Here is a 69,654-nt window from a genome sequence, read left to right as displayed (position 1 = left end):
CTGCAAGACAAAACCAGGGACTCATCTTTTAACTTCACTGGCATAGTCTGTCTATGGTAATTGTATGCCCCCGCTCCCCCGTTGCTGCAGTGGCTGAGTGCCTTCTAATCACGGAAGTATTTATCTTCACAACAGCCTGGTGAGGTAGGGAAATGCAACGATTCCTACTTTACAGATGGGGAAGCGAGGCCTAGCTCCTCAAAGGTATATAGGCACCTAACTCCCATTGAAGATCTAGATGTACGTGACTTGCTTAAGGTCACAGAGGAAGTCTACCGGAAAGCAGCAACTTGACCTAAGTGCAAGGCTAGTGCCCTAACTACTGACCCATCCTTCCTCTCTGTACCAGGAGGCTCTAGCCGTACCAGACTCTGTCCTGCAGCCACTGCACTGTTTGACACTCTCCTCTTGGAAAGCTTTGAAGAAAACACTGATGTTGCTGGCTTCTTCGTCACATGGTATCACTCCTCCTACCTCTCTGTATCCCTGGTGGTTGCTCTGCTGACAGTGGATTATTCCTCTGTGCAGATGCTCAAAGCTCTGTTCTCATTTCTATCTACCACGTGCCATTGTTTCAATCTATTCTTTTTATGGGGCTACCATCTCTGTCTCTAACACCTTTCAATTTTACAGTGACTCTTCTATCAAGATCCTCTCCATTCTGCTTTCCTTCATCTGGAAATGGGGAAATTCTAAACGGTGGTTCTGCAGAACAAATGTAACTTGAACGCCTTGCATTTATGTAGTGTTTTTGAGCTCTGTATACAGTGGCCAAACTATGGTCGATGGGGCAGCTGTAGCATTTTGGAATTTCTTGAGTATTTTATGTAAAAACTTCAACCACAAGGTTGTATCATCATCGTTTTTGTTAAAAAAAATGAGAGAGAGAGACAACGGTAAGAGGATACTGAAGAAGAAGAAGAGGATATCAAGTTAAATGCACTGTGTGAAATGGCTATGGTTTCAAATCAGCCAAACAGAATTCCCCCTCGTGAAATTCACCACGCGACTGAGAAAAATGAGACATTTCAACCAAAAGGAAATTCTGTTATGAAGTCCTGCCCTTTGAGAGATGCTCAAACCTAACTTACACCTGGCTGCTTACTAGCCCTACTAGGGCCATTCTAATGCTAAGAATAGCTGGAACAGAGGGTGCTTTCATAGATTCACCAGCAATCTCAAACCAGGACGTTTGTATCATTATCCCTGTTTTACAGCTGGGAAACTGAGACACAGAGAGGGGATATGATTTGCCCAAAGTCACTCAACAGGCAAGTGGGAGAGTCAAGAATTGAACCTTGGTCTCTTGAAGCTAGCTCAGTACTTTGTTAGGCAACCCTGATCCCCCATCCCTTAAGCCACAGCTGTTTTAGCTATACTTTTTTCCCCTATCCACATCTCTGGTACTAGGGTTCAAGGGGAAAGGGCAGGCAGGCACAGGGCCACTAGACTGGCCCATCCAATCCAAAGATTCTCTCTGCAAAAGAGAAATTACCAGATAGGTTGTTAAGATGGCTTCCTAGCTGTTTCAGAGCAAGACAGACCTAGGGTTGCCAGGCCTCCAGGATTGTCCTGGAGTCTCCAAAAATTAAAGATTATGTCATGTGATGAAACCTCCAGGAATTCGTCCAACCACAACTGGCGACCCTATACAGAGGAGCCAGAATTGTGGGTCAAAATCTGGACCATAATGCTTTGGGTGCTACTACTCTGAAATAGTTATATTGTATAAGAACAGCCCTACTGGGTCAGACCAAAGGTCCATCTAGTCCAGTATCTTGTCTTCCGACAGTGGCCAGTGCCAGGTGCACCAGAGGAAATGAACAGAACAGGGAATCATCAAGTGATCCATCCCCTGTTGCTCATTTCCAGCTTCTGGCAAACAGAGCCTAGGGACACCATTCCTGCCCATCCTGGCTAATAGCCATTGATGGACCTGTCCTCCATGAATTTATTGAGTTCTTTTTTGAACCCTGGTATGGTCTTGGCCTTCACAATATCTTCTGGCAAGGAGTTCCACAGGTTGACTGTGCGTTGTGTGAAGAAATACTTCCTTTTGTTTTAAACCTGCTGCCTATTAATTTCATTTGGTGAACCCTAGTTCTCGTGTTATGAGAAGTAATAAACAACACTTCTTTACCTACTTTCTCTACACCAGCCATGATTTTATAGACCTCTATCATATCTCCCCTTAGCCGTCTCTTTATAAGTTTAGAAGAATAGAAGAACTGAAAGTGTGGACAATAACTTAATGCAAAGAGCCCGCATCTCCACTGACTTGCTTATGCCATCATTTACACCCATACACAATGAGCATACAGTAGATGAATAGAGAATTCTGGTTTAATAGTGTTTTTATACCCACCGTGCACAGTTATCAGTAACTACACAAAGCGTAAGGCAAGAAAACATGTTTAACATCCTATTTATTTTCTACCATTTTTGCTTTGTTCACCTTTTTTGCACTTATCTCACACCATGGAATTTAGTCAGTTTCACTTGTGTTTATAGTCAGTTTCACTTTCGGGTTGTTGCAACCTTTGGCTTGCAAGCATTGCTGGGAAGTGTTTGTTTGTTTGTTTTAAATATAGCTACTCCTGCCAGAATTTGTTTAAAATACAAATATTGTGAAGAGATTTCTGTTGGCTTTAGGTTTTATAACAGCTTGTTTATCCAAAATAAAAATGATGGGGCCAAATTTGAATTGACCGTATTTAAAGGTTGTATTTGTATTTCTCTAGCTCAATGTTCACATAACAGCACACAACACAGCTGTCCTTCAGAGCTGCCTGAGATGGACAATTTAAGTGAAGGAGTGATATTTTTTAAAAAGCACATTTATTGGAACATGCTGCAAAAATCTTTACTTGCAAGAGTGTGAGGTGTTATACACTGCCTTAAAGCAGTCAAAGGGACTGGGTGCCATGTTGTTTACCGTCTATGTGTCCTATTTTTACATATACGCAAGATAAAGGGCATGAGTCTGAGCTCATTTGCGCCAGTGTAAATCAAGAGAGTAACTCCATTGACATCGATGGAACCGTGCCAGCGTCAAACGGGTGTGAGGGCAGAACCAGACCCCACCGAGTTAGTTGACAATCTACATCAGGGGAGATCTGAAAATGCCGGCGTTTTTCTGGTCAAGGTGGACATTAAAGAGCCCCTGGCCCAACTGGTAGGAATAGGGGCATTGCCAGAAATCTCCTCCTTTCTCTTTCCCGCCAACGCGCCACCCCTCCACCCCAGAGGTGACTGCGTGGGTGTGGCTGGATTACGATGTGTTTTATGGATGGGTCATGGGAGGGCCCCATTGTGCTAGGCGCTGTACAGGAACCGACTGGAGGTCCCTGCCCTGAAGAGCTTACAGACCAAACAGAGGGTGGCAGGGTGCCACCCCCGCCCTCTTGCTTGTAACCACACTGATCCCAGGGAGCCCAGCGGGGGGGGGGGGGTTAGTTTATTTTGGCTTGTATTTTCTGCTGTGTATTTACAGCCCTCCCCCCTTTCCCACCTTCTGTCCCTCCCCCCTCTCATTTGCCCCTCCCAAGCTTTCCACCTGCCCCTGCCCCATCCACCTGCTGGCTTCCCTCACTTTTCCTCAGGCTTCCCCCCCCCCCCGCCCCTCAGTCTCTCCCCCCGCCCCGCTCCTTTATTCTCCCCTCCCCCCTCTTGGCGCCTTTTCCTTCCCGCCACGTCTTTAGTCTCCTCGTCCTAGTCGGAGGGGGGAGGGGGGAGGGGAGGACGGGCCCCGCGCCTGATTGGCCGCTAGCGGCTTTGTGGGCGTGGAGGGCCCCCGCGCAGAAGCCCCGCCCCCAGGCTGTCCCCGGCCCCGCCCCTGCCCCGGCTCCCTCCCGCCCCTTACTACTGGCGGCTGGAGCGAGGGGAGCCGGCGCCACACGGGAGCCCGGCAGCGAGCGGCGCAGCCTCGTCGGCTCTGCTCCCAGTCGCGCCCCCCCCCCCCTTCTTCCCCTCCGGCCTCCGCCCCTCCCGCACCAGCACGGATCCCCCCCCCGCCCCTTGGTTCCGACCCGGCGGGGCTGCGAGCCGAGCCACTGGCGCCCGGTTCGGTTCGGGCGGTCCCGGTCCCGGTCCCGGTGCCGGCCCTGGAGCAAGGGGACGGGGCGGGGATGCTGCTCTCCAAGATCAACTCGCTGGCCCACCTGTGCTCGGGGTCCGGCGGGGAGCTGCACCCGGCCAAGCTACAGCCAGGTGAGGCCCGGTTCGGATCGGATCGGATCGGATCCACAGCCGGGGCTGGCTCCGGAGTGGGGCGCCCCAGAGCGGTCCGGGTTCGGTGCGGGAGGAGCCCTGTCCTGCTGGGCATGGGGGGGCTCGGCTCGAGAGGGGGAGGCTCATAGAGGAGTCTGATCCGGTTCGGGCCGCAAGGGGGTCTGATCCGGTTCGGGGGAGGAGGGGGGTCTGGTCTGGGTTGGCGGGGTGCGGTCTGAGGCGGGAGCGGGGTCCGATCCAGTTTGGTCTGGGGAGGGATGCGGGTCTGGTCCAGCTCGGGGTCGTTCCGAGGAGGGATGCGGGTCCGGTCCGGTTTGGAGGGCTGGCCCGGTCTTTTGAGGACAACGGCTGGGTCTGATCCTGGTGTCTGTGTCTCTCTGCCTGCAGGGAAGGACAAGGAGCCCCTGGAGAAGCTGTACCAGGTGGGCCCGCTGCTGGGCAGTGGTGGCTTTGGGTCTGTCTATTCGGGCACCCGCCTGTCGGACGGCGCCCCGGTGAGTAGAGCCTGGACAGGGACCCCCCCACCCCTGCAGCCAGCTCCCCATGTGTGCTGCTCTATAGAGCTCCACCTTTGGTGAGAGACCTGTCCCTTACCCCCTTGCATCTCCTTTGCTTTGCCCTGGCATAACCACCATCTTGCATCCCTTTCGCTGGTCCCTTGTTTGCCTCTCCTCTTTCTGGGGTTGCCTGACCTGACTCTGATTGTCTGTGTGGTTCTGTTTGTGTTCTAGGTAGCCATCAAGCACGTGGCTCGGGACCGGATTTCTGACTGGGGAGAGCTGGTAAGTGTCTTGGGCAGGAATAGCTGCTGTGGCTCTGCATTGCGTGGTCATGGCTCTGTAGTGAAGGTTGCAGCCGGTGTCATAGGTAGCTCTTGACTTTGTGGGTCGATTTGCCTGCCTCTGATGGAGCTCTCCTTTCTCTCTCCCTGTGCAGCCTGGCGGGAGCAGAGTGCCCATGGAGATCCTGCTCCTGAAGAAAGTGGGCTCAGGCTTTCGGGGGGTCATTCGGCTCTTGGACTGGTTTGAGAGACCGGACAGCTTCATCTTGGTTTTGGAGCGGCCGGATCCCGTGCAGGACCTGTTTGACTTCATCACAGAACGGGGTGCTCTCCCTGAGGAGCTTGCCCGCAGCTTTTTCCGCCAGGTTCTGGAGGCGGTTCGGCACTGTCATAGCTGTGGGGTATTGCACCGGGATATCAAGGACGAGAACATCCTGATTGATCTGAACAGCGGGGAACTGAAACTGATAGATTTTGGGTCTGGGGCATTACTCAAGGACACAGTGTACACTGATTTTGATGGTGAGTGTCTATTTCCATCCCCTTCTATTTTATCTGCGTAGGGAGGGAAGCCAGGGAAATTCCTCTTTGAAATGGGTTGTTCCCTGCCTGTAAATGTTCAGTAACTTCCCAGCCAAGGAATGTTTTGTTTCCTCCTCCCCCTGCCATTGTCACTTGCTAAATATACTGTTGCAGCTTTGATACCTTTGGGGTTTTCCTCCCTGCCTTGTAGCCAAAAAGCATTTCACAAATGTGTTTGCCCTTTTGTTGGGTGTTAATCACAGGCACTGGTGGTAGCTGCCCATGTCATGCAGGGAGTGGTGGGGGGCACAAGGCAGAAACCGGGCGTGAACTCACAAGAATCAATCTCTGGAGTCCCAGTGAGCAATGAGAGGAGAAAGTTGGGCTCTGGTTCCAGTGGCTTGCTTTTCTCTAGGTCCATCACATCTGTAGCATTTCAGCAGGGATCTGGCTGGTATTCCACCCTCCGGGGGGGTGGTGCAAACAAGATCTGCCTCACCTCCATAGATGGGGAAAGATTGAGTTAAACCTGTCTGCAGCCATGGCTGCTCAGATGCTGGATCCTAACCTAATCTAGCAGCTAGAATGCAGGGGAGGGGATGTTTCCCCCCCCCCCCAAGGATAAAGAGAAGGGCTCTTGTACAGTTTCTTTCTGTGAGGATGGATGGACATCAATTTGGGGAGGGGATCAAGAGGAGAAGCTGCTGTCTCCACCATCTCGCTAAATTATTCATTTCATTGGAAAGTTGTTTTTTGTCACGGGATGAATGTTGTGAAATAGGATCTGCAGGAGATCTGCTTACAGCTGGCTCCCTTTCCTCTGCTGCCCTAAGGCACCTGAATTACATCTTTGGGCAGGGGGGAGCTATAGACCCAGGGAGGAGTGTTTGACCTTGGAGCAGGGGTGCAGGGATCTGCGTGGGGGACAAATAAACAGAGCTGCCTTGTGCTGCTGGTGGCAGGCTTTTTTCTGACTCACTTGAAAGGCATATTCAGGGTAGGGCCGTTGACTTTAAAAAAAAAAAATCACTGTTTGTTGTTGAGGGTTTGTTTTGCTTCTGCCTTGCCGGATGGCTTGGGCTATGCTGCATTTTTTGTTTTTAATTTAACGGTTGATGACAAGGGATGGGTTTGCCCCTCCCAGCCACCTTCTCTTCCGCAGAATTTCCCAAGCTAGTGGTGCCCCCTGGTGGGGCATCGGGTCTCTTTTTACAACCCAAAGTTTGTAAACAACAGTCACGTGGCCAGGAACCAGACTAGGAGCTCTGACCTCAGTCTCCTCTTCCTGCCAGAAGGGAAGAGATCAAATACAACAAAGGCAAAGGGCATAAGCATCTGCTGAGGCCAAAAGCAGGGTGGAATCTGAGTTCCAAGCATAATTGTCACATGCACAATTGTACTAACTAAAACCACACCCTTGATGTTGTACAACGAACCTCTGTCCACAGCTTTGGAGTAGGCTGCTTTATACCTGGCTGACTCAACTGTAGTCAATGCCAAAAAAAGAATAAACTCTTCAAGGTATCCGCCCTTCTTTGGGTTCAGCAAGGAAACCCATTTATGAAGAAAGGACTATAAGGTTGTCTAGGCTCCTTGTAGTGCAGTAGACAAGGCCTCAGCCCCGCCCCAAATGCTCTGTCTACACTGGGTCACCATGGACTGAAGCATCTGCAAGCTGCCTCTCTTTACCTCAGTGAGAAATGGTTACATCGACAGAGAGAAAGTCAGGATAACAGTGGCCTTAAGAAACCTGTTTATTGTGGCTTGTATTGCAGCTGGAAAACATGTTTGTTTGCACTCCATTTGGTTCTGCTTCATTTGTAGTCTGCCCTAGTGCAACTCTGCAATTGCTAAAACTGCTGGGGGCTTAAATCCCACGCAGACTGGGCTGATAGTTAAACAATATTAAGATATTGCAACCTAAATTTGGGGCTGAAGTACCTGACTTGGTCTCTTAAAACCACCCTGATAACACCTGAAAAAAAGAATTAATAACTGGTTGCTCTGCTTAAGGTACAAGATGAAATATTTCTGCTAACCATGATCCTCTAATCTTCTGTACAGGAACCAGAGTGTACAGCCCCCCGGAATGGATCCGCTGTCACCGATATCATGGCAGGTCAGCAGCAGTCTGGTCTCTGGGGGTCCTGCTGTATGACATGGTCTGCGGGGATATCCCCTTTGAACATGATGAGGAGATTATTAAGGGCCAGGTCTACTTCCGACAGAGGGTCTCTCCAGGTGAGCACTCTCCTTTGTTGTGTTAGAGTTGGGCAAACAACTGCTTAGCCTGAATGCCAGACTGACAAAGTGATAATATGATGCCATAGAGGTGCATTACCATCACTTCATACAACCAGTGAGACATGCAAGGCATGATTCTGTGATCTAATGGTCCCTTCTTGTCTTAAACTCAATGAGATGTTTAATGCTATTGAATCCCAGCAAAGTGCGGGGGACCCCGCTGTGTTCTCTGCCTTAGACAGCTGCTTCAGAGCTCACTGTTGTAGTTCACTTCAGCACTTGACTCTCCTTCCGCTTGCTGGGGTCTTTAATGTGGCTACTGCAGCTGGCTGCTGAAGCAATCTTACAGAAAGTGGAAATGACAAAAGATATTGAACCAAGTAGCTCTCTGGTTTAATCATCTCACTGGGGAAGGGAAAGCTGATTTTTGCTATTAGCCTGGGTGTGAATGGCAGGGGAAGATGGGCTATTCACAGCCTTTCATTGCCAATTTGCTCCCTTGTGTATTTTCGGAGTCTCTTTCCAAAGATGGGAACTGGTTCACCCACGTATTAGGGTGGGGGGTGTAACTCAGAAACCACACCTAGCCACAGCCATGGTAATCTGTCCTGTGAAGCAAGAAAGGCAGATCCCAAAGCAGACTTGCAGATGGTAAAACAAGGAGGCTTGTAGGCTTCACAGACATAACTCAGCAGCAGATTCTCACTGACTGCTTGTTTTCTCTCCCCAGAGTGCCAGCACCTCATTAAATGGTGTCTGGCCTTGAGGCCCTCCGAGAGGCCATCCTTTGAAGACCTTCTAAATCATTCTTGGATGCAAGATGTCCTCTTGCCACAGAAAACGGCAGAGATCCACCTGCACAGTCTAATTCAGGAGTCTGGCAAATAGCAGCTCCTCTCATCCATTGGGTGTAAAAGAGAACACTCTCACCAGTGACTGTCTGCCTGTTACATGGGAACATTCATATCTCATTCCAGAGCTCAGCTAACTGGAGAATCTTCTGAGAGGCTGGAGGTTAACATCCATCCCAGGTGGACTGGTCTTGAACTCGTTAGGTCCTGCCTTACTTGATGTCTTGCCAGTAGACTTTTTTGATGTCTTATGGGCACATCCATGAGTGTCCCTGACCTGCTGAGTCCTGGAATATGAACTGAGCAAGGACCAGAGAATTAGCAAGAAAGTTTCGCTTGGGGAAACTGGCTGTGGAGGGGGTGGGAAGGTACTGATTTGAATACCTGTCTTATTCACTGTGTCACCATGTTCTGAGTGCCTTCAGTTGCGATCTGGGCTGTGTTGGGGGAAATACTTGAATCTTCCTACACCTCTGCTTCTCCAAGATTCACCTGGGTTTATTTTATATTCCCCTCCTTAAGGAACAGGTCAGAAGCAGCCACGGGTAAAACCAATGCACCCTGGCTAGTTGTTTCTAGAGGTATGCTGTCTAGCAGGAATTTTTCTTCCTCAGCTCTTTGCTTTGAGTCTCGAAAGCTGGGGCGTCCTCGCAGATGCACAAACAATGCAACCCAATAGAGCTGTAAATGTGTACAGAATTATACAGGAGCGAAGCTTGGTGTACAGAGGATTGTAGTTTATAATGGTAACGTTTTTATTTTTTTTTTGTTTGTTTTTAACTTATTTTCAGGGGGTTGGGTTATTTTTTTTTTGTTTTTAAGGAAAATGTCCGAACCTGTAGGATAATTTATTTATTTATTTATGATTCATGTGGGTTCAGAGCCCATGCCTGGCTTCCATAGCTGCTGATCTGGTTTCCAGTTGGGGGGGCCCCCCCCACCCGACTGCACTCCCTTCTTAGAATGCTCTGTTAACGTCTCACCACTGTGTGGAGTGGCTGACTGCTTCCCAGCTGTCTGTAGATAGTTCTGGCTGCCGGTGTTCCTCTTCCACGCGTGTGTTCAGTTGTTTTAAAGGCATTTCCACGGGTATTTGTCTGGGCTGGGGGACGTTGTGTGCGCATGTGTATATAGCACTGGTTTTGCCGAGCTGTCGGGGAAGGTACCCTGGACTCCAACACTGTCAAGCCTGTATATGTAATCAGTGTGTAGTCTGCTGCTTTTGTTAATAGTTAATATTGTACAGGGGAATTCAGAAATCCTATTTTTTTTATACATGCGGTTTTAAATAAAAATGAATCACTTGACTTAACCTGAGACCTCTTCTCTTTCGGGTGGAGTAAAACTGTCAGTTTCACAGTGTAGAGAAGCGGTGCTGTCGAAACTTGGGACCCTTCATAACGTGATCCGAACGCCGAGAGCACCACCAAAGCGCACAGCTCTCAGAGCAGGAGATGAGTAAGCTACAGCTAGAGAAAGCAGCCCAAACCACAAAGCTTGTCCTCAAAGCCGTGTCACTCAGATGCAGCATTTTGGTTCAGCCCATTAAAGGCGTCAGCTATTAGTGTTGGATCTGAACTGGTGCACTCTCCATGCCAAGTGTCCTGGTTCTGGCCATCTCTGGCAGCCTTCTTCACTGAACTGTGAGATCAGAGGTATGTGGCTGAGGCACAAAGTATGTACATACCGTTTCCATTCATGCCTAGTCGTGTGTGAATAAAGCAGGTAAATGTCAGTGCTGCATTCATGATGCAGTATGTTACCCACGTGCACGTGGCACACTGAATGCTGACCATCCATGTCAGGGCACATGGGGTTTCAGTAACAGATCCTGTGTGGCAGGCTCCGGAGGCATCTGATTTGTTACGTACTATCACCATCTTCAGCCAGGCTGGGGCTGGCCCAGAGCCACGTCCAGACTAGGAGAATGTGGTTGTTTTTCACACTCTTCAGCACAAAAAAGCTGGGCTTCCCCTTGTTAAACTACAGCGCCCGCATGGTGCAGGCGACTGCCTCTTGGTGTGAACAGTAACTTGTGCAGCACTGAGTCTAGCAGCAACCTTTAAAACTCTGCTTTACCCTGGTGGAGGCAGGAGCTATTTTTTTAACTGTTACGTGTCAGGGTGTCTGCAGGTTGAATGGAACAACATGCTCCACATGGCTGTAATATTCATGGCGTTGTCTTAAACCTATGCTGTTGGTTCAAGTGTGGGGCTGTGTAATGTTAAGAGATGGAGCAGTGACTGCAAGCATTGTTTGCACAGTGCACTTCTTTTTAAAACCCTGTTGGTTGTAGCCTCCTGGGTAAATGTTTTACCCTCTCGGCACTGTTAACCTCCAGCAAGGTGCCTGCCACCAAGTAAGCACTGGAGTTGCCTAGAGACTTCTAGGTATGGGGCTGGACTACTAGCATGAGCAGCAGGATATAGGAGTTCTATTCCTGCACCGCAACTTCCTTGCTGTGTCCCCCGGGCCAAGTCATTTTCTGCTCCATGCCTCAGTTTCCCCATCTGTAAAGAGCCCTCTGTACAGCCCTTGCAGGTCCCTTTGAGGAAAGGCGTTAGTGAATTTTTTTTTTTTTTTTTTGTAGCTCAGCTCCACATCTTCAAAGGCTGGGGGCTACTGAACTCTGTGGTTTTCGTTTATCTGCAGGCTCTTGTGCTAGACCAAAACAAACTTTATAGCTCCTTATTTTGAGAAAGTCCATCTCACATGTTTAGGGCAGCAAATGAGTCTCTTGCAGCGAGTGAAATTTAGCCAGGCACAGTTACAGTATCACAGCAAACTGTTACCCGCTGAGTGGGGGCTCTCCCTCCTTCCCGTAAACACACTGCTCAACTGCTATTCCACTTCTTAGAAACCTCACCACAGAAAGGCCAAGTCAGATCAGAGTGTCAAGCCCTGCAGGGACCGATGCAATGATAGTCATTATGCTACAGCTTATGTCTATTGCCCGGCCAGGCCAGCTCAGTAGGAGGGAAATGCTGTCAGGGAGACATGACATCCAAATGGCGCAGAGTACCAAGGAGCGCAAAGAGCCTAATTAGGCCCTTTGTCAGGTAGGCATAACTCTCACTGAGGCTGGGAGTTAAATCCATCTAAGATTCTGGTGCAGGAAAACATTTAAATGTGTGCTCAAGCCCTGGGAAGTTAATGGCACCTAACTGGGTATGTTTACACTGCAGCTGGGAACACCCTAGAAAATAGCAGGGTGGACATCTTGGTACCGGTGGAGGCTAGCGTTAGCCACACAATCTCAGAACCCGTGGATAGAATGGGCTTGAGCTCAGGTGGCTAGCTGGAGCCTCTGCCAGCGCCAGGCAAAAATTCCAAAGTCCTGCTCCGGCATGCACTGGCTTGGATTTTCTGGAAGCTGGTCTCTTCTTCAGTTGTTCCAAAATCTTGGCAGCTAGGTGGGGGACGTGCCCAACGCAGTGTTGAAAGCCCTGATGGGCAATAAAGATGCAACAAAACCTATTGGCACTACTCTCCGCTTTGGCAGGTCCGGAGGTTCCTGTGTTTTATTAGAGAGGCTATTCCGCAAAGCAAGGTGCACCTGCAGTCTGGGCTTGCACCTGTGCTCGCTAACCTCACTCTGCCTGGCTATTGCCCATAATGTGCAACTGCACTGCTAAGCTCCAGTTCCTACACTGTCCCACAGAAGGTGCTGCTCAAAAGCCAGTGCTTCCTGGGATGTGACGTAAATAGCTTTGTGGCAGCCTATGTCCTATATAGAGGAGCTGCAATAGTTACGACAGTAGCGTGGTGCTGTATTTGTTTACTCTTACCTGGGAACCATGCAACGATTTGGTTAGGCTGGATGCCAAAGATCTGTGCTGCTGATCCCGGTGGAGGCCCCTACTGGCAGAAAGTCCAGGGTAGGGGGGGCGTAGCAGGAAAAAGCAGCAACAGCCTCTTCCATCAGATAGGGAGTCAGCCCAGGTGAGCGTATAGTCCAAAAAGTCAGCAGTGCGTGGTCTGCTTGAATGCATCCTCTCAGCAGCATCTGCTACAGGGCTCTTACAATACCCTGATCATAACTTACAACTGTCCCAAGAGCCTAAATCCCTTTTTAAAATGAGAGCTAGGCTCCTAAATCAGTTAGGTGTTGCAACGCTGACCCCTGCAATGCCTAAATACCTTTCAAAATCTGGCATTATGTCAGGCTTTTCATCCCTCCAGCTTCAAGTGCCTTACATATATACTATACGTCAATATCTTTCTCTCCCTTTTACAGATGAGAAACTGAGGTGGGGGAGATGACATGACTTGCTCAAGGTCATTTGGTGAGGCGGTAGCAGAGCTGTGGATAGACCCAGGTCTGCCGACTCCCAGTTCCCATACCCTGTGGCTCCCTGTTGCAAAATAAAAGCCTGGGAAAAACCAAAAACACAAATATAAATGATGGGCTTTGGGGGGTTTATTCAGGACTTGAACTCACAGCCTGGAAAATGCAGCACCAGCAAGAGAAACACTGAATTACACAACAGAGGAAGGAGATTATACAGGTAATGATCTCTCATCTCCATCAGTGGGAAATATGTGAACATGGAGCCCAACATAGTGCTCCGAAACCTCCCCTCACACGCCTTTTCTAGCAGTGGAGCTGAACCTAAACTTGGGTGGTTCTGACACGTTCTTAGAGATCTGCCTCAGCCTGAGTGACAGCCTTCCTTTCCCTTTGCTTTCAATAATCATCAGGGCATATGTGACAACGAAGGAGAGCCAGAAGCAATCCATGGGGATCCTGGTGGCCAACCCAAACCACTCAAGGGGGCTGAGGGAAAACCAGGCTTCTTTGGAGACCTGATAAGACAGGGCCACGACGAAGCAGTTAGCCAGGTCATAGAAGGTGATCCATGCGACATAGGCAAACAACCCCTTGTAGTGCCGCTTGTGGACTGAGTAGATGAGGAAGACACACACCGGGTAAGTCATGACGGCCAGCGTGATGGCTGTATAGTAGCAATATGGTAGCATCTTCCCCAGCTTGGTCATGTTAAAGGGCGTGATTTGCGCCATGTCAGTCATTGCTCGTTCAAAGTGGCCAACCTCAAAGATCAGGTACATGTTGGTCACTAGGATCATGTAGACCGCAGCTACAGTGGCCCCGGCCTTGGGGGTCATGCCACAGAACCCTCCTGGGCACAAGATGATCATGTTTTCTTCACAGGCAACTTCGCTGGCCAAGGAAACCGAAGGAGCGTCGCAAAGTAGAAAGGCAAGCTAGGAAAGCCGTCGGCGGGGCTTGTGTTAAGTATGAAGTCCAGTGAAGTCACGGCTGTGCTGGAAAAGAAAAGGATCAGGCTAAAACATCATGTGGAGATGGTAGTTTGGAACTCCTAAGAAGAATTGGTTATTGTGCGCGCACACACCCATCCCCACAAACGATGTAACCCCATCTCACACACACACTCTGTAACTCCATCACTCTCACTCTCTCTCACAAACACACACACACACTAACACCTTCTCACACACACACACACTCTGTTACTCCCTCTCTCTCTCACACACACACACACAGTAACCCCATCTCTCTCACACACACACACACACACTGTAACCCCATCTCACACACACAGACACACATATTCTGTAACCCCATCTCTCTCTCTCTCACACACACACACACTGTAACCCCATCTCTCTCTCTCTCTCTCTCACACACACACACACACACTCTGTAACCCCATCTCACACACACACACACTTTGTAACCCCATCTCACCAAGATTCCTGCTAAACCAAAACTTGGTTATGTTCCCCATGATCCTATGTGCTCTTGACCGCGTTCCACATCCCCCAACCCTCGAGTGCAGAGAAGGGTTCCCAGCCCCCTTAATCAACGACAGGCCATGCTCCTGAGCTCCTGCATTGAGAGACCTGCCTGCTTTAAAGGGGGGCCACTCTAGTCCCCTTTTAGAAACAGTGAAGGAGACAAGTGGTTGATTGCTCGAGTGCCTGTGGAACTGATTTTAATGGTGGTGAGATTAAATGTATTGTGTTTACCAAATAATTAATGACGTTAGGTGCCTAAAGCCCTTGGATAGGCTTCCTTATTATTTTAATCTCAATAACATAGAGCCTAGCAGTCTCCCAGCTGTTGGCGGCCTGGTGGATAGAGCACTTAGGAGATTTGAGTTCTATCACCTCTACCACTGGCCTGCTGGGTGATCTTGGGCAAGTCACATCCCTCTCCATGCCTCAGTTTCCCCACCTGTAAAATAGGGATAATGCTGCTGTGCCCTCCCTTGTCACACTCTTTGAGAACGACAGATGAAAAGTGCTAGATTAGAGTGAGGTCTTTATTATTATTTCATTAAAATCACCAAATATATGTTGAATCAATTATTTGCTGCAATATAACCACTTAGCTCTAGATTGCAGGCCCTTTGAGCCAGCTCTATACTGACACGGAAATTTTTTTTTTTAAAAAAAAGCATTGCAAAATAAAATAAATTAAAAGAAAAGGTCAAAGCCAAGCCTGCAGGCTGACTCCTCAGTGGGGCTGAACGCCCACAGCTCTCCTGGAAATCCACAGACCACGTTTTCCAGATTCACAAGAGCCCAGCAGGACCTGCTCTCTGAGCCAGGTTGACCAAATTAGCTCAGTGCTCAGCATCTCCCATTGTGGTGCTCTGGCCAGATTTCTAGGCTATGACTGCCAGCAATTCCCACTGAACTCAAAGGGCCAAAGCCTGGAGCTTTAATCAAGCAAACTCCCATGAGTGTCAATGGAAGTTTGTTTGAATGGGGACATCTGGAAGTAGGCCTTTATATTTCGTCTCCATCTTTCCTTCCCACCAACAGGAGGCATTTCCAGCCTCTCAAAGGTTAGACTCAGTGAGCAGGTCAGGGCTAACGTACCCTCCTTCTGAGAGAGAAAAGGGAGGAGACCTGGTGGATGGATCGGCTGCGATATCTTTGCACTGGCTGGAAATGATGCCTTGCCACAGTGTCACAGACCTTAACTGTTAATGGCTGAAAGACAATGTGCTCTTCCCATTGGGACCCTGCTCTGCTAAAGAAATAACTTCTCCAACTACTCAGCTCACCAGGAACCTATAAAGCAAAGGGAACACAGGAACTGCCAAGTGGGATCAGAACCAAGGTCCATCTAGTCCAGGATCCTTTCTCCAACAGTAGCCAGTGCCAGATGCTTCAGAGAAAGATGCAAACAAACAAACAAAAACCAGAAGGTAGCAGTGGGCTAATCTAACAGTTAGAAACTAACTATGGCCAAACAGAAGGCACCTGGCCCAGATATTGGCAGAAACCAAACTATCCACCTGCCTAGAGCCAGAAAAAGGTAGCTGCTTCCCTCTGCTGGAGACCAGCATCTAGGACGGGGCCTGGGGGAGGACTTGTCTCCATGGCCAAGAAATATCACCATCATAGGGCCTATCACAACAGCCAGACCATCAGAGGCTCATTCACCTGCACATCTACCAATGTGATATATGTCATCATGTGCCAGCAATGCCCCTCTGCCATGTACATTGGTCAAACTGGACAGTCTCTACGTAAAAGAATAAATGGACATAAATCATATGTCAAGAATTATAACATTCAAAAACCAAAAAGAAAAGGAGTACTTGTGGCACCTTAGAGACTAACAAATTTATTAGAGCATAAGCTTTCGTGAGCTACAGCTCACTTCATCGGATGCATTTGGTGGAAAAAACAGAGGGGAGATTTATATACACACACAGAGAACATGAAACAATGGGTTTATCATACACACTGTAAGGAGAGTGATCACTTAAGATGAGCCATCACCAGCAGCGGGGGGGAAGGAGGAAAACCTTTCATGGTGACAAGCAAGGTAGGCTAATTCCAGCTGTTAACAAGAATATCTGAGGAACAGTGGGGGGTGGGGTGGAGTGGGGGGGGAGAAATAACATGGGGAAATAGTTTTACTTTGTGTAATGACTCATCCATTCCCAGTCTCTATTCAAGCCTAAGTTAATTGTATCCAGTTTGCAAATTAATTCCAATTCAGCAGTCTCTCATTGGAGTCTGTTTTTGAAGCTTTTTTGTTGAAGGATAGCCACTCTTAGGGCTGTAATCAAGTGACCAGAGAGATTGAAGTGTTCTCCAACTGGTTTTTGAATGTTATAATTCTTGACGTCTGATTTGTGTCCATTCATTCTTTTACGTAGAGACTGTCCAGTTTGGCCAATGTACATGGCAGAGGGGCATTGCTGGCACATGATGGCATATATCACATTGGTAGACGCGCAAGTGAATGAGCCTCTGATAGTGTGGCTGATGTGATTAGGCCCTATGATGGTATCCCCTGAATAGATATGTGGACAGAGTTGGCAACGGGCTTTGTTGCAAGGATAGGTTCCTGGGTTAGTGGTTCTGTTGTGTGGTGTGTGGTTGCTGGTGAGTATTTGCTTCAGATTGGGGGTCTGTCTGTAAGCAAGGACTGGCCTGTCTCCCAAGATCTGTGATAGTGATGGGTCGTCCTTCAGGATAGGTTGTAGATCCTTGATGATGCGTTGGAGAGGTTTTAGTTGGGGGCTTCAAAAACAGACTCCAACAAGAGACTGCTGAATTGGAATTAATTTGCAAACTGGATACAATTAACTTAGGCTTGAATAAAGACTGGGAATGGATGAGTCATTACACAAAGTAAAACTATTTCCCCATGTTATTTCTCCCCCCCACTCCACCCCACCCCCCACTGTTCCTCAGATATTCTTGTTAACAGCTGGAATTAGCCTACCTTGCTTGTCACCATGAAAGGTTTTCCTCCTCCCCCCCCCCCCCCCGCTGCTGGTGATGGCTCATCTTAAGTGATCACTCTCCTTACAGTGTGTATGATAAACCCATTGTTTCATGTTCTCTGTGTGTGTATATAAATCTCCCCTCTGTTTTTTCCACCAAATGCATCTGATGAAGTGAGCTGTAGCTCACGAAAGCTTATGCTCTAATAAATTTGTTAGTCTCTAAGGTGCCACAAGTCCTCCTTTTCTTTTTGCGAATACAGACTAACACGGCTGCTACTATGAAACCTGTCATTATTCAAAAACCAGTTGGAGAACACTTCAATCTCTCTGGTCACTTGATTACAGACCTAAAAGTGGCAATACTTCAACAAAAAAACTTCAAAAACAGACTCCAAGGAGAGACTGCTGGATTGGAATTAATTTGCAAACTGGATACAATTAATTTAGGCTTGAATAGAGACTGGGAGTGGATTGGTCATTGCACAAAGTAAAACTATTTCCCCATGTTTTTCCCCACCCCCCACTGTTCCTCAGACGTTCTTGTCAACTGCTGGAAATGGCCCACCTTGATTATCACTACAAAAGGTTCCCTGCCCCCGCCCCTGCTCTCCTGCTGGTAATAGCTCACCTTAAGTGATCACTCTGTGTGTATGGTACACAGTGTGTATGGTAACACCCATTGTTTCATGTTCTTTATGTATATAAATCTCCCCACTGTATTTTTCACTGAATGCATCCGATGAAGTGAGCTGTAGCTCACGAAAGCTTATGCTCAAATAAATGTGTTAGTCTCTAAGGTGCCACAAGTCCTCCTTTTCTTTTTGCAAATACAGACTAACACGGCTGCTACTCTGAAAAAAGAAATCAGTAGTGCCTCCTTGGTCTGTTCAGGCAATGAAGAGATTTCTGACCCCACATGGGGCAGGGATGCATTACTGCCAGCCCTAGATCCTGCACTTTAGGATGAGGAGTGACTCTGTTTGGCTTCCTTCCTTAAAAGAAGCTAAAAAGAATTCAGGCCCCCCCATCACGCACACTCTTAAACAGATGCAAAGTTGTGTACCTGCTCAAGTGTTTTCAGGATCAGGGCCTTAGATTATAGGTTCATTGGGGCAAGAATGGCAGTATTGTCAACTCCCATCATTTTATCGTGAGACTTGTGATATTTGGTGTTTTTCTTAAAGCCCCAGCTCCTGGAGGCAAGTGATTTGGTGAGACTGTCAACTTCTGTTTAAAAAAAAAATTTCTAGCCCTCATGGTTGTGGAGAAAATCCAGAAAACATTACCCGAGTTCTGCCTAAAGGCAAGACAAAGAATCCATGTTTATTCATTTTAAAAAAAACATGATTTTTAAGCCAATCTCATAATTGTTGGCGCCTGACTCCTGATTTTTGAACACTTGGGGCTGGGCATGCTAGAACTTTCTACGTGTTCTGTGCAGCACATCGTACCGAAATAAACAATTCAGATTTAAAATAACCTGAAAGCATGAAAAAATTCAGATAAATTTAAAAAAAATAATCTCAATTACTCTGTACCACTGCGAATGTTTCCAGCTGGGAGAGTGGAACTAGCCTAGTCAGTTTCACTTTCTGCCTCTATGCCTTACCCCAAAGCTGCAAAGTTTGGGTGACAAAGCCATACAAGTGGCTTTCATTCCAACTTCAAAAAAAAATTTCTATCAAAGTCAGGTCTGATCAATTCAAATAAAAAAAAAATTTGGGGGGGCCATCTTAGATTGGTGTATGTGGATTCCAAAGGGACCCAAATAAATGGAAATTTATTAATTTGTATTATTGTATCCCTTCTGCCAAAGAGCGCCGTCCCAGACCACAGGGTATGTTATGAGAGCGCCTACAGGCCCCAATCAAGATCAGGGCTGTGTGAGTTTGTTTGTATGGACTCTATTATTATTTGTGTTGTGTACGTGGGGCTCAGGGCCCCCATTGCACTAGATGCTGCACATATATATGCACAATAGACAACGCCTCCCCTAGAGAGCTGACAATCTCAGTAGATGGGGCAGCAAAGAGTGGGAGAGAGGAAAGGTACAATTAGCCTCAGGTCCCCCTTGAGAAACTGAGGCCCAGACAAACTTGCTCAAAGTTGCTGTTTGACAAGGGCTGTTATTCGTCTCAGAGAGCCGAATAAGGGGCTGCTATCACAGGAGCGATGAGCTCCTTGCAGCACTGACACCACTCCAGCACTGATCGAACATAAGACGGCCTGATAACGTTTTATTCCAGCCTAGTCAACAGCTTCCTGAGGCATTCATGGAAAACATTAAATACCAGTGCATCTGAGAGTGTTGCGTTAGACGGCTTCCCAAGAGGGGGTGTCAGAGGATGACGGTATAGAGAGGGTAATATCTGGGAACTCTACTCGCAGGAAGTGCTTGATAAGAGAGGCCAGTACATCTGGTGGGAATGAATAAAGCCTCAGTGTTACACTATCTTGGCTCCTTCTCTCGTTTTATGCTGGAGCCATCAAAAGTAAACATCCTTTGGAACTGTGTTTGTACAGCACCTAGCACAGTGGGGCCCTGCTCCCTGGGCGCACCCCCGCCCACGGTACCAATAATAACTAATCATCATGAGCCGACGTGTGCTCACTCGCCCCCCAGCACTCCCTTAGCTGCCAAACCGTGTCTCATCAGCTTCGTCTCAGAATCCTTCTCAATGCAAATCCTGGGCCAGCGTGAGCCTGAAGTAACTCTTGACTTCATGGGCATCGCATGTAGACCAGAGCCCCTCTTCGCTTGGAGGCTTATACCGGTGTCACTGAAAGCACAATTGGGCCTAGCATACCCGTCTGTGCCACACTGTACGAGCGCCACCAGTTCCCCTAAACTCTCCCTCCATTGGCCCTTACAATCGCCCCCCCAGCCGTAAATACCTGACCCCAGTGGGAGCTCCCTAACTGCTCGCACGCTTTTTATTCCGTCCCATCCCTCCCTACCATGGTTACCCCCAGAACCAGCGTTACCATAAACTTTGTAGTATTCCCTCCCCGCTCCGCTTACTCATGACGGACCTGGGCTGGAGACGAACGCCCTCATGGTTCGGTGAGGCTTTCGTGCTGAGGGCTGGAGTCATCTTTAGGACTTCTGGTTCTTTTATGGGGGCTTCCTCTCTTCCCTCTTGCTCTGCTTCGGCCCGTGGCCAGCTTCCCCCCATCCTACCCTGTCAATGAGACTCAGCTGTGGAGGACCTGATGGGGGAATTTAGTCTCAGTAGGGCCTTGCCTTCTCCGCTGAGGCTGCTGACCAGGTGGCCTGAGTCACTGCTGGTTGTGGTGTTTGGGTGAGGTGAATGCCTGGCTGCTGGGAATTGGGCTGAGCCCCACCAAACTCATGTCACACAGGAATGGGGAGCTGGCCTCAGACAGCTGGAGCCTGGCTCCCTTTGCTGATCGGTGTCTTTCCTCAGCTTGCAGGTGGTATTTCATCCCTTAGGTGCCTGAATGAGCTCATTGGAAAACCATGTCCCAGTTGCAGGTGCTGAGCCCTTGACTATCTGTCCCCGAATTCATTTGCCGGTCTAGCCCCATGCGGGCCCTCTGCCCTGGGGTGCATTTCACCTGTCATGGGAAAACCAGGATTTGGGCAGAATTAAACTTTAAAGTCAAACTTTTCCTCTCCCGCCCTGCTGCGAGATAGCAAGTAAGGGATTAAAACCTGAGCACCACCTTCCTTTGGGGAGCAGTATTTGGGATGCTGGCTTAGCCTATCAGGGAGGAGGGGAATGTCTTGTAGCTAGGCTGATTTCATCAGAGTCGTTCCCAAACAATTTCCCCAAGGAACAAAGGCTGTGGGGCCAATCTGTGGAGAAACCAGAGGTAAAATTCCCAGTGAGAGGGAATTTTCTCTATCTCCCTCTCCTGGCCTATCCTCTCCATCCTCCTTATCACCCTATCCAGCCTGGATTGTGAAGGACCCAATTCAGTGACCACTGACATGAAAAGAAATCTTTCTACAGACTTCAGTGGGAGTTGGTCCAGAGCCTGAGCACTTAGACCAGATTTTCAAGCATGTCCACTGATTCAAGGTTGCTAAGTTCCCCGGGGCACGGTAAGCAGGCCTGATTTGCAGAGTTGCTGACCACTTACAGCCCCCATTGGCTTCTGCTGCACTTATAGGCGCTTCATGCTTCTGAAAATCAGGCACCAAGGTGTCCCAAAACTGGAGGTGACCCGAGTCGATGGCCGCTTTAGAAAACATTGACCTTTGGACTCACTGTGCCAGTTTCCCCCTCTGCAAACCGGGACTAGTAATATAGATCTGACCGCCCGCTGATTGTGAAGTTGTGAGGTTTTGTGCATTCATGGTTTGCAAAGGGCTATGAGCAAAGTGTTGTTGTCTCTCGGTGATGTGATTTGTGTTAACATCATTTGCAGTGCATGGTGAGTTTGCTAACCAGATGGAAGAGAAGGCTGAGCTCCAGCTGCAAAAGCTGGTTGCAGATTTTGATCAGCCTAATCTTTTTGGGGGGGGGGCAGGGATGCGTTTTGATCTTAAGTCTTTTCCAGCCCATTATAAAGAGAGGGGCCATTTATGAATGGTCTTCATAAATGATCTGGAGGATGGTGTGGATTGCACTCTCAGCAAATTTGCGGATGATACTAAACTGGGAGGAGTGGTAGATACGCTGGAGGGGAGGGATAGGATACAGAAGGACCTAGACAAATTGGAAGATTGGGCCAAAAGAAATCTAATGAGGTTCAATAAGGATAAGTGCAGGGTCCTGCACTTAGGATGGAAGAATCCAATGCACCGCTACAGACTAGGGACCGAATGGCTCGGCAGCAGTTCTGCGGAAAAGGACCTAGGGGTGACAGTGGACGAGAAGCTGGATATGAGTCAGCAGTGTGCCCTTGTTGCCAAGAAGGCCAATGGCATTTTGGGATGTATAAGTAGGGGCATAGCGAGCAGATCGAGGGACGTGATCGTTCCCCTCTATTCGACACTGGTGAGGCCTCATCTGGAGTACTGTGTCCAGTTTTGGGCCCCACACTACAAGAAGGATGTGGATAAATTGGAAAGAGTACAGCGAAGGGCAACAAAAATGATTAGGGGTCTAGAGCACATGACTTACGAGGAGAGGCTGAGGGAGCTGGGATTGTTTAGTCTGCAGAAGAGAAGAATGAGGGGGGATTTGATAGCTGCTTTCAACTACCTGAAAGGGGGTTTCAAAGAGGATGGCTCTAGACTGTTCTCAATGGTAGCAGATGACAGAACGAGGAGTAATGGTCTCAAGTTGCAATGGGGGAGGTTTAGATTGGATATTAGGAAAAACTTTTTCACTAAGAGGGTGGTGAAACACTGGAATGCGTTACCTAGGGAGGTGGTAGAATCTCCTTCCTTAGAGGTTTTTAAGGTCAGGCTTGACAAAGCCCTGGCTAGGATGATTTAACTGGGACTTGGTCCTGCTTTGAGCAGGGGGTTGGACTAGATGACCTTCTGGGGTCCCTTCCAACCCTGATATTCTATTCTATTCTATTCTATTCTATTCTATGAAAGTGAGATGCCGACTGCCAGATGTTGGGGATTTGGATGTGGGTGGGGGGGCAGTGACTCAGGCTGATCGCTATGTAAGACATCATGAGGATGATTGCTGCTAGTGCCTGTGAGCCCCTGTTAGAAACGGGGCACGTTAGAAATAAGACATGCATTTGTTACAATGCAGGCGATTAACCATTGGCACAAGTGGACAAGGGAAGGGAGGGATTTTCCATCTCTTGATGTTGTCCAATCAGGCCTGGGTGCCTTTCTGGGAGATATGCTTTATCCAAACACAAGTTACTGGGCTAAGTATAGGAGTAACTGCAGTTCTCTAGGCAGTGATTCCCAACTAGGGATCTGCAGCCCCCTGGGTAGCCGCGAGCAGGTTTCAGGGGATCAGCCAAAATAAACCTGGCTTCAGCCCCAGGCGGTGGGACTCGGGGAGGGAGCGCTACGTCCGCCCCTTTACTCACCTCAGCAGGCCACCCAGCCTGTGGATCAGCACCAGCAACGAGTTTCACACTGAGTAAGTAAAACAAAAATAATATTCCCTTTTTTATTTTTGTACCTCTGTGGCACAGGTGGGCCGGGGAGTTTTTATAGCACGTTGCGGGGGCCTCAGAAAGACAAAAGTTGAGAACTCATGATATAGAGGAGGTCACACTAGGTCAGGGGGTTCTCAAACTGGGGGTCGGGACCCCTCAGGAGGTCGCGAGGTTATTACATGGGGGGTCGTGAGCTGTCAGCCTCCACCCCAAACCCCGCTTCGCCTCCAGCATTTATAATGGTGTTAAATATATAAAAAAGTGTTTTTAATTTATAAGGGGGAGGTCACACTCAGAGGCTTGCTATCTGAAAGGGGCCAGCAGTAGAAAAGTTTGAGAACCACTGGACGAGGTGATCTAATGGTCTCCTCGGACCTTAAAGTCTATGGAAGTATGAAACTCTGAACCTTTCTGTTCTAATAGGACTCAAGAGGAAGCATGCATGCCCCCCACTTTGCCCCTGCCTTGGAGGGGCTGATCTCACTGTAGCTGGGAGCCACAAAATTAACTTTCGATTTTCTCTTGGGTTTAAGTTCCTTCCCCTGCTTGGCAGGGCACAGGAGGGGGAACTGATTCTTGTCCCTTCACTTTCAGTCTTGTTCAGAAACGAAAGTTGGCCTTTGCCTTTGGCCAACTTCCAGCTGGGAGGCTCCTGTTGGCCCCTAGGAGGTGGCTGGTTCAGAAGAAAAGATAAGCTCTGTAAGGTGTATAGCACAGGGGGGTGTAGGTGGCCTGGCTCCTTATCAGCTGTAGAATTGTACTGCCCTCTGGTGTTAGCATGTCCCATTTAGATATTGAAACAAAGAGCCAGATTTTCACATGCTCAGTGCTTGGGTCTTCTGAAAACCTGACCCCAGTGGTCTCTGCTGAGCTCTAGAAAATCTGGTCCTAGGAATCCTTGTCTAACTTTAAAAAAGACACTTCCTCACCTCACTTGAATGTTCAAGAGAAACACTGGGGGCCATTCTCCTTCGATGAAGTGAGCTGTAGCTCACGAAAGCTTATGCTCAAATAAATTTGTTAGTCACTAAGGTGCCACAAGTACTCCTTTTCTTCTTACACCATGTGTAAATCATTCACACTCACGCACAGTGGGCAAACGATGCCAGCAAATCAGCCTGCCAGCAGTTTATACTTACTTTCTGCTCACTTAGCCCTGGTGTAAGTGACCACCCCGATGCATGGCAATGGAGAATTAGACCCATTCTCTTCTTGAATTGTTACACAAATAATAGTATTTTGCCCACCTAGAACACCTTCCTTCTCATGTCATCACAGCATTTTTGAGAGTATTGAAGGAATCCTCTTGACACAGGCCTGTATTATTATCCCCACTTTACAGATGGGGAAACTGAGGCATAAAGTGGGGCAGTGACTTGCCCTCCGTCAGACGGACAGGTTGACACTTGAGTTTTTACCTTGAATAAATTGATTGCTAATTAACTCAAGGCAATTAATATATGTCTGCATCGGCTAGTTTGAATGCTCCCCAAATACATATTCCAGAATTGCAAATGTTTGTTTACGGCAGAGTTTGTTTTCAGCCTGTAACAAAAGTTTAGGGCAGTGATATTCAGACCTCAGTGGTTCAGGAGCCAAATTAGCAATCAACATTACTCAAAAGAGACACAGTTGTGTGAATGATGGGGAAATATATATATTATTCTCACAGCAAATAAGTTAATAACTTAGTGCAAGTCAGAAACTTAATTGGTTAATAAGATAGTAAAATCATCCTGATTGGTTAATAACTTAGATTGGTTAATAATTCAGTCACACAGTGTTTTAACATCGTGTGCTGCAAAGTGCTGCAGGAGACCCATTAAAGAACCACTCGTGGCTCACAAGCCTCTGTCTGAATCTCACTGGTTTAAGAAGGGTCCAGACTGGCCTTCACAAAGGTCTTAGCTGCCTTGATGGACTCAAAGGAACAAACTGGAGCGTGGGCCAGTCGCAGATGAAGGTTATGACAGACAGTCCAAGAGGTGCAGCGTCCAGCTCTTTGCTTTAGCAGCCAAACCACCCCTCCTCATTGACTTACAAAACAAGGTAGGAGAAATAAACCTGGGTCCAAATTTTCAAAAGTGGCCACCTTGGGAGACTTAGGACCCTGATTTTCAGAGGCTCTGAGCTCCTTTGAGGGGATGGTGTCATTGAACATCATACGACAGAGTCCATTTTCAAAGGAGCTTGGCTTCCATTTAGACACTCAAAAGCAGTGGCCGTGATTCTCAATGGGAGCTGCGAGGGGCTGAGCACGTCTGCAAGCTTGGCCCCCTCCTTAGATGTCCACCCAGGAGTTGTGCTCTCAGGAAACATTGGCACCAATTGTGAGTGCTGAGGGCTTGAAAAAGCTGGCGAATAATGCAGCCAGGCCAAGGGACAGAGTTAAGGGTGCCTGGAAAATGTTCAGTTTGGAACGCCCTGGCGTGGAGTGCCTGGCTTTGCAGTATTTCTGTTCTCTTCGTGAACACAGTGATTGTAATGCAACGTTTACGATGTTGGGTTTTGTTGTTTTTATTCTGAGAGAGAGAGAGGAAAAGAAAATTGATACAGAAAAGAAATTCCATAATGTGGAACTAGTTGCTGGGCAATGGTAAAGTGTAGGGTCCTGGACAAAGGTCCTGATCCGAAGTCATGAGAGGAGAAGGATGAGCTGGCGGTTAGGGCATTAGTCTAGGAACTGGCCTTTGCTCAAGTCCCTGTTAGCTGGTGTGGCTGGCAATTGTATCCCTGCGGGAGGCAGCCAGAGACACGTAGGAACTGCCAGGGTAAAGTCAGCACTCCAGCAAGTTCCCTGGGGCTGGCAAGCTTTTGCTGCAGGCTCCCACTCACCATCTCTAACTTCACCCCTATCATAGAGCAGAAAGCCTTCTTCCCTTCCCTCAACAGCAGATTCAACAAAAGTGGCGTAAACCCCCTGGCTGATCAGCTCCTTGGAGAAACAGCCACAAAGCCTACACCCACCTAAAAACTAAAGCCCAGCTGCTCTATAGTCGGTACTTGCACCCCCGCTCTGCAGGACAGAAGCGGGGAGATCAACATGTCACTTGTATCACACATTCACATTCAGAAGATTTTTCCCCCTTTAAAAAAAAGGGGAGTGCATGGAGCTTGGGGTGTTGGGGGAGGTATGGTTCTGCTTGTTTTTTAACCTTGGAAATAGCAACAATGGAAAGTTCCTTCCTGCTCTTGGTGGATAATTCTTTGGAGATCTCAACTGTGTAGTGTGAAGTTTCTCTTCTTTACCCACTCCTTAATGGAAAGGCGTGGGATCTTTAACAAAGATGCCCGAAGTGTTTCTCCCACATTTGAGTTCCATAGATCCTACAAGGCCAACAGCCCTCCAATCTCCAAGAGAGTTTCTGGTTTTAAAAAACCCCTAATGTCTAATGTAAAACAAAAACAAGTAGGGGGGAAAACCTTCACTGAGACACAAACACATCCATTCCAAGTGTTCCAAAAGAAGATCCAGGGACACAGATGAAAAACCAGGACATATGATGTAGGTCTACATTGTAAAGTAAGCCCAGGGTTAGTAGAATTTGAGTAAGCAGACACTGGGTTTGCTAACCTAGGGCTGGAGCATCTACATTCATTGCTAACCTCATTTTAGGAAGTGTTGAACCCTAGGTCCCAACCTAGGTCATAACCTACATTGCATTGTGCAGGCTCGACTCCCACCACCCATATCCCAGACTTCCTAGTGCCATCCCAAAACGTGGGCACTCTAGCCCTTTGTTCATGATGCATTGTGGGAAAAGTCGACTGTTCACCAAACTTGACTGTTCAGAGGACAAAGAAAGTCGGCCCCTGCGATTGTGGGATACTTTTGGTGGGCTCCCAGTCCAGTGGGACTGCATCCACACTGAAAAGCAATAGGGCTTGAATCCCTGTGTCCTGACTTGACACAGGCTTAGACCCTGCACACCTGGAGGGTTCTGGGACCCTTGGTCTGAGCCTTGGGTCAGTGCGATTTCTGTGTAGATGAAAGGAGGGTTAGGCTTGAGCCTGAGTTCAAACTCTGGATTGACATTGCAGTGTAGACATGCCCATGATCACTTTAGATATGTTAGGTGTATGCAGGGTGTCTTCAGATCTGGGGTTTAAGCTCAGGTCCATCAGATTGCCTAAAAAATTGCATTTGAGATCATTTTAGTTAACACGTTCCAGCACATTCTTATTTTCTAATGAACACCATGTCACGGAGTCCCCGGGCGATGCTCTGGAACTGCTCCCTACAAAGCTAGGCAGGACTCTGGGGGAGTCTCCTCTCCGTAAGCAAACTGTCTTCAGGGCAAGAAGCTCACACGGCTTCCACCTTCCTGGGTCTGACCTCGGAGCATTCAGCATCCTCTGTCCCTCCGTGCGCTTCCCACAGCAAGTCTGCCCAGGCGGTGTCCTGGGGAAGCCAGAGGGTCCTGCCCCCCAACTCCGCAGTCAGACGTGACTCTTAGCCAGCCAGTAAAACAGAGGTTTATTAGATACACCTGCTTCCTGGATCAGGTTTCTACTTAAAGAGAATCTGTGGAATTTTCCTCCCTAAAATAGCACAAGTGACAGTGGATGGCATTAGATGAACTGGGATGGGGGGGGGGTTCCCAAAATGGTATCATGGTGAGCAATTGCTGTACTATAAGAGAAAAAGATGGGGTGAAAGCTCAATATGTTTGACAAGGATCAGCCCACGAATGAACGTTAAGGACTTCCCAAACAAAGCAATGATTCAGAATGCTCTGCTCATTATGCACATAAGCATTTTGGACTAAACACAGTTTTCTGTTCAGAATGACTACTGGTAACACCTGCCTGTGTCCCTACTTATGGGTTTTATATGGCCGCCCTTCACTGTAATATCTGAGAGCCTTCCACATAAAATCAAGAACATTAGCGCATTCCCTAGTGAATTACATGGACAATCTGGCACGTCACCCTTTTCAGTCAAAACTCTGCTTGGGGGAGAGTGGTTGTTTTTGGAGGGTTTTTTTAGATTTTATTAGTCGACTTAGTTCTATGCATCCGATGAAGTGAGCTGTAGCCCACGAAAGCTTATGCTCAAATAAATTTGTTAGTCTCTAAGGTGCCACAAGTACTCCTGTTCTTTTTAGTTGACTTTGTTAGTTAGTTACTGGTTTGGGATGTCTGCTTTGAGTGTCATTCCTATGGAAGAACTTCTGTATGCTCGGACCCTTGTTGTTTTCTAAAATTGCAATTAGGTTTTATTTGGTACTGGGTCTACGTGCCACAGGTGCAGATTGCTTAGCTTGCTTAGTTTCCTGTTTGTCCAATGTTGGTCATTTTGTTGTAGTAAACCTTCATGAATTGTTATTAAACATATAGGAAATAATCACAACAAATGCTCCTGAAATAGGCTCGTTTTTACACTTTTATTCTTCAAATAATCCAAGAGCTTCTGGGGACCGAAACAGCCTCTGGACTCCTGCTGAAAGTTGCCCCCTCCCCACTGAAATCTGAAAGGGCACTGCAGCTTTCTGAGTTCCTTTTTTACCATCCTATAGAATTCTATAGCAGAGTTATAATTATTTATCGCATTTGATAGGATGGTTCAAAAACACAATGGAAAAGTTACCAATTTCTATTACATTCTATAACATTTTCACAAGGAGAGAGAAATGTCTGTTTATCTAATTGCCATGCATACCCATCCATTGACCTATTTTTTGATTTGCCTAGCCGTACGTACTGTGCTCATCACCGGGATAACCGAGTGTCTTACAAGTTTTAAAATTTGCATTATCATTTTCCTTGTTCAATCCCACTTGCATGAGCAAAATAAGATTTTTTTTTTTTTTAAGGCTGGGCAAATCAAGCTGGATTTCCACCACGATTCCAAGAGGCACACGATCAGCCTGGGAGTTGTGTTTTTGATGCAATCCAGAATTCGGCCCCAAACCACTCAGGTCCTAGAACTGAAACATCTAAGACATTTTTAAGCTAATGAAGAAAGTGCTTCCCCCGCCCCACTCTCAGCTGAAAGTGTCCGAATTTGGAATGTTTCCTGTCCAATTTAACTTAAAATAAATAAAACCAAACTGTCATTGGGCAGAGGCCAGAGGCGGGAAGTTTCAGGGCTCCCCAAGGCAAAGTTACAAGCACCTGAAAAGGGGGGTGATATGGAAACACTGGTTGGACCTGAATCATAGGGGGACCAGCAGGTGCCCGCCAGCTTTGTCACCCACTCCCTCCCAGTGCCAATAATTTAATCCTACATCACCCCCCTCCTTCTCAGTGCAGATGGTTTAACCCTCTCTACCTATCCTCCCCCAGGGAAAATGGTATGACCCACCCTTAGTTTAATCCCACTCCACGCCGCCTCTGGTGCACATGGTTTAACCCTCTCCTCCCCAGTGCAGGTTGTGTAACTCCCTCCAAGCGCAAATAGTTTAACCCACTCTACCCCTCCTCCTCAAGGCAGAACATTTACCCTATTCTCCCACGCCTCTCCCAAGCAGAGTAGTTTCTCCCCTTCCCAATCAGTGGAGGTGATTTAACCGAACCCTTCCCCCTCCTCAGTGGAGATGGTTCACTCCACTCCGACCCGCCAGTGGAGATGGTTTATTCCTCCCTGGCAGCAGATGGTCTCTCCCGCCTCTCGCGGCCCCGCCCCTCTTGCCCGGCCCCGGACTCCCTCGCTCCACAACCCGGCCGGATCCCGGCTCAGGATTGGCCGAGCCGGAGGCCGCGGAGCCAGGAAGCCAATGGCCGGGGTTTGCCCTCCCGGATCCAAAATGGCGGCGCCGGAACCTGGCAGCGGGGCCTCCGGAGGGAGGAGGTGAAGCGGCCTCGGCCCGCGGCTCCGGGACCTGCGGCCCCTGCTCGTGCCCCCGGAGGCGGCCGGGGCCCGGCCCCAGCGCCCGCCATGGCCGCCGAGAGCAGCAGGCAGTTCTGGAAGCGGAGCGCTAAGCTGCCGGGGAGGTGAGTGCGGCTGGGGGCACCGGACCGCGGACCGGACCCCCCCCCCCCGCCCGCCCGCCCCGGGCTCGGTCCCGGCCGGTCGGTGACCCCCCCCCCCCCGCCCGCCCCGGGCTCGGTCCCGGCCGGTCGGTGACCCCCCCCCCCCGCCCGCCCCGGGCTCGGTCCCGGCCGGTCGGTGACCCCCCCCCGCCCGCCCGCCCCGGGCTCGGTCCCGGCCGGTCGGTGACCCCCCCCCCCCCCGCCCCGGGCTCGGTCCCGGCCGGTCGGTGACCCCCCCCCCGCCCGCCCGCCCGCCCCGGGCTCGGTCCCGGCCGGTCGGTGACCCCCCCCCTGCCCTGGGGGCAGAGGAATGGGCTACACACACTCCTTCCCCCTGCCCTCTGATGGATTATCGATACCGACTAAGTGGTGACCTCCCAGCCCGGGCAGGGGGCACCCCCTTTTTCCATGCATTCTTGGGGAGAGTGGGGGGCAGGACGGTTATTATTGCTTTGTCGGTGCCAGCCCCCCCCACCCACAGCTTATGCATGTGTGGAGTTGGGCGGTTGCCCAGGGAGGGAGAAAGAAGCCGACCTCTCTTATATTCCTCCTGACTGGATCCCGACTTATCGATGAACTGATGTTCATCTCCAGCCTGGGCCTAAGAGGAGGGGACGTGCCTGAGAACGGGACTCACTTCCCACTTTGATTTGTGGGTACCTGTAATCTGTATCCCTGCCCCCATGCAGCTCCTGCAAGGGAATGGGAGCCAGTGACAAAAGCGGAGTGTGGGAGCCAGTTAACTAAACTCCTGTCCACCTGCTTCTCTCCCCCCCCCCCCCAGCCCCAGACTCATTTAGTGGGGGAAGCCAAGCAGGAGGAGGAACAATTTGGGCTGGATATTGTGGTGTGAGGAATCAGCAAGTCCTTTCTCCTTCATGCCGCATCCAGGAGTGGGACAGGTAGGAGGCAATGTGGAGAGGGGCTTGCTGGACATCCAAAGGGCAACTTCAGAGCTGAGGGGCATGCAATCCCCCACCCCCCGGGCAAATGTTGAAGCAGAAGCCCTTCACTTCTCCCCCCCCCCCCCCCAGGTCATACAGTGCTCTGGAGGTTTCTCCTTGAACAGCAAAACCTCCCCTCTCCCCCAAGCAGACAGCAGAATGGGTGGCCTTGGTTACCCCATGAGACTGTAATTCATTGCACTCCCCTTAAACTCTGCTTCCATTGAGGGTTCGACCTCAGGAAGTGTCAATGACACTCTGTGGGGGCACCTTCTCCACCTCACTTCCTCTGGCTGGGGAGCAGCAAGGTGTTGCTTCCTTTAGAGCAAGAGACGCTTACTTGGAGGGAGAAATGCACAAACCACTGCATTAAAATAGATTTATGAGAATTGGGGGCAGGAAACCTGCCCTGGAGAGAGGCTCCTCCCATGTGGTTTTGAGAGGAGGGTTCCCATAGAAAAACACACAGCAAATCCCCAGGAGAAAGGGAAAAGGCTGGGGAGTTTCACCGACCTCCATGTGAGGAGTATTACAAGGTTAGGTTAAAGTCTGAGCCGTTCATATGGGCTTCATGGTTTCTCATTAATCTCATCTTGACCCTGTAATCCCCTCCTGGTGTGCAAATGCACAGCCTTTGAAATACTTAGCTGGATTTAAATCCTGCTTGGCCAGTTAATTCTCTTTCTTTCTAATGCGCCGTCACTTTCACTTGCTGTCCCTGCTCAAACTCAGGTTGTTGGGACAATCCAGATCAGGGAAGGGGGGGTCTGAAGCTGCAGACATAACTTGCAACTCCTCCTTTCCTTCTGGAAAATAAATTCCACAATGTGTAAGCACGTGTCCTTAAGTGTAATCTTACTATCTGGTACATTCTTTATCAGGAGTCCACATCCTTCCTGTGAAGAGGGGTGTTCTCTAAAATAACAAGTCTCTTCCATCTTTAACCACTTTGAGCTCAACTTTTGAGAGCTTAACCAGGGAAACCGGTTTGGGAAAAGAGCTAGGAGCCGCCAGCCCAGACAAGAAACCCAAACTTCATAGGGCATTGGATAAACTGTTTCTCTCGCCCAACAGGCCAGCATGCTAATATTCTATCAAATCCAGCAGTGTAAGGTGGGAATGTCTCTGTTCTTAAATTCTTGCTCTGAATCACCCCCATTTTGATGCTGTCACTCTTGACAGGTCAGTGGATAGTAGAGAAGGGAAGCAGGAGATGCTAGGCTTATGGCCTCAGGAGGTTAAGGTTATTTAAGAGTTTCTTAACCAAACTTTCTGGGGTCTTTTCCTATGTGTTTGCTGTCTCCTTCCCTCGATGCTGATCACCCTGGAAGGGACTGGAGATGGAAGCACTCATGCTTTCTTCATCCACCAAATCTCTCAAATATAGTGCTTTTCATCTGTAGATCTTAAAGCGCTTTGTGGATGGTATCATTCCCATTTTAGAAACTGGGGTATTGGGAGGGGGAGTGGTATTGAGGCATAAGAAAGGTGATGATGGGCAAGTCACTTCACCCAGCTGGCAACATCTCGGACTGAGTCTGCCAGGCCACACGGCCTCTCAGATTAGACAGGCTGGTTCAGTGGCACATCAATATTAAAAGGTTGCTGCTGTCAAGATAAAATCAAAATCAGATGCAAAGAAAATGTACGGGGTTTTTTCCTGCTAATAAATGATTCCCATAAATTATTACAATGGGAATAATGAATTTAGTTTAATTTCTTGGATTTTGTTCCGTGAAACAAGATTGGTCAGTTTCACTTGTTCTCCTGCACATGGCTTGGTGTTCAGGTTTCCTGTGCTACAGGGAGAGGTTCTCTAGGGCACTGGGAAGCTTGGGCTCCATGCTTAGGGTTTTAATAATAAAGAGAATAAAAATGTTAAATATTTTGAGTCACTGACAGCCTTTTCGGTTTTTTACTTTCTGCTGAGGTATTGGCAACCCAAGCAACCTTATTATCTATTTATACACAGTAGACCCTAGAGGCCTCTGCTGAGGTCGGGTCCCCGTTGTGCTAGGCACTGTACATGAATGTGGTGAGAGAGGCCTCGCCCCAAGTAGCTTCCAATTTAAATAGACAAAGGTGGGAGAGGGAAGAGAAGCACAGAGAGATGAAGTGACCTGAGCTGCTTTGTGACCTTGGATGGTGGCGGAGATGGGAACAAAGCATAGGTCTCCTGACCCAGTGCCCTATTCACTGCACACCTCTGTTGACTCAGCCTTTCACTAGTGGAGCAGAGAACAAGCAAGTGACACTGACTAGATAAAAAAAGTGGAATTGATCACACTAGTTTCACTAGCTAAATTGATGCCATTTCCTTTTTTAATGCAACAAAAGGAAATGAAATCTGAACATTCCATGAAAACGTTTGCGATCCTCCACTGAAGGTGACTTCATAATGGCCAGATCCTCCTCCCTTTTGAAGCCAATGGGAACAGGATCAGACACTAAGGACTGAGTATTACTTTTCAGTAGTCCCATGTTGGTTGCTAGGCTATTCCCAGTCTTGTTCTGGATATTTTTATATCTCTGGCTAGCTCAGGCAGATTATTGGTGTGACTGGCTCTTGAAGCTGATTTTTACATAGATTTTCCTATCCACCTCTACAAAAACTCTAACCACTATAAAATTAGAGCTAACTGGAGTCATTTTCAGCAGTTCTATAAGTAGTCCTGTTAAAGGAAGTCTGCAGTGTCCTCAGCTGGTCCTTATCAGAGTTATGACCTGGTTTATTGGCTGGGGATGACCATCTAAGGAAACAAGGTTTTTTTTCTTTAAAGTGGAAGGAAGCTCATGGAATTGCCAACATACCCTAGAAGTCAACCCCATTGTAGCTTTCTCCTTGGGAGTGTTTGTGTTTCTTCCTCACTCTGCTGTTTACATCATCCCATAATAAAAGGGCAAAAGGTTCAGCCAGTGAAATGAACGGCATAACAAACCAAAGGAAATGCTGCTTTTGTGTCATCCTGTGGAACTTGCTGCTGCAGGAAGCCAATGTCAGATACTGCCGCTAGCTTTCCAAAGGGGGCTGGGAAAACTTGCCCAATGACATTTTTAGCTGTTCATATGAAAATAACCCAGGCTTGTGGGTTATGTTTTCAGAAGTGATTAGTGATCTGGGTTGTCTCTGGTTTTGGGTGTCTGCCTTATGACACCTTAAAGGGACCTGCTTAGAAAATCAGACTCTCCCCTCCCCTTAAGATGTCTTCCATTGGGTGCACGCACTCAAAAGTTTAGATTTGTACTTCTGAGTATTAGCTGCTTGCAACCACAGCCAGCCTGAGGCGGGATCCTAGATTTGAGAGACCAGTGGTGTGTTCCCAAAGGGGACTCCAATATTCCTTTGTCAGTCTTTTCCCAGTGCCCTTCCTGTGTGTAAATGAGGACCCTCTCCCAGAAGGAGCATGTGGATTCTCGGTGTTACACATGACACTGATCCGCGTACAGAGGGGCGACTTGGTGAGCTTTGTAAAACTCGCGTTGAGCTTTAAAACAACTTGTCTGGCTTCTCCTGGCCTCTGAAAGAAACTGATCTGAGTCATTTGCCAGCAACATCAATCTCATTTTGCCCTGGATAATCTGCTCATCATCTCCACCAACACAGCCACCTCTGTTTAATGGCCCTCCTGACACCTAGATCTTAATTAGCCAGCAAACTCCTTCCCAGCCTAATCGCTATTGGGGAAATATAGCTAGTCTTTATAGAGCTTCAGGCTGAAAGATGGGAGTTGCTGATGCAGCAAAGAAAGCCCATGCTAGGTTTCGTCACCATTGCTTTTCCTGGGTTTAGGGCCCATTGTCGCCATGTGCCTTTACTGCAGCTCTTATGTTTTTCTCCTTCCTGCCATGTTGTACCCATGCTGCCGCCTTCCCCCTCCCCTTAGCCAGATAGTTCCCAGCACTGAGTGCGTTCTCGAGCTGCAGCCAGACTGCGTTCTCCCTCCTGTACCGCAGGGCCCAGCTCTCTGTGCCACTGGTTCTGCCTGGAGTCATTGGCTCTCTCCGGAGCTGGTGAAAGCGATTGCAATTCCATTGACTCAGGTGGAGCTCGGTCTGCTTACACCAGCTGAGAATGGGCCCTGCTGTTAAGTAAGGTATGTGACGTATGTGCAGAGGATGGGGTTTGGCTATTGAGAGAACCATCCTCTGGGAATGCTTGTGCTTCTCAGAGCATTGGCGTGGAGGCAGACAGAGCAATAAGCCTGGATGTTGGAAGGGGAGTGGGCTGGGGGCATGTATAACTAGCCTGAGTCTTGGCTAAACATTGGACTGAATCCCCTACTGCTCTGTGGAAATTGCCTTGGGGATCTTTAAATTGCCTGTGAAACTAGCGATATCCTCATTTTAACATCTGTGAAGGCTAGGCCTCATTGCATAGCGGTTCAGAGCTTCATAGCATCCTTGCCCCCTTTGAATGAGGGGAGTGTTAGTCTGTTCCACAAGTACAGAGCCCAAGGCATGGCAGTGAAGTTACTTGCCCAAGCATCCCTGACCAAGCTGGGACTTGAGCTCCAATCACACTTCTTGGTGCAGTGTTTTCCTCTTAAGTTTCTGCACTGCTCAACAGCAACTGTGAACCTAGCACCTTGCGGGGAGCTCAAATCCCCATCTTTCTCTCCAAGACACGAGCGTGCTAGTGGCTGTAATACTTTGCCCTTCGCTAAGCACTTTCATCCAAGGTTTTCAAGGCATAAGAAACTATGCCTCTGATGCCCCATTGATGTAAGTGACTGGCCTGAATTTACAGGTGAGGGAAACTGATGCTCATACTCGCAATGAATCAGTGACACAGCTGGGCATAGAACCCAAATGTCCAATACCCCGTTCCCTCCTTCCCAGCTGAGCCAGAGTGCGGCTGATAGTTTACAGTGTCTTTTCTGCTCTCAGAAAGAATAAACCTTCAGCTGACTGTTGCTCTTTGATCAAAGGCTTTGAACTCTGAATCCTATTGAAGTTGCTCGCGGCTCCCAAGAACAGCTGAGGAATGTGACCCTGTCTAAGGCTGAGGCAATTATTCGCAAATCTTCTGTGGCTTTTGTTTCCCCTGCAGTATTCAACCTGTCTATGGAGCCCAGCATCCTCCTCTGGATCCTCGGCTCACCAAAAAGTAAGTGTCACATCTCCCTGCCCCCCCTCGCCCAGCTCTGTTTCCATTGGAGGGCTTGCTTTGCTGGGATGTTCTCTGTCCCTTCTTGGGCAGGGGCTCTCCAGAGTTCCTGTACTCCCTTGTAGCCATGCACCGGTAGGTCATCTGTTTGACTCTGACCCACGATCCCAGTTGATGGCTGTTTGGCTTGTATGAAATGAGCCCATGGCCTCACCTTAGTAGCAAGGAATCTGCATCATATAACTACTGTCACAGCCACCCCCTTGGGTACAGTCAGCAGAAGAGACCAAGGATTCCTTGGGCGATGGTGACTGACCTCCCCCTTTGCTCTTAGAGGGGATCCCTCCTGGGCAGCAGGGAGGACCTGGGAACCACATCTCTGCTGCTTCCCCTGCTGTCTCTGCCCTGTGAGCGGGCAGCACTTCGGCCCCTAGGACTGTCAAGTCTGCATGTTTCCCTAGCACTGAAAGGGAGACTTTATATCCTGGCTTTGGCTCCTTATCACGGTGGACTTTTACTCTTGGAGCTTGAAGGTAGTGGGAGCGCTCTCCCTGTGTCTGAAATCATCAGCAGGCCAGTCTGGCCCGCAGCTGTATCCTGCGTGTGTGAGCACAGAGCTGCTCCCGTTCCTCTCCCTGGGTTGAATGTATCCATTATTTTTCCTGTTCTTTGTATGCGGCTGGGGCGGTTGCAAGCCTAGGAGTGGCTTCATGCAGCCTGGAGCTCAATCAGTTCCTCTCCTTTGCCTGGCTGGGTAGAGTAGATAGACTTGAGCACCTTCCTGATAGGAACGGTTAGCTGGTGCATTGGTCTTCCCTGTGTTGAGACTGTAGCTTTGTTCTGCCTTCCAGTGTTTTACTCGCCATGGGGGTTGCATGGAGGGATTTCATGTGTTCCTTAGCTCATGCCTAGGAAGGATGGAGGAGATCGTACCATGGGATGAAGAGGCATTGGGGGGTATACCAGAGGGCAAAGGGAAGGAAGTATTTGGAAGGGGAAGGGATTGTACCATGGGAGGAAGAGAAGAGGGTACATGGAATGAGCTTGTGGGAGGAGTAAGGAGCTTGGGGTTGGCTCTTTCTGTGGCACTTACCCTCTTTCTCTGGCTCCCAGCTTCATTAAGGAACATTCCAAAGGCAATGCACTGCCCCTGAAGAATAAGAAGGCCTCTAGCTTTCACGAGTTTGCACGCAACACCAGTGATGCCTGGGACATTGGCGATGATGAAGACGAAGACTTCTCCTCTTTCCAAACCCTGAACTCTAAAGTGGCCAAGGCCACGGCAGCCCAGGTGCTGGAGAACCACAGCAAGCTGCGTGTGAAACCTGAGCGGGCCCAGTCGGCTCTCAGCGAGATGCCAGCCAACTGCAAGGTCATCAAGTCCAGCAGTGAGGCCCAGCTGTCCAGATCATCTGGTAAGAGAGCCTCTTTCCAGAGGCAGTCACCAATCTGTTGCTCGTTTGCTATCCTAGCTCTCTGCCTTTGAAGCTAGTGCCCACGTGCTGTATTAGTTGACTGCGGAATTCAGCCTCCAGCTACTAATTTCAAAGCTTTGGTTTGCCCAGGTGATCCTCCATTCTATTCCAGTGCTTCAAATCCAGGCGATCTGATTCAGCCTTGTCAGAGATGCTCTGCCTATGGCTCCTTGGGACCCCATGTGCTGCTCTTGGGCTCTCTGGGCCAAATTCAGACCTTTCCTAAGCGAATACAGGTCTGGTGGAGCTGCACCCACTTGGAACAGGTCAGAATGGGATCCTTTGAGTCTGATAAGATGCTTTGCCCAGCTGGAGTGCTGTACTTGGTGCACTAGATTAACTCCTCTGGCTTGGGTGTCTTGCCAGGTCAGTGCTGCATCCTGTTCTGATCCCAGGCATGTGATTGCTTTATCTGTCAGTATCTGATCAGAGGCTGCAGAGTGAGGGGACACTAGATGGGTAGAGCTCTGAGTTACTACAGAGAATTTTTTCGCAGGTGTCTTCCTTGTGGGTCTTGCCCACATGCTCAGGGTCTAACTGATCGCCAGATTTGGGGTCAGGAAGGAATTTTCCCACAGGCCAGATTGGCAGAAACCCTGTGGGGGTTTTGCCTTCCTCTGCAACATGAAGCATGGGTCACTTGCAGGTTTAAACTAGTGTAAATGGTGGATTCATTGTAACTTGAAGTCTTTAAACCATGATTTGAGGACTTCTGTAACTCAGACAGAGGTTGGGGGTCTATTCCAGGAGTGGGTGGGTGAGGTTCAGTGGCCTGCGATGTGCGGGAGGTCGGACTAGAGGATCATGATGGTCCTTTCTGGCCTTAAAGTCTGAGGTCATATAAACGTGTCCTTCTGTGCTGCCAGTGGACCTAGAAACGCCGGACTAGATACTCGCCATGTGAAAAGGAGCTGGCAGATGAGTCCAGCCACTAGGTGGCATCAGAGGCATGTAATGTCTCCATTTCTGTTCAAGCTCTGACTGCTTGGGAGGCTAAAGGAGGCAAGGTGGGGTAGACTTCAAGGTCGGTTTCTCTGGGACTCCGAAGCCCCCTCACGCTCTGGGATGTGGTGGAGTGCTGGTTGAGCAGCAGGCAGGCATGTTGAATGCAAAACGGGGGAAGGAAGGAAAGGACGAGCAACAGGAGTGAGAGGAAAGGGTCTATCAGGAGGAAGTGATTGAAGAACAGCTGCAGGGAGCTGGCCTTGTTCCTTCCTGGCTGATGGGATTGCAGCCAGGCCCTCCTGGCATCCCCTCCCAGGCTGGATCAGTGGTTCATGGTATGAAAGTGTGTGAGAGCCGCTACCGGAAAGCAGGGGTGCCTGGCTCTCCAACAGTGGGAGTGTGGATGTGGTACAGGGTGGGGGCAAGCCAGTGAGATGGTCATTGGGAATGATGGGAGACTTAGCAGTTCTGGGTTGGAGGGGGCAGGTGGGCGCGGGCAGGCAAACAACGTAATTAGTTGGAGAGAGCTGGACAAATGTGTGAGTGGGATTGTAGGGCTGGGTTGCTAGTGATGGCAGAGTGCATGGCTTGGCAGCCCTGGGGTCTCCTTTTGGATTGTCTTATGTTCCCAAAATCTCATGCTTCAGGGCGTCCGTCACCTGCAGGGGTCAGGAAGGGAAGTTTTTCCCCCAACGTATTCTGATTATTTTTTTCTTTTGGTCTCCTTCCTGTGAAATACCAGATTTGGCCGCAACTGAAGATGGGGAGGGCCGGTTCTCTGGGGTAGCACCAAGCATTGTCTGTCTTAAGTGCTTGGCTGCCTGGTTCTTAATCAAATGTTCAGGGTCTAACTGATTGCTGCATGGGGTTTGAGAAGGGACTTTCCAGCAGGTCAGATCAGCAGTGACTGTGGGGGTGTTTTCACCTTCCTCTGCAGCATGTGAGGGCAAGTCACTTGCCGGGATTATCTGAGTATCTCTTACCTATTCAATTCCCTGCCATTGTGGGGGCTTCGGGCACTGGTACACCTCGGTCCCTCCTATTCTCTGCCTGTGGAATATAACAATCCAGTCTCCTGTGGGCTGAGACACTTTGGTCTAGTTTCAGTAGTTGAGTTTAGTGGGAGCTGGGGGTGGAGGGTTGTCTGTGCCATACAGGTGGTCAGACTAGGTGATCTGGTGGGAATGAATTCTGGGGGAGGGATTTATCCCCATTATGCAGGTGGGGAAACTGAGGCATGGATTCGTAGGAGAATGAGTAGAACCTAGATCTCCTGACCCCACTTCTGTGCTTTAACTGCTACTGCATGCAGCCACTCCCCCCACCCCCTGCTCCTGCTCACAGCATGTCTGAACCCTGTTCCAGAGGATGCCTGCATGCGGAACGCCCTGCACAAACAGCAGTCCCTCCCACTCAGACCCATCATTCCACTCGTCGCCCGCATCTCTGACCAGAACGCGTCGGGGGCTCCCCCAATGACAGTGCGGGAGAAAACGCGCCTGGAGAAGTTCCGGCAGCTCCTCTCCAGCCATAACACGGACCTGGGTGAGTGCGGGGCTAGGTGGAAAGGTGGGTGGGTCACGAGGGCACTTCTGTGCCTGTCAGATGTGGGACAGTGCCACTGGGGTGATGGATGGTATTGCTGAGGGCCTCTGGGTCTATTGGAGGCTGGTTCGGCGGGGCTGGGCTGGTCTCCTGTTGATGTTATCAGCGAGCATGCTGCTTCTGCACTTGTGTCCCAGGCATCAGAGACATGGAGCCTTCCTGGGGGCTCAGCGTATCCGGAGCCTGCAGGAGCAGACTGGGGTTTCCTCTCCTTTTAGGTGTAGTTCTGCCTAGCCGGGGACCTCATTCGGGACGCACCTAGGATCTAATCCATTGACACCACTGTCCATTTGCAGATGAGCTGAGGAAATGCAGCTGGCCTGGCGTGCCCAGAGAGGTCCGGCCTGTGACATGGCGACTCCTGTCGGTGAGTGCCGACCGCTGTGGCCCAGGGTTCCTGGGGAAAGGCTGAGCAGCCTCGCATGGAGCTGGGTGCAGCAACACCTGGCACGACACATTCAAATCTGCCCTAGTGCCACAATCAATGGGAGCATGAGGGTGATGGCAGCCCAGAGGCCCACAGGGGGACGTGTACACACAGAAGGGTGTGCAAATGAACATGCCTTGGGCTTGCTAAACGTGAATGCTCCTGTGTGCATTGAACTAGGTCCGATCAGCTCAGTGCATGGCCCCAGGGGCAGATCCATGTATGACCATCTAGACACGGGACTGCCCAGGTCCATGGTGGGACATGACCTTGAGTATGGAGCCGTTCCTTATGTATAAATTGCTCTTTCCTATGCAGGCCACACTAGATTCTTTGCTGGGTAGAATATAAACTCTTCTTTGCAGGACACCTTAAAGGTGTATGGCAGAACGGAATGGAGAGCCCTGCCCTGAGGAGCCTGCGGTCTCGCCTGGGCAAATAGGATTCCAGGTGCAGAGCTCCTTTGTGCGGGAGGCTTATTGGAATAAATAGGCTTTAGGGAGGGGGGGGGGTCACTTACCGGCTGGAGAATGGGAGGCTGATCTGACTGTTAGGAGGAGAAAGCACAAGAACATGAGGAGGAGACAGAGGTACCTAAGGAGCGAGGGGTCTAGGGTCAGATGACCAGGGGAGAGCCTCAAGGCCTGAACTCCCAGATGGGTGGCGGGCAGGGACCTCAGCGAGGTGACATGGTCGTACTTAACTCCAGCTCCAGAAACTAGCAGCAGGGTCTGAGAGCGTCACTAGCATGCTATTGAGGTGTACACTGGTGCATGTGAATGCAGACGGTGCGCAGAGCGGTGATCCCACCAATCACATCGAGTGGCCTTGGGCCAAGCCTGTAAGAGGAATCTGCAAAGATTTTTCTTTTTTTGCCTGTCTCATTCGCGGCTCCTTTGTGATCTAAAATGGCCTAATTTTTCCAGCAGAGAGAGCCTCCCTGCTCAGCGGCTTCCCTTCTTTTAATGAACTTTCTAGCACAGAATAGTGTTTTGTCACACTCAGCACCACAGTACATGACTACCTTCCAGCACTGCCTTGAGCTGCATGGCTAACGTCTGTCGTGCTTAAAAATCCCTCCCTGCAGTCCCACAGGTTTCAGTCAGGTGGGATGTCTCAATGCTGCCAATTCTCCAATCCGCTACGGAGTCCTGCAGCAAACCCGGGGAAGTGGAGATCTGATATTCCTGACCTTCAAACCCCACACTTTCTGAGGTCGCTGATGGGCACCCTGAAATGGGCACGCCCGTGCAGCGGGGAGCAGCGCAGTCACGAGCAAAAGCCATGTTAAAATACAATGAAGGCTAGTTTGGCCTCAGTGTTAAAGCAGACGAGTTCTCCCTCAGCGGAGCTCTCATCCTGTATATGCTACAGGTTCATTTTCTCCGCCTCAGCCCCTTTCCTCACCAGACCTCGCAGGCTTTAGCTAACACACTGGTGCTATCCAGCGCCTTCGTGCACCGCATGATCTGAACGCCCATGTCAGTGTGGTCTCGCCTCCCGCTTGGAGTGGAGCCCTACCTGCTGCTTCACACGCCTGTTCGGTATCTTCCTGTAGCTTTAGAGAGCCACCCCCAGTGCTGTCTTCAGCTATTTGCGTGGAAACAAGCAATCAGATCTCATGCAGTGGGGTGTTGGCAGGTTGCCCTGGGGTCAGGCAGGAAGGATATCAGTCATGTGCTGGGAGCATTGAAGCCCTGGAGATCTCCCCTCCTCCAACCTTTGTATGCAGGCTGGAAGCGCTTCCTGGACAAACTGCTGCTTGGCAGGATTGCAGGGGACTGATCGTGGCTGGGGCAGGAGGGAGAGGGGAAGGGGACCTACCGTGACAGGCTGCTTTCTGCCACAGGGCTATCTCCCTGCGAACAAGGAGCGGAGGAAACTGACCTTGCAGCGCAAGCGGGAGGAGTATTTCGGCTTCATCGAGCAGTATTACGATTCCAGGAATGAAGAGCATCATCAGGACACCTACCGGCAGGTACAGGCCTTGCTCCTCCTCCTCCTCCTTTGGGTCCCTGCACCCAAGGGTGAGGCCCTCTTGCCAGCCAGCCTCCCACTCGCTGTCCCCTTTCGCCCGCCCCCCATATGACGCTTCCCTTCTTCCCCGTTCTGCCTCTTGAGCTTGCCGCTTCTCTCTGGCCTGCCTAGGATCACAGCAGCTAAAGCTGGGGCAACCCGTACAAGGTGGAGTCCATCTCCCCCAGCGAGGGCAAGGTGTTGTACCCCTATCCTGCCTTGTTAGTGGCTGTATCAGATGCATCAGTGGTTCTCATCGGCTGGATTTGCCACCCTAGCCCTTCCAGCAGCTCCCCCTTTTTCCCCAGAATTGAGTGGTGGGGGCTGGAGTTTAGACACTTCCCTCTTCCTCTCAGCAAGGTCTGTCCCTGGGGGTGGTTGAGGGATTCAGCCTCTTCTCTCCATCAGCACTTCGAATCGCAGCTCCCTCTCCTCCCCACGAGGTCAGCGTGTCTAACCCGCTCTGCCTCTCTCCTTTTCAGATCCACATCGACATTCCCAGGACAAACCCTCTCATCCCGCTCTTCCAGCAGCCGCTAGTCCAGGAGGTGAGGCGGGACGAGTCTCTCTAGCTTCCCCACAGTGGGGCAGGCCAAGTCCTGCTGGTGACCATGGGCTTCTAGCGGGAGACTCTTCCGTTCCACCCAGGGCATCAGGCCCATCTGGCTTTGGGGCGTGCTCCTAGGGGCACCTATTCTGTGCTGAGGGCCATTCCAATGGAGCCCGGTGGAGTTAATCTCGTCATCTTGGTTTGGGGACTTGCCTCTACCCAGGGCAGGCCTCCCTCCTTTCTAATATGCGGTTTAGGATCAGCCTTACCTACATCTGTTTGGGGAGGGATGTTGGATGTAAATGTAGCCACCCCACCATTCAGACACCAGTACCCCATGGGAAGGGGGATCTTAGTAGTACTGGGGGGGTCCCAACCGAGATTGGGGCTCCCTTGTGCTTAGTGCTGTACATGCACACTGTAAATGACAGTGCCTGCCCGAGAGAGCCTACCATGAAAATAGAGAAGACAAAAGGGGAAACTGAGGCAGAGAGGGGAAGTGATTTGCTGGCTGTCTTGTATGTTCCAATCCAGTGCTCTATCCATCTGACCACAAACAGCTGTGCCATACTAACAGCTAGGTGTTCTAGCTGTTGGATGGCACATCCAGTCCCTTTTACCGTGTGGCAAGAGTGTGTTTGGTGTGGGCTCTTCTTTTGAAGGAACAAAATCACAATTGGGCTCTGTCATGCTTTGAAAGAAACCTAGACTAACCTGAGCCAAGCCCCTTGGATTCTAGAATAAGTATGTGCTGGTGGAGGGTTATAGCAGTAATAATATATTGGTACAGTTCTGTGGGTAAATGTCCCGGAGTAGACCAGTCCTAATGTGTCCTACAACTTATTGGGGAAGTTCCTTTTGGAGCCCTATTTTAAAGGCTAAAGATTTGCTCTAGGGACTCTGGCCAGGAGCTCCAATTATGAAGGGCACAGATAGATATAGTTGGCTAAAGGTAACTCAGAGTTGATCAAAAATCTGAAGTTCTCTTTGAAACCAGCCCCAGGCCATCGTGCCAGAGTAGGCTACATTAAAGCCTGGCCATCAAAGTTAGATGTGCAAGCTTTTCCCCAGTGGGAGCAGGTATGAGAATCCCAGCCTCTGTTGTATGAGACACCCAAGGTTTAGCGGGGTTGCTAGGATGTACAAGCAGTTTGATAAGATTGACCTGAACTGATCTGCACTTAGGGCAGAGTTCTTGGTCTGCCAGTTTCCTGAGAGGACTCACTAGTGTATGTTGTAGGAGGAACTCGAGGATTTAGGCAGAGCTTTGCCAGGGCACCAGGAACCTGACATCTCTCTCCCCACTAGAGTCTCGGATCACAGGCTATTGACATGCTAGAAGAGGGCATGTGATTCTGAGGCACAGGGATGCTTCGGAAGAAGCCTATATGGAGTCAGTCACAGCATGCTCTAACCCTCCGGGAAATCAGAAAAGCCCTTGGGTGCTCGACTTGTAGAACTATTTTAGGGGCCATAACAAGGATGTGCTACTGCAGTAAAGAGACACCCTAGCCTGGCTTCTAACTTGGATGTTCCACAGCTGGGAACTGGCTTAGTCGGGAGCTGTCTAACAGTGGTCAGGCTTGTGGGCAGGCAAAGGTCTTGGGTGACCCACTCTGGCAATTTTTAGCACAGTCGGACAGCTCTGGTAATATCGTGAAAACTCTACCTGGCCTTTGGAAAGGCCTGACACCACATCTAGGGCTGCATCTGGATCTTAGAAACTCAGGCTCCATGTTCACTCACCAAGGAAACCTAACGCTGACATTTGGGGAGGTGTGGGCTGGGCTGAGAGCGGGAGCTGTGCTTCATGTACATCCAAGGGAGTCCTGGTTCTTTAGCTTGCTTACTTTTTATCCTATCAATGTTGCTGCTAGGAATGGCTCTGCCAAACCATGATCTCCCCCACTGCCCCCTCGCCCCGCCCCGTCTGTCTATTATGCATGCTTCTCTGCCTCTCCTCTGGGCCTGGCTAACACAGGTGTCTGGCTTTCCTCCTTGCTTTTCACAGATCTTTGAAAGAATCCTGTTTATCTGGGCCATCCGACACCCAGCCAGTGGCTACGTCCAGGGGATTAATGACCTGGTCACTCCATTCTTTGTCGTGTTCCTCTCCGAACATGTTGGTAAGTGACATCTGACGCTCAGAACGTGCAATTGCCTCTTGAGGTGGTGCTGCGGCAGTGGTTCTGAATCGTTAGGATCAGACAAGCTAATCCTGCTGGAGAAGATCTCTTTGCTATTCAGCTGCTGCACAAAGCTAGAGCGGCCCCTTAACCTTCCTGCCACTTTTCTCCTCCTTTTGGTTTGGCTTTAGCCACCTAGCGTACAGGGCTCGGCAGAGGCGAAAGTGCCAAGGGTGTATTTACATTTGAATGCGCTTAATCCGGCTGTAGTTTTTCACATAGTGGAGCCCTTTATTCGTTTTGAGGCTTTGCTTAAACCCATAACTGAATTTTTCTTGCTCTTCTGGCTGGAATTCCCAAGCTGGCACTCACTCAGCGCCCGAGCACGTGAGCTATAAAGGGACCCTGTTTAAATTTAAAAATTAAAATTAAAATAAGATTGGTGCTCTGTGTTACTAATGCAGCCACAGCTGATTCAACCGGAGAGCTTTTTAAATCATGAATTGACTTCTCCCACTTCTGCTGTTCTTGTTTTGTGGTTTTTTGTGGGTTTTTTTTTAAGTTTTCACCTTGTTAGCTGGTCAGTTTCACTACTGTGTCTGGTCTGCACTTGAAGTGCCAGTTCTCTAGTCTCTGCTGTCTTGTTTGGGTTCACTGCATTGCAGGAGAACGTTTAAAGTCAAACCGCTCCTTGCCCCACAAAAGCTTTTGTGGCTGCTTTTTAAACATAGGGGTTTAGAAAACCTTATTAGAAACGGGATGGCTAGTCTGTCATGAGGTTAAGCGCATCTTCAGACTCCCATGAAGGGCCTGATGCAAAGTACCCTGAAGTCAATGGAAAGACTCCCTCTGACTTTGCTGGGCTTTGGATCAGTCCCTGCAAGCCTACACTGAGTTGACAGTGTTTGATTCCAAGGGTCTGATCCTGTGGGGGGGCTAAGTCCTTTCAATTTGCATTCAGTGGGAGCTGAGGGTGCTCAGCATTTAGCAGGATTGTGCTCTGCGTAAGGGTTTGGGGAAACAATGGCACAAAACCTAAAGGGGCTTGCTGTTTTTTTTGCCCTAGTGAATTTCCTTTTCTATATAAGTATCCACGAAAGGAACAAACTTGTGTCTTGGAAGTGACGAAGAGCAGGCCCCTGGCTAGTCTGTAACTGAGTGCTCTATAGGTGCTAATATACTGACACCATGGTGCATGATGGCCCCAAGCCCCCACTGTGGCTCATCGTTCTGGTCTGATCGGCTGGGTTAGAGGCAGAGCTGTGCAGGCCAAGTGAATTACCTAGCTGAGTGCAGGACTAGTCTAAAACTTCTGGTACACTATGCCCATCGCCGGTGGGTAATGGGGCCGATCTCTTGCGATTGAAAATGCCATAGGGCCTCATGCTCTGTGTACACATACGCCCACACAGTACGGAGACTGTGCTATAATAGACATGCTAGTCTGAATGTCTGTCTGTTTTATATGGTGACAGGCCCTGATTGGGTTTCACTCCAGCGAGAAGGCTTTGAGCTGAAGGGCTAACAGAACAGCTCCCTCCTGATAGAAGCTGCTCCTGAAACATGGGAAAGAGGAAAATTTTTGGCTTGTGAGATTAGCCCTTTCACTGAAAAAAAGAAAAGGAGTACTTGTGACACCTTAGAGACTAACACATTTATTTGAGCATAAGCTTTCGTGAACTACAGCTCACTTCATCGGGTAACACATTTATTTGAGCATAAGCTTTCGTGAGCTACAGCTCACTTCATCGGATGCATCCGATGAAGTGAGCTGTAGCTCACGAAAGCTTATGCTCAAATAAATGTGTTGGTCTCTAAGGTGCCACAAGTCCTTTTCTTTTTTGCAAATACAGACTAACACAGCTGCTACTCTGAAACCCTTTCACTGAGTTGATTCCAGGAACGCAGCTGCTTAACGCTTCAGCCTTTCACCTCTGGAGGCCTGGGTTCAAATCCAGTTTGGATCACAAGTGAAATGACCTTTAGTCTCTTAAGGGGATAGTTGTCCAGTGGTCTGACTCTGTGGCAAGCTTTTGCTCAACAAAGGCCTGGAGAAGGATGAGTGGCTTGCACTGCATGTCTCCAGAGATTGACTGGCCTAGAGATGTGGGAGAACCCTGCACGGTGTCTGGCTACACTGGACTGGTGCTACATAGTGCTACTTAGCCCCAAGTTCACCTACTTACTGCTCACTTGGTGGTGTGGAGCCAGGGTTGTTCCTAGGGCAGTAGCCCTTGCTGGCAGGTACCAGAGCAGGTGATTCCTGGAAAGGTCTGTTCTGGAGGCTCTCTTGCTCTGACAGTCATTCACCCCTGTGATCCCGAGGATCAGGAAGGGCTGGGGTAGTACCTGGGGATTTTGCAACAGGAGTGAATGCAGAGACTCCACTCCAAGCATTCAGCTTTGCATAGCTTGTAACGTGGAGAGACTTGTGCCTGTTATACTAAGGTCCCCTGGGTGGATTTTCATTGTAAGGAGATGTACCCCTCCGGGGCAACTCTTCCTTGTGCCCTGTGGCTTGCACTCTTTAAAGGCGTGTCTCACGGGGTATTGTCACCAGGAAGTACATGCCTTTGCTCTCTGGGATACGTGCAGCACAGACCCAAAGAGCCACCCCCGCAGCAGGTTGGCCCTGCTGTGGTCCTATACCCTCTGAGTATATTGCATGTACCTGCAGTGTTGTCATGCCTGTGTATAGCATCTGAATCAGAGTGGTAGCTGAGGGGACCTGGCTGGGGTAGTTACTGGAAGATGGCACTCCCCATCAGAGCAGTAACCTCTCATACTCTGCAGACATCTGGGGTGGGGGCGGGGGGTGTTCTTTGCAAGTGGATGAGCCAACAATGGTCAGTCTCCTCTAGTGGTGAATCTGGCAGGTGGCTTGAAAGGAAAAGGATTGAGGTAGTCTGTTGTGTTCATTTTGATGGAGTAAATGGGGCCCGAAGAGTCATTCTAGCAGGTCCTCGGAGCCCTATTGTAAGGAATGCGATTGCTAACTTCTGAGGACTACCTCCATGGGAAGGAGGCAACTAGACTATCTAGTCCTTTGTCAGTCCCCAACCAGTGCAAGATTGTCTCTTCATAATTAAGCTTGGCAGAATTCGATTAAATTCGGTGAATAATATCAATGTTCATTTTAAGCATTTTTTTCAATTTATTTTAAATGTTCCCAGTTGTGGGAAACTTTGGGGTCGGGAGATCAGGCAGTGGAGAGGGAATTAGACAATAATGTAATGATCATAAATACTGAGATCCAAACAATTAATGCTTTAGAACCATTAAAACACAAATGTCAACATCACAGGTCAAAATATATGAAGGAAATGGACTTAAATCAAACTGCTAAATTCTCAGCTGCATTTTCCCATCTGTAAACTTCGATGATCACGGAGAAGATTTTTCATTGGTTTAGATGTCTGATGAAATTGACACAGATATTTACTGATAACAAGCTCCTACTTTTCCTACTCAGACAACCGCCTGCCCCACCACAGCCCCTTAGAAGTCACTCAGTATGTGCAGCCTAAAAGAACCGCTTTTTCTCCTCGCATCATAGTCTACTGCAAGTTCATCTAGTTGGCTGCCCACCACCCTCTGACTTGCGCGCTTTCCAAATGCCTCCTTCCCCTGATGGCAGAGCCTGCAGCCAGCTGAGTCAGCAGGACCAAAGCAGCTCCCAGGGGTGGTGTCGGGGAAATAACTGTTCAGCACAAGTCCAAGCTGACAGCAGAGCCTTTTACTGTTACTTACTAGTTTCTCCTTTAGCATCTGCCCCCCCCCAGTGATAGATGAGCCCAGCTTGGAAGGTCACTGGGACTCGTTAACCTTCCTCATGCCTGGGCAGGTATTGTATTCCAAGCCAACACGGCAGCAACTTTCATACAGGTCAGTTACAACCTCTCCCCTTAACTGATCAGCTGGTCAATACATGTCTCCGGCTGATCAGCGTCTCGGTCACAATCAATAAAAGGGCCAGTCCAAGAGTTAAAATAAGCAGCTGCCAGAACCATCTCTCCAAGGGGCTTGTCTGGGCTCGGACCAGCTGGTAGGAAGGAGTGGGAGGGGAGGTCCTGGGAGAAGCCGTGCATGGAAGTTACGGTTACGTGATATCATAAAAGACACGGAGGGCACTGTCTACTCCCTCAATGGCTTCAGTATCAAAAGTGCTCCGTTCACAAGCTCAAAGCCAGCAGCTTCCCTCCTCTGAGGCTGTCACTAGCAGTAAACGCTCTGCAGCCATAACTTGGCTCACTTCGTTAGCTGCAGGTGAGGCAGGGTGGTCTAGTGGTTAGAACAGGGAGTCAGGAGACCCAATTCCCTGTGTGACCTTCGCTGGTCACTCTCTGCGGGGTTTTCCTTCCATCTATGAAATAGGGACCTACTGCAGGAACACGCCTTAGGCAAAAGGCTCTGTCAGCATGCAGTGGGGGCGGGGGGGGTCTGCTGCCAGGCTTGACGCTTGTCCAGCCGTGGTATGAACAGATCAGGGAGTAAGAAGGTGCTGTTTTGACAAGGCACTAGCCAATAGCTACCCTCAAAGGCTTTTACATGTGATCGAAAGAAACCCCTCCACTAGGGGCTCGGGCCTTCTTAGCCCAGGGTTATTTCAAAAGCTAGAAATGCCATGTCCTGGTTTGGGGGTCCCAGTTCTGTAACACCCAGCGCTGCCTGGGGAATGAGCAGCTGCTGAATGTGGGAGACTTTGGGGGTGAAGCTGTCATGACTGGTAGTGGAATCTGGAGCCTGGCCTCTCTTGATGGCTGGTTCTCCTCCAGGCCAGGCTGGGAATGACCTCAGTTACTGCTCTCTTCTGGCTATCGCCTTACTGACAGGACCTGCTGGATCTCGGTCCAGTTCCCAGCCAACAGGGACTATTAAAACCTCCCTCTCATGGGCTCTTCCGGCAGTAGGGAGGCTAACGCTTGGATTGGCCGGAGATGGAACTCCGCTCCCTTCCAGCAGCCATCAAGCTTGCTCCAGGGTGATACGGTGCTGACACAGTGCTGTGGCAGAGGCTACTGCTGCCTCTGTGGTACAGGACTTGGGTCTCCTTGGGCTGTAGCTCTGGTCCCTTTCATCGGTGCTTAAAGGAAATAGAAGCAAGGGGGGAGGGGCAGGTGTTCTCATGGTGTGGTCACTCGACGCACTGTCTGCTGAGAGGTATATTTGGCTGCAGTGCTCCGGCCACGTGTGCCTGTCCTGGGTGATGGCCTCTCAGGTCAATCGAGGGCAGGTTAATTTTTTACTTCCTGCCTGGGGGGAGCTTCTTGGGGACAGTTCCACAATGCCATTTCCTGCTGCCTGTTTCCTTCCCAGTGAGGTGGTGGTGGGATGGAGAACAGCCCTGTCTCTGCATTTGCTTTCTGCTGAAGGTCATCTTGTCTCCCTTGCCCCGCTCTCCGCCTTGCTCACAGCTTTGAGATCTTTAGTAGGTGGGTTGCAACTGAGTCCCTCGATCCCATCCTTGCCTCCACAGCGGTGAGTCGGTTTGTGTGTTCCCAAGATGTTCTGTGTCAGCCTGCTGCACCAAACGCAGCTGCCTCAGCGAGCTTGCAGAGCCCGCGGACGCCTTGGGCCTTTGCCAGCAACAGATCTATCTCTGGAGCGACTGCTGCTCCCATCCGATCAATGGCTGCAGCTGAAGATTGCTGAGCGCTGCTTGTTTCAGCTGGTGCCTTGAGACAGACGCGCTTGTGGGAGGCGTCAAGGCTGCAGCAGCAGCTGTGCCTGCTGTTTTGCGTAGTGCAGGTGGGGCAGGCGTGGGCAGCTGAGTGGTCAATCAGGAGACACAAGGTGGCCTTCGACTAATGTGTGCAGATAGCTCATTCCAGCACAGGTGGCTGTATGTGGCCGAGAAAGGAGGCAAGGATATGGTACCTGTAATTCCCAGGAATCACTGCTGCTCATCTTGTGCTCGTCGAGCTCCTCTCTGAGCCCTTTACACACTGTGCCGTGGTCTTCCTGCAGCCGCCTCTGGGTGAAATGCAGCCTCAGTTTACCAGCCCATAGCAAACCAACCTGAGTTAGGGCAGGCAGGGGAGAGTACAGGGGGTCAGGGACATTGGGGTTGAATGTTCCTGCTCTTACAGAGAACGTCATGGGCTGCTTAACAACCCAAGCATCATGCTTACCCCACGGCGACTTTATAGGGAAGGACGATTTCTACAGCCGCCACGGTTGCCGTTCTTTCAGAGAAGCAGCGGGGTAGGGTAATGGCAGCAATGTGGCTAGAGATCCATACGGCTCCTTTAAATCCGAAGGAGGTTGTAAAGGTGACGCTCTCCTTGTTGGCTGGAGCCGGTACTGGCCAGGGCACTGTACCAGCACTGCTTACTGCTCACGCTAGTTTCTGTTGTAACTTTGATGTTTATATTTAATAACTAAGTTTCTAGACTCTGGCAGTTGCTAAAGGAACCTGTCAGTTCTGTGTATTGTTTTGTTTCTTTTCCAAGTCTTCAAATAAGAACAATCCCTCTGGACTGCCCATGTACACCCCAGTTAGTGGTAACTCTGAAGCCTACTGATAATCAAGACATTACCTATTTCACAGCAGCTAATAGAACTATCCAGCTACTGTGGGTGGTGCTTGTACAGAGTCCTGAGTGGCCCCTGGACCTGACTGTCTGTCAGTGTTGGCATTAGACTCAACTAGCCAAATGCTAGACATAGCAGTGTGCATGTTTCAGGCTGGGCCCTTTTATCCTACACTTGCCAAGCCAGGAGTCTGCCTTTGACCAAGCCATTAGAAAAGTAATTCTACCATCAGTGTACACATGTCCAATCCCTAGCAGAGCTGTGCACCGAGGAACAGGGGTAAATATCCAGCAAGCTGCTGCCCCCAGCCCATAATACAGAGACAGCAACCTATCCCACAGTTGGGATGCTGTGATTAGAATTGGAATGATCCATCCCTTAATGGGAACGGAGATGGGTCAAAGTTCACAGGAAGGTGCTGGTGGTCTGGAATTCTAGGGTTAGTTTCATCAGCTACCCAGCCAGATCCCCTACTGCAGCCCCTGGGTGGGGCAGTTAGATTCCAATGCCAGGAGCGTTGTTTTCCCCAGTGGGATGCCTGGCACAGCAGGGAGCTGGGCCTGCTCAGAACGCTACCCCAGGTGCCCTGTGCTACAGTCAGAGCCACGCTAGAACCTCCTGCACCCAGAGCCGAGTGGCTGCTGCTCCGCTGCTGGCTCCTTTTCGGTTTCAGTCAGAGCCAGGTGTTGACTAGCCAGGTTCTTTATGCGAGGCCTTTTTAATGATGCTGCGGAACAGCTGTTTGTGCTGATGGTTTATCAAAGCTTCTGTTTGCCAGGATAGTTGGCTCATGCCTCCCTTCTGATTGTGCCACTTGCCTCCGAACCAGTCAGCGGGAGATCTGTGCTGTGAGTGGCAATACTGAAGGATGGAGTGGGACATGTGCCCCAGGCTCTTTTCCTCTACCAGCATTGCCCTAAGCTTGATACGGCACAGCCAGGCGTGGTGCAAGCTTCCCCAGCCCACTTGCGTTTACTGTCCTGGCTTTCCAGGGCTCCTAGCCTTGGAGGTTTCTTGCCCTGCCGGGGGAAGTCCATTGAATAATACTGAGTTCCTGTACAGAGATACCGCCTCCCTGCAAGACCAACCCTGATACGTGAACTGCGCCCTCAGTCTTGCTCCTTAATTTGCCCCTCCCATTCTGATCTGTGATCCACCACTTCTCCCCTTTTGTCCTTTGTACACTAACCTTCCTCCTTCATTTTGATGTTATTACCTGTCCTTGGTCTGAGCTGAACTGTAAGCACCCCCAGGGCAGAGACTTGTTTTGTTTTTTCTGTTTTGGTCTGCAAAGCATCAGACGCTCCCAGGTACTCTAGAAATAAAAATACAAATGTACAGAGAGCTCACTGCTGAGTCAGTGAGCTGTAGCCACCTCTAGGGTGGGAAGTAGCAGGTGTTGGTGCACAGTAACACTGCCAGAGTCTAGCTTGGGACAAGAAGCAAAGAATGCTGTAGCTGACTGAAATTGAAGGTGGCAGAATTCAGCTGGGCTCTCCAGTTGTGAGCAGTGCCATGAGATGTTCCATGGCCATTGCTGGTAAAGACTGGGTTGGAACCTGAAAGATGGTGTCTTTCAGCAACCTGATGTTCCTTCCCTTTGTTTCTGGGTGAACCAACTGCCAGCATGCCAGAATTAGAAGCATCGCTTCCACAGCACGTAGGTGTGTGGTGGAGATCTCCCTGCGGATGTGTAATCATCTGCTCTGGACCTATGTGGGGGAGTCACGTAGGAAAGATGCTAAGTTTTAAAATACTAACACAATCCTTTGTGTCTCTGTACCACTGGAGAGGGGGAAGACGCATTAAAACAATCCAGTGCTTATGAAAACTACCCAGAGCCAGAGAACCTGCTTCCTTCTAATTCTGTTGTTAGATGATGAGCAGAAATTAACGAAGGATTAAATACGAGTGTATCAGTTATAAACCTCAGCTTTGGGGTTGGTTCCAGGCCAAACGTCCCCAGATAGAGACATGAGCCATGGTGGCTGCTGGGTGAACCTGAAACTAACTTCTAAAGCTAGTTATGGGTCAGGATCCCCTAGGGTGAGTCACCTACAGCTTTTTTAGCACAAGCGAAGCGCCAAGGAAGGGGACAAAACAACATCCTTTCCCGAAGCTGGGCTGGGCTAAGTGGGGCACAGGCAGTTCTTTCATTAGAATTCTCATTTCCCCTCCTCTTTCATTGTTTTCTAAGCAGCAGTAAATAAAGAATTTCAGGGCCAGGGTGGGTTTGAGAAATGAATTTGCTCATAATCTTGTTATTAATTAGCATTACAGTAGCCTCTAGTGGCCGCATTGTGTTAGACACAGGACAGATGCAGGCAGCCTCTGCCCTAAAGAGCTTACAATCTAACTAGATAAGACCGAGTGAGTGGAGAAACTGAGGCACAGAAAGGCACTGCAACTTGCCCAGTCCCAGCAGTGGGACTCGGGTCTCCTGACTCTGTCTGGTGCCCTATCCACTAGGTCACACTGCCCTTCTCCCAATGCCCTGACTTCAAGCACCAGGTGCTGGGTGAGAGTCCTGTTGTGCTCTTGCCTTGTGCAGGGCAGTCTCTGGACTGTCCCTGGAGCAGCACTGCCTTGTGTGTAAGGCAGTGTCGTCTCGCTGTGCTGCTCACGACTTCTCGTCACACACGGATCTGAGTTTGAAACTCTCCTCCCGCCCCTTCCCAGTGGCTCACAGACCTGTTAAAAGTGAAGAGCTGTCTTTCGCGCTCTGCATGCCCTTCAGGGACTGAACCCACAGTGGCGTTTGCCTGCTGTGATCCTAATTAGCTGGATTCGGAAAAACTAGTCTGTGAAAATCTTGAGTCCCCCTCCCATGCGCCCCCCCCCCACATGCCCAGAAGAGCATCTTCCATGCCGCCCCTCTAATGCACAAGGCTGGTTGCAGGGTACTGGAGCTCTCCTTTCACGTTTTGCACAGGGAGGGACAGAGGGAAGAGGTGCTTTTGGAGCTGCACAGCAGAGGCACTGCTGTCAGTTCATCAGCGCTAATTGCTCTGAGCCAAATTTAACTTCCAGATCTTTGCAGGCCTGGTCACGAGCCTCCCCAAAAATCCCCCAGCTGTGCTGACCAAGCGTCTGTCAGAGACTCCAGCAGCCACCTCTCAGTGGCCTCTGCCTCGCTGCCATTTCCTGTCAGCTGGCTTTGTCATGCCTAGGGCCCTGCTGCTCTCTCCATTCCCTTGCTGCTGTGAGGCCAGCGGGCTGCCTTTCCTGCAGGTCCGTGCAATCTGCTCTGATGTGGTGGGGGGCTGTCACAGGCTATTGGAAGGGGGGCTGTGAAGGGGAAAGGTGAATCTGGTTCCTCCACTAACTGGAAATGGGCATCAGTGATTTAAGCTCTCAGCCCGCACCCAATTCACTGCACGTCTCTAGGACTTTCCCTCTGAGGAGCCTGTTAGACAGGAAGGGTGGGAGAATGCAGTGCCCTTTCAGTTTCAAGGGGAGTTGGGCACCTACCATTCATTATGTCTGTTGTGACGACGTGCAGGACCCCATTGCACTAGGTGCTATACAAACCCAGAACAAAAAGACGGCTCTGCCCCAAGGAGCTGATAATCCTTGTCCCTTATTTTCACTGGGGCCTGATTTTCAGAAGTGCTCTGCACCTGCAGCTCCAGTGGCGATCGAGGGGAGACGCAGGCGCTTCTGCATCTCTGGAAGTGGGGCCCCGAGTCTCCTGCCAGCCCTGTGAGGTAGGGAGGTATGAGCCCTGTTTTACGGACAGGGACACTGAGGCAGGGAAGAGTGTGATTGTCTGTGGCAGCCCCAGAAATAGAAGCCAGCTCTCTCTGGCTTTAACCACCAGACCATGCTTCCTGTAGCACCGTTTATTCCAAACACCACTGAACTGCAGCTGTCTCTGGGGTGGAGAGAAGCAGCAGTGGGGAGAGGAGAAAGGTTGCCTACAGCTGCCGGGATAAACCCTGGTCGTGAGATCTTGTTTAAAGGATGGAACTGCAATGGGTGAGAGCTGATGAGCCAACTTTTCAGATGCGTGTTTAAACGTCCCTCGTGATGGCCTAACCATTGCGCCATCTGGATCAGGATTCTCTCTTACACATGCTTTTAGAGGAAGGCTCAAGAAACCACACCTGAGGCAGCTGTGGGATAATCCCTCTCTTCTCCCCCACCCTCGTTAGGTTTCCTCCTAGTAACTAGAGATTGGCTTATACCCTGAGCATGAGGTTCATGAAATCTGCATGTCTAGCTCCCAGGAGTTTGGGTAAGTTCCAAATTCAGGATCTATGTTTCTCTAATGTAGCCTAGATCAGTGTCTCTGCTCTTAGACAAACATCACTTGCCCAGGAAGGGCTGGTGGAGCAACACCAGTGATTTGTAGCATTCTGATTACTCAACCCTCCCTTTCTCACTGGACCTCCGTCTTACCTTGATGCGGAATCAGACCACAGCCTTTTCTACCCTGAGAACGGCCGGGTCTAAGGCTAGAAATGCAGAGAGAAAAGAGGCTTATGCAGAGTATAAAAGTCCGCGGGATGTGCTGCTTCCACCCCAAACGAGATCTGTATTTATGATGCAGTTGGTGCCGGAGCAGCTTGATCAGCTGCCTCTCCTGCTGGGAGCAGGGCTTCTCATCCCAGCGGGGCAGCTGGTTTCAGAACGAGCTGGCGTTAGAGATGCTCATGTTAGTTCCAAGGCCAATATTGATTTTTTTTTTTTTTTTTTTTATCCAGTAGCCTTTTCTACTGGCCGCTCCAAACCCTGGGCTGCGCTCTGGAGGGACTTGTGAATTGCAGCCTGGGTCTTCGCTTCCCGGCAAGGGAGTGGGGGGTGGAACGGAGAGTCCCAAATCACGGATTCTAATGCTGTTTGCTACACACTGGGTGGCTGTGGGCAAGTCACTTGATTTCTCCCCGCCTCCGTTTGCCCATTAGTAGCCAGAGGGGTCACGAGGCTTTCCTGTTTCTTAGGGGCGCAGGGTGACTTGTGGGAAAAGCCGCTTGGAGCTGCTCAGATTAAAGGAGCTATAGAGGGGCATCGCACACCATTGTCTTCATCAGTACTTGTGTTGACTGAAGGAGCAATTGGCTTTGGACACGGCGGAGGGGGAGACCAGACTGCACAGGTGTCATTGACCATCCCCACTCCCCATCTGCCTGGAAGCAGGAGCTTGTACCGGGCAAGGAAGTGATCTGAGGGGAGGGCAGTGGACTGAATGACCCGGCTGCTACCTGGAGTAAGAGCCCATCCCACCCTGCAGGGCATTTTGAGATACTGATGAGGGGAGATGCTAGAAGGGAAAGGGTCACCAGAGGAGGTACCTTGGCAGCATTCAGGTCTCAAGTGGTTCCTGCACGTATGGAATTTGGGGCCATTGGGAGGCTGGCTCTGTAGCCAAGCATGGTGCATCTCGGTGGGCCTTCTCCATAAAACCGTGAACGATAGCTGTGCAGACACAGAACCGCACTGAGCAGAAGTCAGGCCTACAGGAAGTAGACTGTGAGAGCCGGGCATGCCCCTCCTGTAGGAACAACATCGTGCCTGGTGCCCGAATGAATCCTCCATAAATCCAACACACGCTTTCTGCAGGCGAGCAGTGGGGTGGTGGTTGTCAGCCTAGGCAGAAGACTGGGATCGGCGGGCTGTGGTAGTACACAAGTCCTGCCTCTTGGTGTTCTGTGCAGACTGGAAATGAGGGGTACATTTTTAACAGTGAGGGAAATTAACCAGGGGAACAGCATTCCAAGGGTCGTGGTGGATTCTCCAGCACCGGTGATTTTTAAATCGAGATTGAATATTTTTTTTTAAACAGATCTGCTCTAATTCAAACAAATATTTAGGGGCAGTTCTCTGGCCTGTGTTACACAGGGAGGTCCAACTAGATCACAATGATTCCTTCTGGCCCTGGAATCTATGAAACTTCAGCCAAATGGCAGGTTTCCCCTGCGGAGACAGGATAACTTGGGTTGTGATCTCCTCAGACAATCGAAGCAGCATCAGGCTTCGCTGCTCCCAGTCAAACCCATGTTCTGCCAGTGGTCGCTGGTGACCCAGAAGATGGCGCTGTTCCCTTTATGGTATGTTACCTTCTTCCAGATACAATCAAGGCCCTGATCGCTTTGCATCGTTAAAGACCCGTGTATCTCAGCCAGATTCCAGTTCAGGCAATTCAATTCCATGTACCTGAAATCTCCCCTGCCATGACAGCAGCCTTCTCACCTTTCTGCCCTGTGGTGCTGCTTCCTGTTAAACAGCTGCTGCCCTCCACCTCAGAGGTGGGTGCATGTCACTGATGGGTGAATTGATTGGGGTGTGAAGCTGTTTGGTGTGAAAAGCACTCTAACTTTAACACAGCTTTTGCTATAAAGAGGCAGAAGCAGCAATGTCATTGGGTCCCTCCCTTCCTGAATTGCCTCCATAGGGCTTGCTGTCTGTTCTGCATGCCAGGGCTGCTGACTTGCCTGTGGGCTCGAGCTCTCCACCCCTTTAACCTGCCTTCAGAGAACTAGGTCAGTTGCTCAGTAGCTGTTAACTCTGCGTGAGGCTCGAGTGGCCTGTCGTTATCTTTCTGATGGCTGCATGAGGTGGGCAACGTTTAGCCTCCCACTCAGTCCTAACAGCAAAACCAGCCCATCAGGAGCACTTTCTCCACTAGCTGTCAGATCTATTAGCAGGGCACTTGCCACTGAACGCAGAGAGCTGGCATGCTGGTAATTTCTCTGTTGCCTTTAAAGCTCTGGGGTTTCTGCCTTGGCAATCAGTGTAATAGGAAGGAGCCCGAGGAGAAACTGCTGCAAGCAGCCTCTGGAGGAACCAAGCCCAGATCAAATATGCAATCAAGGGAGCCCCCTCTCTGCCTTTGCAAAGGAATGCAAGGCTTTGCGTGGCTGGTGGCATTTTCCTCATCCCTATCTGAATCCCAGGCTTTAGATCTATGCTGTGTGCTTCTCTTGAGGCATCTCTCTCAGCTTGGATTAGGGCATGAGCCCCCTGCCTTCACAAAGGGAGTTGCTGTGTGACCATCCTACCATCCCCAAGGCCTCCAGGGAGGATTAGGACTATAAATCCCCAAAATACTCCATTGGACAGGCTTTTCCTCCCAGCCTGGTCTCCTTGATCTTCCCCACCCAGCTTCCAGATAAACTGTTTCACTGATCCAAGGAGATGGCTGGTCCTCTGGGACCTGCAGGCCTGACTTTAGGGACTTTGATTTAATACACCACCAGCACTCTCAAAGGCGAGCCGTAAGTAGGTGTAGATGGATCCGGTTTTTATTAGTAAATATAGAGAAACGTCAATTTCAGTGTACACAAACCCACAAAAAATATTTCCATCAATAATAATCAAAATGTAGAGCTAGGCAAGGTGCTTAAGAACTTACGAGTCAGAAATCCAGGGAGTTAAGCTTTTGAATTAGGCTTGTTCCATATGGGCTAGCAAATGAGCAATCAAAACACGTGATTTGTTGATTTAAGGATATTTATTTTGCATATTCTGACGTGATGTTGTCAGTTTGTGTTTTAATGGTTATAGAGCTTTCACTTTGGGAATCTCAATGCCTATTGTCATTAAATAATTATTGTTTGGCACCGCCCCCCACCCCCAATTTCCCACAATGGTGACAGTTGAAACTGATGAAAATGCTTACAAATAAACCTCAATATTCTCAAAAATAAAAATCAAATTTTGCCCAGCCTAGTTGTATGCAAGGAAGCGACTCACTGGTTGTGGTGACCTTCATGTGGTGCCTGGGGATGGTATGTTGGTACATATTCTAGCCAGTAGGACCAGAGCTGGTAAGGAACCCCAGAGCCATTGGAGCGTCTGTACTGGCTTATCTAGGGAATAGCACTGGGCTCAGCTCCCCTGTCACGGCAAGGTGCACTGTTAGATTGTAAGTGCTGTTTGTTCTCTGTTTGTGCAGCGCTTGGCCCAACGGGGTCTTGGTCTGCACTTGGAGCTTATTGGCACTACCGCCCTACAAAGAATAATTGTGTTACAGATGATCCCAAGGCAGCGTGGTGGTTCCATGTGCAGGGGGACTGGGCTTTCCAGATGTCCCAGGCTGATTTTGCGCTGTGCTGCCCAGCTTCGTTACAGATCTTGTTCATGGCCGCTCTGGCTTCTAGAACCAGTTCTACCCACCCCGTTCCCCCTTGATCCCGCCAGCAGAAGAGTAATTCAAAGCCAAGGGTAGGTTGCACCAGGAACACAGAAATGTGTTTGCAGCAAGGATGGTGGCTCTATGGGGAACTCAGCCTGGCATCCCTCCACATTAAAGGATCCTGATACAGATACGAGGCACTCACGTGTCCTCTCTCCTACTCTCCCCACACCCTTGGAGACACGTCCTCTGGATTCTCTTCCTCCTTTTGTTTTACAGAAGAGGATGTGGAGAACTTTGACGTGACGACCTTGTCTCAGGATGTGTTGCGGAGCATTGAAGCCGACAGCTTCTGGTGTATGAGCAAACTACTGGACGGCATACAGGTAAGTGTACCGGAAAATGGGCCTGAGCAGATTTCTCTCTGCTCCCCCCTCTCCTTTAGGTAGCAATCCCAGTGTCCTCCCTCTGTTTTTGGGTAGCCATCTGTTCTACCCTCAGGTCGCACGCCCAATCTGAGTGACATTCTTAGTGATCTTCCTGTACCTAACCCCTCTGGTTACAGGCTGCGTCCTGTCTAGTTTTAAAGGCTGGGGACTCAAAGCCAGGAACTTCCGAGTTCTAATCCTGGCTCAGCTACTGATTACTCAGCGGCCTTGTCCAAGTCACTTATCTGTGTCTAGTCCCCTCTCTGTAAAATGAGGGTTGTTCCTCACAGGGTTGTTGTGCTGAGATTAGCTTGACACCCTTCTAGCCTGGCTTCTGAAACTGCTTGTTCCACAGTTGGCTGGTATCCTACTTCTCCACACACACACACTCCCACATCCACCACCCCTCCTCTCTGATGAGAGCTGTCCCCATGCATATGCTCTCTGATCTCTCATGCTTCTTGTTCCCCAGTCACAAAGAAAGCCTGGTCCTATGGAAGTCTACAGCAAAAGGCCCAGTAGGGTCAGGATTTCACCTCAGGTCTCCTGATTCTCAGTCTGTATATCTAACTACTAGACCACCCTGCCTCACTAAGCAAAACCCTAATGGTCATGTTTTCCAGGGATTCTGGCTTACACTGAGCCTGGAAGGGCAGCAAGTTTCCCCAAGAGGGAAGTGAATTCCAGAGCAGAGGATCCCACCAACCCAAACTCACTGTCTCCTGGACAATTCACATCTAGGGACTCTTAGCAAAAGTGTGACAGCTGATCTCAGCAATCCCAAGAGTAGGCAGAAGGAGAGCAGGTCTCTTAGCTGGGTTCCAAGCCCCGGGATGCTTTCACAACAGTAGCTGCTGCCTTTGACTCTCACTGTCTTCCTGCAGGATAACTACACCTTTGCACAGCCAGGGATCCAGAAGAAGGTCAAAGCACTGGAGGAGCTAGTCAGCCGGATTGATGGTAGGTGGTGAGGAGATCTGAATGGGAGCAAGGCAGGAGGGGGAGGTCTTGCTGTGCACAGCTCTTGTTCCTCACCCCCTGCAGTTTGCTCATAAGAGCATAAGAATGACCAGACTGGGTCAGACCAAAGGTCCATCCAGCCCAGTGTCCTGTCTTCCGACAGTGGCCAGTGCCAGGTGCCCCAGAGGGAATGAACAGAACAGGGAATCATCAAGTGATCCATCCCCTGTCGCTCATTTCCAGCTTCTGGCAAACAGAGCCTAGGGACACCATTCCTGCCCATCCTGGCTAATAGCCATTGATGGACCTATCCTCCAGGAATTTATCTAGTTCTTTTTTGAACCCTGTTATGGTCTTGGCCTTCACAGCATCCTCTGGCAGAGTTCCCCAGGTCAACTCTGTGCTGTGTAAAGAAATACTTCCTTTGTTTGTTTTAAACCTGCTGCCTATTTATTTCATTTGGTGACCCCTAGTTCTTGTGTTCTGAGAAGGAGTAAATAACATTTCCTTATCTACTTTCTCCACACCAGTCATGATTGTACAGACCTCTATTATATCCCCCCTTAGTCATCTCTTGTCCAAGCTGAAAGTCCCAGTTTTACTAATCTCTTCTCATATAGAAGCTGGTCCATACCCCAATAATTTTTATTGCCCTTTTCTGAATCTTTTCTAATTCCAATATATCTTTTTTGAGATGGGGTGACCACATCTGCACGCAGTATTCAAGGTGTGGGTGTACCGTGGATTTATATAGAGGCAACATATTTTCTGTCTTATTATCTACCACTTTCCTAATGATTCCCAACATTCTGTTAGCTCTTTTGACAGCCGCTGCACATTGAGTGGATGTTTTCAGAGAACTAACCACAATGACTCGAAGATCTCTTTCTTGACTGGTAACAGCTAATTTAGACCCCATCATTTTATCGGTATAGTTGGGATTATGTTTTCCAATGTGCATTGAATTTAATCTGCCATTTTGTTGCCCAGCCACCCAGTTTTGTCAGATCTCTTTGTAACTCTTCACAGTCTGCTTTGGACTTAACTAGCTTGAGTAGTTTTGTATCATCTGCAAATTTTGCCACTTCACTGTTTATACCTTTTTCCAGATCGTTTAGGAATATGTTGAACAGCACTGGTCCCAGTACAGACCCCTGGGGGACACCATTTACCTCTCTCCATTCTGAAAACTGACCATTCATTCCTACCCTTTGTCTCCTATCTTTTAACCAGTTACTGATCCATGAGAAAACCTTCTCTCTTATCCCATGACTCCTTACTTTGCTTAAGAGCCTTTGGTGAGGGACCTTGTCAAAGGCTTTCTGAAAATCCAAGTAAACTATATCCACTGGATCACCCTTCTCCACATTCTTGTTGACCCCCTCAAAGAATTCTAGTAGATTGGTGAGACGTGATTTCCCTTTACAAAAACCATGTTGACTCTTCCCCAGCAAATAGTGTTCATCTATGTGTCAGATAATTCTGTTCTTAACTATAGTTTCAACCAGTTTTCTTGGTACTGAAGTTAGGCTTACCGGCCTGTAATTGCTGGGATCACCTCTGGAGCCTTTTTTAATAATTGGCATCACATTAGCTACCCTCCAGTCATCTGGTACAGAAGCTGATTTAAATGATACGTTACATACCAGATAGTAGTTATGCAATTTCACATTTGAGTTCCTTCAGAAGTCTTGGGTGAATAGCATCTGGTCCTGGTGACTTACTACTGTTTAGTAATCACTGATTGCAGTGATATGATGGGTCTTTTTTGGAAGAAGTGGAGTATTCAACAGGGTGGAAAAGCTGTTGATGGACATGATTTCCCTCTGGAATTCTAGCATACGCCCTGAGGCAGAGAGCAGGCTTGCATTGTAACAATTCCTCTCCCATTCCCCCACGAGGTTCCCATAAACCAGTGATTGTGCCGGATGGTATCCGGATCAGGACAGAGGCTACAAACCAAGGGAAGGGGCTGGAAGTGGGGCGGAGTTAGCTGGGACGGGTGTGGCTTGATGAGGAAGGGGGCTGGGTTCGCTGGAAGGCATGTGGGAGGCGACATGGTTTTGGTGGGGTGGATTAGGAGACAGAAGGGACTCAGGTGGAAGGCATACAGCTGGGGTCATGGCTTAGCAGGGGAGAGGGCTCGGCTGGAAGGCATGTGGGCGAGGGCATAGTTTGGCACAGGTCAGACTCAATTGGCCAGAGAGAACATGGTAGGAGGGACTGAGGTTTAGCAAGGGAGGGGACTTGGTTGAAATGCATGTGGAAGGAGGCATCGTTTAACAGAACAGGGGACTTTAATGCACACGGTAGGAGGAGGCTTGGTTTAATGGGGAGAGGGGACTGGGTTGAAATGCATTTGGACAGGGGAGGGGATTGGTCCTGAGAGTGCTTTGAGGGGCGGGGCATTAGGGCACAGAGCCTTGGGCCCCATGGGGATCCAGATGTGTAATGGAATGTGCTGTTTCAGAGCAGGTACACAATCACTTTAGGAAGTACGAGGTCGAATACCTGCAGTTTGCCTTTCGCTGGATGAACAATCTGCTGATGAGGGAGCTCCCCCTGCGCTGCACCATCCGCCTGTGGGACACCTACCAGGTACGTGGGACTAAAGCTTCCCAGCCTCCCCGTTTTTTGCCCTAGGGCCGGCTCCCAGCCCAGCCTCCCCAGTGGTGGGTGTGGGCAGCTGCAGTGCTAGGAAGGCTGTTGCACTCACAGAGATGAGCAGTAGCAGCAGCAAAGAGACCTGCTCCTTCCTCTTGTCTGCCTTGTTGTGCAGCGCAGGCCTGAGTACCTGCCACAGGCCTGCTGGGGAGAGCTTGGAGCAAAGGCAGGCTAAGCTGGGCCTGCCGGTGCTATCCTCATGCTGACTCTCTGAAAGGACTGACCCAGACTTTTGTGTCCTTTCCAGTCAGAGCCGGAAGGATTCTCCCATTTCCACCTCTATGTCTGTGCCGCCTTCTTGATCAAGTGGCGGAAAGAGATCCTGGATGAGGAGGACTTCCAGGTGAATCCATGGTGGGGAGGAGGGCGGGCGACATAATTGCCCTGTTGGGTGGTTTATGTGTAAGTGGTTAAACATCAAGCACTGAGATGCACCGCATGCGGCTGTGCGCGTGTTGATTGCACCCAATGATAGATCAGATCATAAAATCTACACCCAGGTGCCACCATTCAACTCCTGTGAATGGAGGACCTCTGCATGACCGTCCCATAACCACGTAACAGAGGACATGTGATTGGTTACACTGAGCACAGGGCAGAGCCAGGCGCTCTGGGATCCTCTGCCACAGACTCACTGTCTGACCTTGTGTCTCTCTTTGTGTTGTGGTTCCCATCTGTAAAGCTGGAGTGTTAATACTGTATTTCACAGTGGGGTTGTGAGGATCCGTTAGTGCACCTCTGACAAGTGCTCTGAGATCCTCCGGAAGCAGCCTGGAAGCTGAAGAGGGGCATACCAGGGTGTGTATCCAACTCTCACACACAGCTGGGTAAGCAGTTATTGCTGCTGCCAGGGTCTGAGCACTGCAGTTGTTTCAATAGACCAGGGAATGTGAAATCCATTTGGGTAAAGAGGGAGCAGTTTGTGTGCCGATATCAGGCTTGTTCGCTATAAAGACTTGTGTGCTGCAGACTTGAGGTGTGAAGGCTTCAGTGCATCAGGAAAAGGGCAGGGGGATGGGACCCCATTTTCCATGAATAAGTGAGGATGATTAATAAAGAGTCCACTGTCCACCTTTGGGTGGCCGCCAGCATGCAGGAGTGAGGTGTGTGTCTGAGTATGTGCAGTGCTGATGAAGCTATATCTATCTCTGCCTTCAGGACCATGTTCAGATCTAGTGTAAACAGGTGCAACTCCATTGACATCATGGAGGCAGCATGGCAGGCATGAACAAGGCACTCGACTGGGACTCAGGAGACCTGGGTCCTATTCCCAGCTCTGCTGCTGGCCTGCTGAATGACCTTGGGCAAGTTGCATCCCCGCTCTGTGCCTCAGTTTCCCCCGCGGACCACCTTTGTAAAGCGCTTTGAGATTGATGGATGGAAAGTGCTCTGTATACTAAAGCTAGAACATATTATGATTCAGTACTGCTGTGCCTGCTCATACCAGATCTAAATTCGCCCCGTGGCTGGAATCCTTGCTCCACTGCCTCCCAAAATAAGAACCCCCCCCTTTTCCCTTGTTTCAGGGTCTTCTGATGTTGTTACAAAACCTACCAACAATACACTGGGGCAACGAAGAGATTGGACTCCTCCTTGCTGAAGCCTACAGACTCAAGTACATGTTTGCGGATGCCCCCAATCATTACCGCCGATAGGTGCCAGGACTTGGTCTCCCCACCCCAGGCTGATCTAATCACTGTGGCATTTCATTGTCGAAGTCCTCGGACACGCTGGCCAGGAGCCACTCCTAGCTGTACAAAGCTCACATCGACTTTTGTCTTAACTCTTATGTGTGCCTGCCTGCCTGCCACTCTGTGTGTGGACGTGCCAGTCAAACGACCATCAGTATTCCATGCCATTCTGGTGGCCCGAGTCTGGGGGGAAAGGAGGCAAAGAGAGGCAGCTTCTGTGGCTTTAAGTATAAACTGAGCCAAGGATTGAGCCTCTGGATGCCTCCGCAGGCCTGGCTGTCACCAGCCACCTTAGCCTTGCTGCCTCCTGTTAACCCACCCAGGCGCACACACTCCCAGCTGGGTCCATTTTCTCTTCAGACACAGTTTGATCCAACTCCCAGATGAAAATGCCTTACCAGAGACCTGCCTGGGTGGAACCCTTTCTGAGGGCAGCAGTGCTGTAGGATGCAAAAAGCTCTCAGGGCCTAGCTTCGCTCCAAGTGTCTGAAGAAACGCAGCACTTCAAGGGTAACAGGAGACAGGCTCGCGCACTCTCTCTCTTCCTCTCATGCACCACATGGATGCACGCATGTTGTGAGGGGTGCACATGTGTGAGGGAGACTGGCCCATCCATGCACTGTCCTGAGTGACGCACATCCACTGGACAAGACTCCTCCTGTGACTGATCTGACCTGCTGTGTGCACAGCCCCTCACCCCACCCCTCAGCAGGGCTGGCAGGGGGGGGGAGCTGTGCCTCTTAAAATCCTCTTTCCATGATGACACTCCTCTTCCTCCAAGGCATATGTGTATATTGTGGTCTTGTGTATATGGGTAAGAGATGTACAATATACGTCTTCTGTTTGAAGCAGATATGATTTTATATTTATAATATGCGTCTCATGCGTGCAAAGGCCCCCTAGGTACAAGTACAGTAGGGCTCCTCTGGCGTTCGGGGTTGCCGAGCTGTAGGCATTTCTGCACTAGCACATTAAGAGACGAGTGTTGAATTCCTATTAGGAAAACTCGACTAGAAACTTACAAATCAGTTTCAAGAGGGGCTGGGTATTTTGAGGAGATGGGGGAGGAGCAGCCCCGGGATGTGAACTGCGGGGTGTCGGCCAATCTTCTTCACACGTGGCCGTGCCCTTGTGAAGAGTACTCCACCAACCTCTCCCCAAGCACCGTAGTGTGGCGGCTTGGGCCATTACTGTACATCACTGCAGCATCCTTGTTAAAGGGGAATGAGCATCAAGCTGCTTCTTTTCTCCTGCCTCCCTATCGGATTGTCCCATTGGCTCTTCGGGGCCGCGAAGAGAGAGGCCAGGGCACTCTTGTGCGTCTGTCTGCGCTCCTGGGGAGCGGAGAGAACAGAGGAGATGGCTTATGCCCACACGACTCCTCCCTCTCTACCCTCCACACACAGACCTTGCCTCAATGTGCTTTTAAAAACCCAAATTTGAATGTTTTAATGTAACATTTTATTCCTGGCGGAAGGCGCCATCTCAGTGCCAAATGTTGATTTCTTGGGGCCGACTTCTTCACAGGGGGAGTTTCTCCCCCCGCTCCAAGGGGTCGTCTCGGCATGTCCCCTGGGGACCAGAGTGCACTGGTGATTATTTGAGGAGTTGTTCTTTTTGGAAAGAGAGTCCCAGTGGCGTTAGTCAAATAATTGCTGGCAAGGCCGGAGGATGTGAGAACGCAAAAGTGAGAGCCATGTTGCCAATATAACTCCAACCAGCGTCTCAAGAGTTACTTTCCTAATCTGGACTTGTCGTCTCAGGCATTCTGACTTTACTTTTTTTGTGTGTGCCTTTTGTTGTTTTCTCTGAGAGAGCGACCCGGTGGTCATTAGTTTAACATGACTCATTAAAAAATAAAAACCCAACTAAAATGGTGTGCCAGAAGCTATTTTATTTGTTGGAGGGGGAGAGTAAGTGAAGCTCTGCCACTGGACTGTTGGGTGACCTTGGGCAAGTCACTTTACCGCCCTGTGCCTCACCTGTCAGATGGGGATAATGATACTGTCCTCCTTTCTAAAGTGCTTTGAGGTCTTTGGATGACAAGCTGTATATATATATCTAGAGATAATGATTATTATTCACGAAGAGACTTCAAATAGATGGACTATTGCTTCCTCTCTCTCTGAATTAATTTCCAGCTCCACAGCCTCTATCGCTTCCAGTCTTGATTTTAAAAACTCCAGGTCTTTCTAAAAGATATGCTATAGTTCACAAACGATTGGGTTCGATGCAGGCGTTGCTATACTTGAGGTTCTCTGGCCTGTGTTATGCAGGAGGTCTGTCAGGCTATATGAACATAATGGCCCCTTCTGGGCTTACCATCTGTGAATCTAGACTCCATAAAACCTACGTCTCTTCTAAATTAAAGATTCCATATGAATCTTACTGCTGGGGAAACATGCTGCGGTAAACACCACGGAAGCTAAAGTTCCCAGTGCGGAGACAGGTACAGCGTGGGAAATGGTCTGGGGGATATATTCTCACTGGCACCTGGACCAATTCATTAGGCTATCAAGTGGCTATTACTGTAGCCCCCTAGAGGCTCCATTGTGCTAGGCGCTGTATGTGCACATAGTATGAGAAGAGCTCACTATCTAAATAGAAAAAGAAAAGGAGGACTTGTGGCACCTTAGACTAAAATTTATTTGAGCATAAGCTTTCGTGAGCTACAGCTCACTTCATCGGATGCATCCGATGAAGTGAGCTGTAGCTCACGAAAGCTTATGCTCAAATAAATGTTAGTTTCTAAGGTGCCACAAGTCCTCCTTTTTCTTTTTGCGAATACAGCCTAAGACGGTTGCTACTCTGAAACCTGTCTAAATAGACAAGACAGGGAGAGTGGGGAGAGAGTGCTCCAGGTCTCACTACCTGGCCAGGGCCCTGTCTACTAGACCATGCTGCCGCCTCTAATGGCGACAATTTTTGGCCAATACTGACCTGAGTTGGGTTCAAAGCAGGACCTTAAAGATGAAAGATTCCATCTTCTCACCCTTCTCCTGAGCCATCCAGCCTGCTGCTACCTGTGACTTCTCTTCCTGTGCCTGTCTGAAAAAATCATAAAGTCACAAAAAGGGCCATAACTTGTAGAAGCATCGTTTAATTTTTATCAAAATGGCAGAAAGCTTCTAAATACATTTGATAATGTAACTATTACTCAAAATAGTACTGCTTTGGAACGTCTGGAAACTGGTTAGCCCCAGCTGATATATTTTATGCATTTTCCTATACTTTTTGGCCTGCAGTTAAAGCTAAAGTGTGTAGTCACACAACGTCTTGTCATTTATAGAATGGAGTGGTTTGAGAAAAGTTTTATCTCTCTGCTATTTTTATGACATTATGCAGCTAAGACCTCTACCCTCTGATTATAAAACATATAGTTTTGATATTATGTGCTCAGCTGGAGAAAAGTCTAAAACCCACATAATACAATTGTAATTATCTTACTATCTTAGAATCATAGAATATCAGGGTTGGAAGGGACCTCAGGAGGTACCTAGTCCCACCCCCTGCTCAAAGCAGGACCAACCCCAGCTACATCATCCCAGCCAGGGCTTTGTCAAGCCTGACCTTAAAAACCTCAAAGGAAGGAGATTCCACCACCTCCCTAGGTAACACATTCCAGTGCTTTACCACCCTCCTAGTGAAAAAGTTTTTCCTAATATCCAACTGAAACCTCCCCCACTGCAACTTGAGACCATTGCTCCTCGTTCTGT

The 69,654-nt window shown here is 49.6% G+C and overlaps 3 protein-coding genes across 5 annotated transcripts; 2 read left to right on the top strand and 1 right to left on the bottom strand.

The window, feature by feature from the left end:
- Positions 1-3,868: 3,868 nt before the first annotated feature.
- Positions 3,869-9,935, top strand: PIM1 (Pim-1 proto-oncogene, serine/threonine kinase). The gene is made up of 6 exons (XM_038379641.2): positions 3,869-4,209; positions 4,618-4,724; positions 4,962-5,012; positions 5,167-5,533; positions 7,598-7,774; positions 8,508-9,935. The coding sequence occupies exons 1-6, from the start codon at positions 4,128-4,130 to the stop codon at positions 8,663-8,665; spliced, it is 942 nt and encodes a 313-aa protein (XP_038235569.1). The 5' UTR covers positions 3,869-4,127; the 3' UTR covers positions 8,666-9,935.
- A 3,274-nt stretch (positions 9,936-13,209) lies between these two features.
- On the bottom strand, positions 13,210-13,883 carry TMEM217 (transmembrane protein 217). The gene has a single exon (XM_038379640.2). The coding sequence runs from the start codon at positions 13,786-13,788 to the stop codon at positions 13,210-13,212; it is 579 nt and encodes a 192-aa protein (XP_038235568.1). The 5' UTR covers positions 13,789-13,883.
- Positions 13,884-30,113: 16,230 nt separating this feature from the next.
- TBC1D22B (TBC1 domain family member 22B) lies at positions 30,114-67,812 on the top strand. 3 transcript variants are annotated; one of them, XM_038379635.2, is made up of 13 exons: positions 30,115-30,350; positions 36,384-36,440; positions 37,554-37,855; positions 40,226-40,405; positions 40,762-40,832; positions 42,742-42,870; positions 43,391-43,456; positions 45,470-45,584; positions 60,475-60,581; positions 61,508-61,583; positions 64,054-64,181; positions 64,495-64,590; positions 65,774-67,812. In XM_038379635.2, the coding sequence occupies exons 1-13, from the start codon at positions 30,295-30,297 to the stop codon at positions 65,900-65,902; spliced, it is 1,512 nt and encodes a 503-aa protein (XP_038235563.1). In that variant the 5' UTR covers positions 30,115-30,294; the 3' UTR covers positions 65,903-67,812. The 3 variants fall into 3 exon arrangements, with proteins under 3 accessions (XP_038235564.1, XP_043356283.1, XP_038235563.1); XM_038379636.2 differs by lacking the exon at positions 43,391-43,456 and having other exon boundaries at positions 30,114-30,350; XM_043500348.1 differs by lacking the exons at positions 64,495-64,590; positions 65,774-67,812 and adding an exon at positions 64,363-64,437 and having other exon boundaries at positions 30,114-30,350.
- The last annotated feature ends 1,842 nt before the right edge of the window (positions 67,813-69,654 follow it).

Source organism: Dermochelys coriacea, chromosome 21 (assembly GCF_009764565.3).
Source record: "Dermochelys coriacea isolate rDerCor1 chromosome 21, rDerCor1.pri.v4, whole genome shotgun sequence".
NCBI classification, from domain to species: domain Eukaryota; kingdom Metazoa; phylum Chordata; order Testudines; family Dermochelyidae; genus Dermochelys; species Dermochelys coriacea.
Note: the sequence above shows the minus strand (reverse complement) of the source record. Positions and strands in the feature narration are given on the sequence as shown.

What these genes read in the sequence shown, in the direction of transcription:
- TMEM217 (XM_038379640.2), bottom strand. Translation starts at nt 13,788, where the DNA reads ATGATCATCTTGTGCCCAGGAGGGTTCTGTGGCATGACCCCCAAGGCC.
- PIM1 (XM_038379641.2), top strand. Translation starts at nt 4,128, where the DNA reads ATGCTGCTCTCCAAGATCAACTCGCTGGCCCACCTGTGCTCGGGGTCC. An exon ending in AGTGTACACTGATTTTGATG is followed by an intron (nt 5,534 to 7,597) that starts GTGAGTGTCTAT and finishes TCTTCTGTACAG; the next exon opens with GAACCAGAGTGTACAGCCCC. An exon ending in CCGACAGAGGGTCTCTCCAG is followed by an intron (nt 7,775 to 8,507) that starts GTGAGCACTCTC and finishes TTCTCTCCCCAG; the next exon opens with AGTGCCAGCACCTCATTAAA.
- TBC1D22B (XM_038379635.2), top strand. Translation starts at nt 30,295, where the DNA reads ATGGCCGCCGAGAGCAGCAGGCAGTTCTGGAAGCGGAGCGCTAAGCTG. An exon ending in CCAGCTGTCCAGATCATCTG is followed by an intron (nt 37,856 to 40,225) that starts GTAAGAGAGCCT and finishes ACCCTGTTCCAG; the next exon opens with AGGATGCCTGCATGCGGAAC. An exon ending in TGGATGAGGAGGACTTCCAG is followed by an intron (nt 64,591 to 65,773) that starts GTGAATCCATGG and finishes CCCTTGTTTCAG; the next exon opens with GGTCTTCTGATGTTGTTACA.